At 48.1% G+C, this 72,089-nt stretch overlaps 1 protein-coding gene across 1 annotated transcript; it reads left to right on the top strand.

Moving 5' to 3' along the window:
• The first annotated feature begins 21,939 nt into the window (after window positions 1-21,939).
• On the top strand, window positions 21,940-41,247 carry LOC144108810 (uncharacterized). Its single transcript, XM_077641991.1, has 5 exons — window positions 21,940-22,488; window positions 23,345-25,465; window positions 27,379-27,483; window positions 30,287-30,660; window positions 38,176-41,247. Exons 2-5 carry the CDS (start codon window positions 25,183-25,185, stop codon window positions 38,434-38,436), a joined length of 1,023 nt encoding a protein of 340 aa, XP_077498117.1. The 5' UTR covers window positions 21,940-22,488; window positions 23,345-25,182; the 3' UTR covers window positions 38,437-41,247.
• The last annotated feature ends 30,842 nt before the right edge of the window (window positions 41,248-72,089 follow it).

Below are 72,089 nucleotides of genomic sequence, written 5' to 3'. Positions count from 1 at the left end.
TATGGGAGCACTTTGCCAATGTGGTGGTGGCAAAACTTTATATCCCATAGTAGGGGTCCTGAAGGACACTCGGCTAGGCGCCAGGTGTAGAGGGCAGCTCCCACGTCGGCACAGAGAGCCCGAAGATCTCCGCCGCCGCGCGGGCCTCCTGTACAGCCCGAAGCTGGTCGTGAAGTGAAGCACTTTTAAGCACTTTTTCCCAATGGTCCTTGTTCTTGGCGTAGGCGTCACTCGATGCACAACCACACAGCATATGGTTCAAGTTTACACGTTCACTGCACTGTTCACACACATGTTGTCCGTCGTAGTCTGGGTCGATGTGCTTCATGCGCCAGGGGTTGGGGTATGAGTTCGTCTGGAGCAAGCGTAACGTGACCGACTGGCTGCGGGTTAATTTCTTATCCGGGAGAGGAAACTCTAGTCTGCCTAAATAAAAGTGCTTAGTGAGCTCGTTCTACGTGAATAACTGATCCCTATACTCGATATGTAAAGTGCTGCAGGGCGAAAGCCTTTGGCCTTGCCGCCTGCGATTCTAGCTTCGCATGTTCCCATACCAGTGGCACTCCCAAAGGCTGCTACCTTGCCACACTTTCGATCTAGACGACGTTGTTGGCGCTTGCGGTCTGCTTTTCTTTGGCCTCCTCCTCCTTCTCTGGCTTCTCTGGTGGTGGCGTGCAGGTGGCGCCACCAGCGCGCGCGCCGTTACCATGACCACCTCGGGTGTGACGTCACACTCTCCCGTCGCTATATCGATGGATTTGGTTTTTTTCTTAGTTTTATTTCTCGCTATAATTGGCTTTAATTATTTAGCTAATCACTCTGGAGTCATCAAAGTTGGCGTGAGGGTTGCATTTTGTCTCTTCTATCTGATGCTTTATTCGTTTTCTGCTATCCTCATCAGTTGGGACGTTATTTGTGGAAGACAGCGTTGCACTGGACGCGCGAGTATGAGCCATTGAAGGCTTTCGCCTTAATATTTTGTGGATATAGTGAAGTAGCGGCTGTTATGAGGCAATTCCAATTGCTCGTGGATTTTGGCGCAACGGTGTATTCTATATCTGAACTTCGTTATAGATTTATTCAGAAATCATGTCTTCAGCAGATGATGGTTTTGATGGCACGGTATGTTAGGTATGACATGATATGTTGTGTTATGGTATGATATGGCGTGGTAGGTCAAGTTTAACGCGCCGAACTTGATCTTTCTATTGAGCAGCACGTAGTGGAGGGCTTCAGAATAATTTATACCACATAGGGACACTTGGCTTCGCACAGCAGAACGTGCGAATCGTTTTTTTTTTAATTTCGCCTCCGTCCCAATGTGGCCGTCGCGAGCTCTCATGCTTCATCTTTTCCGTCGTTGTTTCTAAGCCTTAGGCGCCCAGTAGCTGGCGGGGCTTCATCCCTTCTTTACATGCCAGTTCGATTTAGTCTTCCGTGTCTCTATCCATATCGGCATGCTCCCGACCTGGGCTATGCTTCGAAAAGGACCCGTAATTGTTGCCACTGCAGCTGCGGACAGCTTCGCTTTCTTTTAATGCGGCAGCATCAGAGCTGTCGTTGCACTAAAAACCCGCCGATGCCCGGTGTCAAGAAATTCCCTGATTGGACAAGAGAGGTCATGTCACCCTGTGGCGTCATCGCAACCTGTTTTGATGGGCCCCCCTGAACGGTCGAGAATTGTCACGTGACACGGTGACGTAATCAAAACCTGCCCACCATGGCAGGTGGCAATTAAATTGTTGGTCGGCAAAAGTCATATGACTATATGACGTCACTGCAACCTGCCCATAGGTTTGTGAGCGACCCGGACTGATAATCAGTATCGACAACAAGAAAAAAACTCTGCAGAGACACTTGAGACTGCTTACGCGTGAGAAGGCTTAAGGCCGCCTGTTCACTTTGTGAACGAAGTCGCCGCGCGCTGCGGCGTCATGTAACCCGAAGCCACGCAGCTGGCAATTCTACCTCTGCATGGCTCTACGCAGCCGCGCCGCGACGCCGCCGCACGCCTATACTGATCTGCGCACTAGCCTCGTGAAGGTAGTCGCCGCCGTAGCGCTGCCCGCGCTCCCCCTTAAGAGTATGGCGCGATAGCTAGTGGGTTTTTGCGCATATATGCAAAATTGGCCCCTCTCTGCTCAACATTCATAGATCCCTGGGTGTCCTCACACCACTCCTGGCGCAGTGGTTAAGCGGTTAAGCGGTACGCCACTACCCTCCTATGGGGAGCGGCGTTAGAAAGGAGCAAAAATTGAAATGCAGCTGTCGCCGTCAGGGTCCGATTTCGCAAGTGAAATGCATGCGTTGACACTTATTTTTTGTGTCGATCCGAGAGGCTACGCTGCACTTCTATTAATTTCAAAACGGTGATCACGGAGTCCTCTTCGGCAACGAGTATGAGCCGATTGGCGAGACGATTTTTAAATCCAACTTTCTCGGTGATAAATGCGCTTCTTGCCGCCGGACGAAAGTCAACGTAGCCGAAAAGAGCCATGAAGAAATTTTTACTGTGGATTTTAACTGAATGAAGCTGTCGTCAGTGTTCCTTTAAAGCGTGTGAGCTACAGCTGTATCACTGGAATCCTTTTGCCCGAAAGACTGCATTCATAAAGAACGCTGCACTCAGCAACTTTTATCATCCTGGAAGGAAGGTTTGTTGTGCGCATGCGTTAATTTCATCCTGAAGGGGCAACAATCTCTACAGTTGTCAGTCCTTAGAAGAATAACTGCCCTTCCACATCCATTAGTCAATAGAGACCAAACATTACTCTCTTAAAGACAAACTGCTTGAGGACGTCAGCCACAGTTAGCCTCAACCAAGGACTAACCGTTCGAGTAGAAAAGGGTGTGTACGCATGTCTGTAACCTACAGCTGGGACGACGACGGATTCCGCAGGGTCTCTGGGGTGTGGCCAAGCTGGTGACGTACTGCCTGGGCCTGGTCGCTGGTGTGGTGGCCTTCGCCGCGATCTCGGTGATGCTGCTGAGGGCCAGGGCTTCGGCGGGCTACGCGTCCAGCCCCGAAGAAGACGAAGTGTCCAAGAGGTTGGGCGACGAGGGAGCCATCATGGCCGAGGCTGTACAGATGCGGAACCGCCGTCGTCTCAGCCTGGAGACCACGCCGGTGCTCGAGACTGGTGATTCCAGCAGGGTCAGCGGTGACGTCACAGATGACGTCAGGGAGGACGTGTACGACGAAGAACGGCGCACGGACCGCCTGTTCGTTCGGTCGCTCTTCTCCAGGCTGTCCGACGGCCTCATCCTGGCCTCGTACACGGGCAGCTGCGACTCGCGCTCTAGCGATAGCGTAGGCAGTGCGTCTAAGGAACCGCGGAGAACGGTGGATATCTAGATGCATCCTCGCGCCTTTCAACGTTGTTTTGTTTAATTTTCGGACTTCTTATTTTTTAGCCACGTTTCTAGCTTTGGTTTCTGCAAAACCGATTATTGCAACAGTTATAGTACAAACTCACAAATACAACGGATTACGATTATATAAAAACGTCTATTAATATTCTCGCCGACGACATTCGGCGATGACCTATTCATGTTAACGTGGTGCCCATAGCTCTGCGTTTGTTGATGAGTCCGCTGCTGTTATTGTCAATATATCGTTTGTGTTGGTGGATAAATTTGTAGCGAAGTTGCTTAAGTGCAGAAACGATTGTTCTTTTTTCGCAGCAGTTTTTTTTTTTACCCTAAAGGCCGTGGAAAATTCGAAAGCGCGTGAATTCTAGTAAATGAAGGCCTTGGCAAGCAGAAATCGAAGCGAGCTGCGTTTTTTTTTTCTGCCGGCTTTGAAACCAGTAAGCCCACTAGGCTGCGAAGCGGAAGCGACAATGCTGTGTTGGTGGTGATAAAATCACATCAATTCTTTACAGAAGGCGTCTCTTACTAACGGATGCAATCTTGACCGCGATATCTTTTTCCCTTCTGCATGACCAGCTTGGCAGGTAGCAGACCTTGCCATGCAGGCTATTTTACACAGTGGCAGAATTCCTTGCGAAGGGCTTCATGGCTGACGCGCTAGCGCATGGAGTCATACATACTCGCGCCCATACGCGTAGTTTTTATTATATGAGATGGTTTTCTATTGGCCCTTGTTTGCATCTTTGCATGTTTATCTTCTGTAATCCCATAAAAGCGCGCAATTTGATGTCTAGCTTTCATTCACATGCTCAGAGCAACACGCGCGCCTGCCATTCGTGATGGTTCAAACACTTAGGTTAGCGATGTTGATGTAAAACCCTTCGTATTTATTTAAAACTCAGTTTACGCACGACTATTGCAGCCCGAATAGATTTCCGAAGAATCGAGATCATAATTTCTACCCGAAATTGCGCCTTCAAGGAAATGTTCGGTTTCGTCTGGTTTAACGCCCCAAAGTGACTCGGGTTATGAGGGACGCCGTAGTGGAGGGCTGCGGATAATTTCGACTGCCTGGCTTATTTAACATGCACTGACATCGCAAGGTACATGGATCTCTTTCGTTTCGCCTCCATCAAAATGAGACTGCCGCGGCCGGGATTGAACTTTCGTTTTTCGGGTTAGCAGCCGAGCACCATCACCAGTGGGACAACGAGGCGTCTTTCAAGTAAATGCAGCTTGCAGGTACACAAAGCAGAAAGCTGAAGCGGTCTAGCCGTAAACGCTGCTCGTTGAGGGGTGACAATTCTGGAAAAAAATTCTAATAAATCCGCAAAAATAGTAAACAGCTTCTCATTGGAGCCTGTCATTTATAGAAGATACTTGAGGCGATTAAGAGCAAGAATACAGCCTTTCATGCCTAGCACTAATATACCGCTTATAAAATTGAAAATTTTTGACCCCATGAATACCAGAATGTGAACTCAAAACGTAAAGCTCGATTTTTGTCACCACCGTACTGAAAAGAATAAAAATTACGGTGATTGATCACTGCTATATGATGAATGATTATGATGATAATGGTGCCAAGCATTAGTGGCAATCTGGCATTGAACAAACAAAAAGCCGCAGAAGTCTGTCTTAACTCAGGGGAAGTATATTATTCTTCAGGGTCCGGATCGTGGCCATCATGGTCCGAGTTAGCACTTCCGGTTCGCATTCGGTTGCCCACGTTGGCCTTTGCAGGAGGAGAGACTCTCAGTCTCGCTACGATGAGGAATGGGGAAGGGAGAATTCATTACGTCCGCATCAATGCGATTGATGCGGACGGAATGTGTTAGCATTTTTTATTCCCTCCCCAATCTCGTATTCCGCTTGTGGCTCTATGCCAGTTGTGTCATCTCCCCATCTCCAGTTGTGTCATCTCTGGTTAACTCCGGCTGTGGTAGCTACTCAAAATGTGTCGCACTGACAGATTGCTGCGAGTCCTTGTACCACTGTCGGCGCAGTGACGCAGCGATTAAGTGATGCGCCACTGCTCCGACAGGTGGCTGTTTCGAACATAGCCCCAGACAGTGAGCGATTCCTCATATATGCGCATGTAGGCAGAACCTGGGCGACAAAGAACGAGTACTTAGCGGGAGTGATCTCTAATGATATCGCATTGCATTTATGAGAGTATACGTTAATCGTTACACAACGGTGAAAGAAAGAATAGTGCCCGCGTCTACAAAGTGATACGTAACGAGAACCCTGTTCCGCTGAAAGGGCACATTAACGCTATTCTATGTGGCACAAATCAGCAGATTGGGGAACATAGAACGGTGGAATGACAAGAGGATGAAGAGGAAGCACCGGAGAGAACTAATCGATTATCTTGTTAGCTATACACAAAATTCTTTCGCATGTCCAAAAAAGGCTAGATTGATTCTATTCCGGATGACTCATACCTCTTGAATTCATTTTATTTTTCCCAATTTTTTTTTATCTTGATTCAGTCTTCTGACGTTTCCTTCCCCGCGCAAATGCTTCATTAGCATTCTACCCTATACCTTGACCAATCCCCACCACGTGGGTATGTGCCATATTACTTGAGGAGAAGAAGAAGAAGAAGAAGAAGCGGGGTGCCGGCAAGAGAAAGCAATGGTGCCACTTTGGAAAGAGAAAGGGGCTTGAGCAAAAACCGGACTTTGTTGACAAGCTTGTTCACGCTCTGAAATCTATTTTCAGTTTCTGGCTGCTGCATTTTGAGTTTCTTCACAAAAATTTGTATGTGTTACTCACCGCTTTGTAACCTTAATAATTGGTTTTTTGGGGAAAGGAAATGGCGCAGTATCTGTCTCATATATCTTTGGACACCTGAACCGCGCCGTAAGGGAAAGGATAAAGGAGGGAGTGAAAGAAGAAAGGAAGAATAGGTGCCGTAGTGGAGGGCTCCGGAATAATTTCGACCACCTGGGAATCTTTAACGTGCACTGACATCGCACAGCACACGGGCGCCTTGGCGTTTTTCCTCCATAAAAACGCAGCCGCCGCGGTCGGGTTCGAACCCGGGAACTCCGGATCAGTAGTCGAGCGCCCTAACCACTGAGCCACCGCGGCCGGGTAACCTTTATTTTTGTTTGCAACAAGATGCTACCGTCATCTATATTTATCGCCGCAGATAGTTCACGGGTTTAAGATAGAACACATATGAACACTGTGGAATGCATCTAGAATAGCCACCAAAACTCCGGTAACAGCGGCTAACAACTGTAGCAGCTAGATCTGTCGCTTGAACACATCGAGTCCCAAGCCGAACATTATCCCATAAATAGAGTTAGGACTAATGATACCCTGAGGGGACAACGGACACCTTTGCAAACAGAGAACTGAGCTTCGGCTTTACGTATAGTAATAATCCTGCGGCCCGGCAAGCAAATGGGTCTACGATTAGTAATTGTTCGAGTATACAAGGCTGTCCGCGCGATAATGGTTCAGGATGCCGCAGCTGGCGCCGATGATGTGACATACGAGTGCTGCGGCGCTCGAACACCATCGCAATCGACAGCAAGGTTAACTGGTCTTATTACAATCCTCCTTCACCTCGACGCTATCATCAACATCGGAAGGCCTCGCCGGGTTCCTCTACATGAAGCAATTAAACCTTGATCGACCAGAAGCATCTAGCACTGCGGGCTTAACGTGACGGCCCTACAGAGCACATTATCGCTCCCCCCTTCCCGGGAAGGAGAGGCTCTACATTAATCGCAGTCGAAAGCCATATCTTGCCTCAGAAAGTCAAGCAGCAACGCATCATCCCCCGTGTCTTTCCGCAGATACCAAAGGAGACAGTCTGAAAGTTTTGCCACACTTCTGGCCATAAATTGTACCTATGCTTTAGCAGGCAGCAGGCACGCTGCTTTAGAAGTGGGCGAACTGGCCGCACATTTTGAGGGTGTATAGCTTATAGCCAAAAATGCGAAGTGCATCGTCTCGACAAAGGAGTAAACTCGGATCACGAAATAATTCCATATATCCATAATTCGATGTATAAAAATGCTATCTATAACCCGGAAGAAAAAAATTGGAGGACGCTTAAGCTTCGCCTTTAAGAGTAGAACACGACAGCGTGTTGCAGCACTGCCAGGGAGTCCACGGAACGCCATCGCCCGTTCGTCGTGGCGTTAGACAAGTCGCTCTACTACATACGGTGAAACGGACGCGCGGAGCGGCAAACCACGTAGAAGCGCTGCCGGGCGCCTTGCCGAAACGCGCGGGGCTCAAGTTGCAGCCGTAGTTCGTCGGCACATCGTTCTCGACAAACCCGATGCCACGAACGCCAGCATAGCATCCGCGCCGAACGAACGGGGCAGCAAGCCGCGAGCTTCGTGGTGAATTCGCTTTGAGTGTCACTGCGTTCTTCGCCGCTCACCGCGTGATTTCTGCGTGCCCGCACGGCCCCACTGCGCCCGAACAAGACGAGCGGGAGGCGCTGCCGTCGCGCGCTACCTGTTGGGGCAGTGGAGTACATTGCGAGGAGGAGGAAGAGGAAGAATTTTTGCTCACGGTCAACGCCGACGACACCGGCTTTTCAGCGACACGGGGCCCTTAACGCTGTCGCGTTAAAATGCATTGCAGCCACTCTAGTGAAGTAGTTCTTGCAGCCACATGCCACCCGCTGCCGTGCTGGCAGCACTCCACTCGCTAGGCTTTGCTATTGCTAACCTACTTCGCCTCGAAGCCGCAGCGGACGGTTGTTTGGAACAAGCCACTGCCTATCGTAAGATTTCTAATACTGCTACCAGTACAATATAAAAGGAATAACCGCTCATTTAAAAATTCAGGTACAGTTAATTTCCTCAACACTTTCGACATCAAACCGAGCTTAGCATCCCAACCGAGGGCCCCCACTTGGCTTTAGTTAGGTTGGCTACACCGCATGACCGCAATGTGGCGTGAAAAGACGAGTATAGGAGATCTGAGGCCACCTGGAGCACTACCAATGTTAACCTCAAAACAGGTGCTATAAGGAGAAGCACTACTTGCAGGGAGCTGCGCCCAGTTCGATATTTCGAATGACCGGCAAAATTGGAGTTCGATATTAGAGCACGAATTTCTTGTACTTTTACGCAGGATTTTCATGTGGATAATCTGTGTGTTTGATAGAGCCAGTAATTCGAAATATTTGAGTTCGATATATCCGGGTTTGACTATCTCCATTGCCATGCCTCGATCAAGAACAACGAGGCAGATTACCCCAGACTATAGACAGCGCCTACGCAGACGGAAGAGAAAGCCATCTGCAGAGGCGGCACCTTCCTGCCAGCTGCAAAGAAGAATAGCATGCCGGAAGCAGCAATGCCATCATTCAAGACTGCAGACAACCCGCGGACTGTAAAAGTCGATAATCTGCAGAAAACATGGCAGAATTTACTAAAAAGAATTTACTGAAGCACGGCAAGAAACATGGCAGTCATGATACGCTGTACACTTTGTCGCCCTTTGAGACACCCGTGGAATCGATGACACAGCTGATCCCAAACACAGCTGGGACCGAGCTGATCTCGCATTATTCAGGCAGGAATTCAAAACGAATTTGATCAACGAAGTCATCAGGTCACCGCGGCCGTAGTAAGAATTAAGACAGTGGCTTATGCATTCCATCAACAAGTTTCTTGTACGCCCATAGAACGGACACTGCCGAACGACACTGGTGAAGAACTGAAGAAGAAAAACCGCCATGCACAGATACTCGGTTGTTTAGAGTTTCCGTCCCCCATTCTGAGCGCTCTTAATGATCTCCCCTATGAGCGATCATGAGCGTGTAGGCTTCCAAGTGAATGACTGCGGCATTATATGGCGGCAACATGGAGTATACCAGTCGGCCGTGTGGCGCCGGAATTTGCAATGAAAGTGGAATTTCAGCGCAGAGACAGGACTGGCGCTCTGCGCTTATTCTTTCGAGAGACCGGCAGAATACGTTCTCAAACTTCTCTCTACAAGGCAGCGCCGACGTTTGCTGTTGCGAAGCGTGTGGGTAGATGTGGCAGTTTCTAATCATGGGGGTACTATCGTGAGCAAAAGTAGGAGACCGCCCGCACTCTCTTGTTCCGAACCGTTCTGCGCATCTGATGAAGCCGTTCTGGTGTCGAGCCCAGCCCAGTGTGTCGTCAGGTGGCGAACCCATGCTGAACGGCAAGGTTCGGAACAAGAGGGCGAGTCACATCTTGCTTACGATAGTACTTGGGCTGGCCTAATAGCGCATTTCATCTTTTAAAGGGAGATTCAGAATTGATATAAGTTGAACTGTATCGTTAAGCCACTGTGTTCTCAAAGCAAAAAGACCGCGCTCACAGAAAATGAAGCTTTTATAAGCTAGAAAAGACCAAAAAACGAAACACAGGTGTCACCGTCATGCGCCAAGGCAGAATTTTTTCGCGAGTCTCGGAGGCTATGGTACACTGATATTCACTTCAGAACGGCGCAACGAGCCCGTCCCGGTTTCCACACCAGGAGTTTGAATAGTAAAATTGGAAAAATAAAATCGTTGCACCGCTAATGCGTTTTCTGCTACAAGACAAACGTTATCATACGGAGAAAAATGTAGAGAACCAATTTTCATTAAGAGCAATATTTGTACAGAATTTTCCTTTGTGTCCCTAATGCCACGGCCGTCATTTCTGGTTCTGCTTGCGCTTTACCTGGCTTCATGCGATTTCGAGTCATGGGTTTTGTGCTGTCACTCGTTATACTGAGCGTTTCTAATAGGATAATCAAAACGTTCATCGTAATCGTGATTGCCTTCAGGCGTAAAACAGAGTTCAGGAAGTGCAAGGCACTCCGCAAGCAGTGAACAACGCAATTGAAAATTAAAAAAAGCCTTCGTGACTTACAAAAAGTGCGCACCCTCGGCTGACCTATCCCACAAAGAGAGTATTTTTGAATCTGCACTTCCACAAGTCTATAGCGAACGATTCAGACAAAATAATTTTTAACAGTAGATAGTTTGTGAACGCAACTTTTGCATATATTGTAAGATTTCACGGCAACAGTCAACACATGCGCCGATCTCCCGTCCACAGGCTTGCATGTTTTTACTGTTAACGTTTTGAAAAGCGTTCCTCATTGATTTTTTATGTCAGCCTTAACTGCTCAATGCGAGCGATGGAAACAATACAAAAGAGCAATTTTGCTAAATATCGGAAGAATAAACCATTTTTCAATATTTCCATAACAGTACCTTAAATTTTCTCCTATTCAAAATTTTGTCCAAGAATACTGGACATTGAAGGTAATTATGATATGCTTTGATTTCGGTTCTGAATGTCCCTGCATTTATTCCGGCATGAAATACAAGCAGCTTTTAGCCGCCGCTGTGGTCTGTCGTTGCTTCGCCGTCAGTTGTGTCGTTCATTGGCGTGCTCTTCATTCTGTAGTCGAACACAAGGTGGTTATCTATTTTTATTAGTTATGGTCGAATGTTTAGTTATACACTTCGCGGAATGAAATGCTAGTATGCTAGTTCGAATGAGGCGACAACATTAAATGCTAAAACGTGGCTTTTAAGAATACAACTAGAAACATACTACAGGAAGAACTACTACTAGAAGAAACTAACAAAGATTATAACCATTGCCTGTAGTGCGTATCCGTATTGTTTAACGCGCTACGAGAGCAGGAGGACGGCAGGATTTATCTTTTCCGAGCACATGGGCCCGGCTGGAATTTCACGTGATCAACGATCTGCCTCCGTGCCATCGCACCTGACTTCCCTATTAGGGAGTCCACCCGAACCTAGCGACAGAAGGCCCCTCGGTTTCCCCCAACGGAGATTGAAGCCTCGTCAGAACCAAATTTAGAAGTCCCGTTACCAGAGAGAGCACCGCGAGCCCGCTGACGCGTGCCTGGTAAGCGTATACTCCGGTCTGCACGTTCGTTGTTACGTATACATAGTCTCTCTGCGGCGATCATATTCAATCCTCTTTCTTTCCCGGCAACAAAGGCTGGAATCCCTATTCTCCCCACCAAAGCTGATCGCCCTTTGACCTCCTCTTCCCCCTCCTTGTCATGCATATTTCCCTGGTTTCCTTTATGCAACAGTGTACGTCACCGAGTAGAGAACACTAGCCTGCAACCCGCGAGCGTAGTACGTGCTGGCCGTAGTCTTCCGTTCCTTCCTGACGGCACACTGTCCGGAACGACGCGGATTGCCATATGGCGCGGCGCGGGGTCGGAATAGGGAAACGGGGAGACTGGGGGAGGGGGGGGGGGCGAGAGAGAGCGACCGCTTTGCTGCCTTCTGTAGGCCTGGCTATACAAAGCGCGGCAGCACCTCTCAACCCTCGGACACGAACCGCCCCCACCCCAGATTGCGCGTCGTCACCCCACCTCCTTTCCTTTGTATCCCCCTCTCTCAAACTTGTTAAAACCTCACTTGCGTGCGTGCGGGAGGCCCATGTGTGGTAGGGAAGTCGGGTCGCGAATACCCCCCCCCCCCCCTCTTCACTCGGGGAAGGATGACGTTCCCGTGTAGGGAAATAAACTTGCGGGCAGAAACTTCTCCATGTGCAGAGCTGTTACAACGAGACGCTCGGGGTAGCGGGAAGAAGAGACAGGAGCACGTAGTCATTAGATCGGTTACTGTGACGGGCTTGAATTTGTGGAGCACATGCCAGGTCGGTTGATAAAGCATCTCATTAATGGATCAAACGTAACAAACTACTTGAATCTGCATCAGTTTGAAGCAGCTACAAAAACATAACACACATAACACACACTAAGCGCATAGTGTTCCTCCTGGTCATCTAGATGTGCTTTTGCACTATTGGCTGCCAGCGAAATGTCCGAAATTATGAGCAGTGTGCCCGCAAAGTATAATTGACACTATTGCGCGCATATTTACGCTGTCTTCGAAGCATCTATAATTTACAATCAACGAATGCAAGCTTTGTATTTCGTCACTTTTGCAAGTCATAGCTAAATGTCTAAGCTTTCTCTTTATTAATTTGTTTCTTGATATTTAACAGCTCGTTCCTTTTAGTAACCTGACAAGTTAGATATTTATCTTAGAAGACCTCATACTGCATTTTATGGTCCTCACGTTGAATCTTACGACTGACTTGCGCAATCTGAAATATTGTTATGAAAATTCGAGGATCTAAAGAGAAATGCCTGCTGCAACCAACAGCAATCAAGACAACCAATAAACACATCAGAGAACACTTACGGACAAATTCGATGAGAGACGTGGTTCTTATCTGCGAGTTTCTTTGTGCGCGCTAGTGCCCTTCCTTAACAAAGCTCTTGTGCGATAGATTAAAATTAAAAAAACAGTAACAACAAGTTTATGCGTTAGGTTCGCAATATTTCTGTCCTAAACGTGACACTAAGAGCAACGACAGTGGTCGACTGACTATCGCAACATTAACAAAAGCTTGCCGCACACATGTGTGCCTCATTAATTTGTCACTGACGCCGCAAGAGCGGACACCAAAGGCACACAAGAGACTTTGACTACCTAACGATCAAAGTAAAAGGGCGCACACATGACGATAATATCGTTGCAGGATTAGTTGCACCGGTGCTAACACTTCTTCCTTCACTTATCTTGTCATTTCGCTGATCATTAATTAGAAAGTTGTGTTAATATGGCTGTCACTGCCCAATATACTTGCGTGCGTTGTAGCGGTTTAAGCATTGCAGTTTTACCTTAACTTCTACTTCTCTCAAGCTTTATGCGGGAACACCTAGTTCTGTTTCTAGCCGTACTTTTCCTGCGCTCGATTAAACACGGGCTTTAAGGGTGGCCGAAGGCTAAGCGCTGCGCTGTACATAAAGTCCCAAAGAGTCACTTATGTAAGTTAAAATGCCTGTGAACTCTAGTTATCGTTGAACTCACGTTATAAAGCAGAAAAAAATGTAACTATTTACTGATACTTTCTTCTCACTGCAGGTTGAATCATTCACAGGGTTAGCGATATCCTCAACGTGACTCTCCTATTGCATCCAGAAATCTTGGATTAAGCCAATTGCAAAATTTTCCATACGAGTCACGTATTGAAATCCGGCAGTCTTACCTGGGACAGTTCTTATCGGGAAAAAATTCGAAAGCTACCCGACGGTCGCAACACTTGCCGGCAGCAAACTGTGTGCAAGTTGCCAGCTGGGATGTTTGTCAGTCGTGGTGCTTGACAGCGAAACCAGTGATACGGATACTGAAATGGATAATTTAGCCGCAGGATACGTAGATTGAAAACTAAAACAAGGAATAGATTTCAGCGCTTCTGACGTTAATGCCGACGAACACCAAGAGCTTTAAGCAAGCGTTCCACGCTTGCGCCTCCATATGACTCCGCGAAGTGGATGGACTGATCAGCTCGGCTTCGAAGCGGTGCGTCTCATAGTTGGCATGATCGAGGAGCTCCGACCGCATCCACATAAGGCGTTCGGAGCGCGATCAGACACTCAGCTGATGTTGAGTTGCGCTGCACCACTGCTAACTTGCTTACAGTTTGCACAATACAGGGCATGCTCATAGACGTAAAGGTGGTGTCACCACCTTAGTCGTATTAGTGCGAAAGCATGCACTATTCCGATGAATAAACCCCGAGCAAGATCTTCAGATATTTGTGAGTTTGCGATGTTTGTTGGCTTGTGCCAAGTGAAATAGATAGATGAAAATAAATTAAATTATTATATGTTACTGGGAATAGAACCCGCGGCGGCGCGAACAGACCAGCTTCGCTAGCCACTTCGCGAGACCACTAAGCAATCGTCGCAGCCGATCACGTCTTGTGTTAAACTACAACACACTGTGACGCTGTACGTTGCACATCGCCTTCTTCAACAACTAATACTACAACGTAACTAATATTCATGTTTTGAACCACGTGGCGGCAGTGGCAGAGAGATATGATCTGCATGCTTTGGCGTGGACAACACTGCGGCAGAAACGCGGCACTTGAGCGTGGGCTGCCGGCGTACATTGGACAAGTTGGCATTGACGACGAAAAAGTTGAATACGCGCATAACTGGCACCTCAATCGCGCTTTCAGGTACGCGGCAGTGGTGTCCACCTGCAAAAATGTGCACCTGGTGCCCACCTGCACACAATGTTTCGTGTTTAGCAACCTGTGGATTTTTAATGTGCGGTGTCAGTGCGCGTTAAATATCCCCAGGTGGTCGAAATTATTCCGGAGCCCTCCACTACGGGCAGCTCTTTCTTCCTTTCTTCTTTCACTCCCTCCTTTATCCATTCCCTTACGGCGCGGTTCATGTGTCCAACGATATATGAGACAGATACTGCGCCATTTCCTTTCCCCCAAAAAACCAACCAATTATTATTCACTCCTAACTCAGAGAGAGAGAGAGAGAGGAACTTCCTTCGGGATGGGGTTCCTCTGCAGCTCCATTCGTCAGATTTAGAAATTTGTCAGCTCCTTTCAGCCGGTAGTCCAACCTCTGCATCAGATATAAAAATCAGTTCACCCGAGTCAGGCTCATGCCAATCAAACTTAAATGTCACCAAATCTACACCGAACAATGTTGTAAATCTCTCGTCGTTAACTTTGCCACACGAAGAGTGCAGGGACGCCGCAGGGAAAGGCTCCAGAAATTTCGACCACCTGGGGTTCTCTAACGTGCACTGACATCGCACAGTACACGGGCCTCTAGAATTTCGCTTCCATGGAAATTCCACCGCTGCGGCCACCGCGGCGGCTGGAGGAGAAGGAGAATTTTAAGCATGTCTACACACAGTCCTCTGTTTTCCATTGAGTCTCCCCGCTAATTCCCACCGGCATTCATTATTGAACCCTAGTTAATCACCCATTGAATGTATATGCCGCATCGGAGGAGGCTTACAACAATGACAACAAGAGACGAGCTTCTGTGAGAGCCCTCGCTCTAACACATACATACGTACTGATTTAGGATCAGAGCTATTCCTTCTTTTGGCTCAATATACACCTCTTAATATACATTCCCTTATGCGGGCAGTCCCCGTAGCTTTTATAAGTTGCCGTCGTTTGGAACGTCTTTGGGGCCTGACGCGAAGATTCCCACTTTTTGTTGTTTATTTGTCAGCCTGGCCGCGCGAATGAGTCATTAAATCTGCCAGCGAAAACCGCATGCCTTTCGCTCAACCTCTCCGTGAGCCACGGCGCAGTGCGTCCTTCCATCCTGGACTACTTCCTCTTAAGCATCGGGTAGATGCTAAAGACTCTCGAGCCACTTTGCTCTTGTTCATAAGACTTTGGATCTGCCTTCAGTGTAAGTATATTCATGAACTTGTGTATCTGCGGGATAAATTGTCAGAAGTATCTCGGTCGGAAATGGTATAGTAGCTTTTTTACAAACAATTCGGTGAGTAAAATTTTTTGATCGCTGGGAAATAAAGAATCACAGGGAAATGAGTAAATGCAACTAATGCACTTGCAATCCACTTGAGAGCTTCATTTAAATAGCGCACTTGCATTTTGTGGAGAACTCTCTTTCAACGCGTATAGTTCCTACGATTCGGCTTCGCTCCGTTCTAGCTACACTTTCTGGCAGGATAGTTTATCTTTGAACCTTCAGAAACTGCGCGAAAGATTCAAGAAAATTAGAAGGAAAACAAAGATTCAAAGGTGCGTTAATTGGCCCACCCGATAATATCAGTTGTCAATGGTACCGGTGTTTCCCAATGTCCTTGTATATTTTGCTCGGTTTTTTAAGATTTTTTGCCCATCCTGTTTTAGGTGAAGTCCATCACAATGCTATCTTCGAGTAGCCATTCTTTTTGTTTGTAAAAAGAAAACCGGTTTTATTCTCTCTCTTTTTAAGGCGATAGCCTTTAATGGCTCATACTCGTGTCCGTCCGTAATATTTAGGTCACGTGACCTTTTGATGTCACGTGACCTCTCTGCCGCGCTCGCGCCAGCTGCTCTTCTCCTTTGTCGTGAAATGAATTCAAGCACGGCAAATTTAAATCAGTGCGATGAGTCGCACATGGCTTTCGCTTTCCCGCACTTAAGAGGTATCTAAGTGCCCCCAACTAATTTTATTTTTTTTTCGTTACCAGAGTGCTGTTCATATTCACTTTTTTGCGTTCTGGATTTGTTCCAACTTTGGCTTGACGTTACATCGTTCTTCTTGGTACTTTGCCTACTTTTCTTAGTTCCAAGGCCTCGTGAGCTACTAAGGCATCATAAGAAACAAATTTGGAGAAAGTGCGCGCCAGTTTTGTATTCGATTAATAATTGCGCAAGGTTAGTCAAAGTTTTTGTTAAATGTCCAGCACGGGTGCTGCAAAAGTCCACAGGTCCAACACCGCAAGAAACGCGAGCGCTCAACAACCAGACTCCTAACCAGACGCCTACAAAAAAAAAAAAGGTCTTTGTATAGAAGAGGACAAACAGATGCGTGACTGTCGACAGCCCTAACCGCTTCTCATTTTCTGTAGTCATGTACATTATTTTTACTTTTCCGCATCGCGTGTCCTGCCCGGCGACACCGCTCCGGTCTCCCATTGAAGTCCAGGCATGCGCGAACTAACACCGACCGCACAAAGCGACGGGGCGTCGTCTACGCTTCGAAGCACGTATAGCCCTCCCCGGCCGATCCCTATCTGCCTTGGGCGCCCAAAAGCGCGTGCGAAACGCGAGTGTGTTATGTGACTTTCTGTCTCCGACTGCCGCACCGTGTCCACGATGACATGGGCCGTCGGCGGAGAGGCCCGTGAGGTGCCTTGTGTCTTTCTTTTTTATCTTGTTCCTTCTTCATTCGAGTGCGAACCGTAGCTTCAGTGACGGCCGTATCTGATGCGAGATTTTGCAGACAACGCGACTCTCTTTTACTAAGGAAACGAGGGCTCCACACTCAGATCTAAGTTTCATATTTAAGGTGCGTGGTTTTTTCGGTCACCTGCACCGAAGAAACGAAGTTACAGTTGAGAAAATTATTCCTGTCGGCGAGTACCGAAACAACAAAAACGAGCAAAGGGGACAAGTTGCGTAGCGGCCCAAAAGAAGACTATGGTCTCCGCACGAGACTTATCAAGTTTTCCCTACGTGCTGCGGGAGACTTGCTCGCTTGCTCACTCACTCGCGTTAACTAACTAACTAACTAACTAACTAACTAACTAACTAACTAACTAACTAACTAACTAACTAACTAACTAACTAACTAACTAACTAACTAACTAACTAACTAACTAACTAACTAACTAACTAACTAACTAACTAGCTGACGAACTAGCTAACTAACCAGCTAACTAGCTAACTAAATACCTAACTTACTAAATAAATCAATACATAACTAATTAGCTAACTAACTGACTAACTAATTGACTGGCTAACTAACTAGCTAGCTAGCTAATTAACTGACTGACTGACCGACCGACCGACCGACACCCGCCAACTAACTCAATCTCAACAGTGACCAACTCCTTTGAAATCATTCACAAATCCAGCGTTTATCCACTCCCTCACTCCTTAATTCGCTCACTCGCTCGCTTGGTGAGATACTGCCTCACTCATTTACTTATTCCCTCTCTATTAACGCGCTGACTCGGCCACTCACTCTATTGCTTCTTGACTTAGTTGCTTGCTCACCCGTCACTGGCTCGCCTGCGTGCTTTTTAACACTTCCCTAACGTATACTAGATGGCTGCCAAGTTCTTGCTGACTTAAGTATTCACTCCTCAGGTTCACTAGCGATTCAGTGACTCCCTAGCTCGCTGACTCACGTTCTTGTAAAGCCAAGTGAAGAGGCCAGAACGCAGTACTCAGCGTGGCGCGTCTACTGCTCCCCGTCCACGCTTGTTGAACGTGGAGTCCACATTGTGCATCCGTCAGGCCTAACAAACTGTCTCCGTTAACCCCGCAGAAGCTTAACGATTCCCTCACGCCCCGAGGGAAGAGCTGGGCGATGCGAACTCCGCAGCTGATGCGGCGGAATAAGAACGACTTTAATCGCGGCACTGGAAAGCATTCTCCACGGGCCTAGCAGAGGCAATGCAAAGTCTCCAGCGCCGACGCTGGGGCAGGAGAGCGTTTGATGCGATTTGAACGACGCACCCCGCTCAGACCGCACCAATCACGACCGCGGCGGTGCGCAAAAGTCGCCCTCCGCACTCTTCCCCACGTCCCCTCCTCACACCGGAGGTTCCCGCACCGGAACCTTCTACACCCTCATACGCTCCCTGCCACCAGGCCTCGAATGACGTCCCGCTAGTTTAAATGCCATTTAAAACCGCTTTTGTACCCCCGGGGATCAGCAGTGAGGGGAGACGACGCGCGCCAGGTGTTGGGTGCCATGTGACGTTGGGTGACGTCACGGGCCAATCTGTCAGCGTCCACTCTGTTCTTCCGGTCGTGTGCGGGCAAACACTTCAGGTTTTGGATGTTTGATTACTAACCATCAGAAGCCAGCCGGCAGCGGTCAATACGTCAAGCACGGACATACACATAAGACCAGTTGAAATCCCTTTCTGTCTTCGGATGTGCGGGACTGCTGGATGGAGCCGATGTTGAAGTCAAATTTATTTGGTTTCATCGCCAGCCACTTTTACATTTGATTATTACGCAGTCATATAGATAATTGCCGATTCGTGCTCTTATACATTTCGTAGACTGTGTCGGGCTAGTTTGTGTGACATTAAATATAAAAAGACGTGTGATTCACGCGTTATGAGACAAGTGGATGTGCACTGATGTAGTTTGTAAGCGATTCAGGGCAACCACGAACACCGAACATTGGCGCGTGCGCGTCTACGTGCGCATTGTAACACCGCACCTCGTTGTCGCAATGCACCTTTCAAGACTTAATAGAGCCGACGTGGAGCCCACGTTCCCGATGCTTCCAAGTTCTGAATCTGTCTGTCGCATGCGTTGCTCAGCTTGATGGTGACCCGTCCCGATAATTCAGACCTGAACTTCGTTGACAGAGTTGTTATCGTGCTCTTAGGTCGGCCTTAGGTGAGTCAGTAACGTTCTTGTTACTGACTCAAAAATGAACTCGGACTCGTGTATATGAAACCATTCGTTTCTATGCCTTTATACCCTGTCAACCGCACCTCCTCAGAAATTCCGTTTCCTTACGTCCACTCCAGCTGTCCCCGGAGTGAAAAGTCAACCTCACGGGCTCGTCGCTGCTGTAAGTATGGACGCAGTTTCTTTCGGTCGCACCGAGAAAGGTCCCACACCCTCACATCCCCATTGAAAAATGTTTACAGGTTTGAATAGGAGACAAATAGGATTATGGCACATTTCGTTTAACATTATAGGATGAAGCTTCCAAAGCGATTCAGCCTTTGAGTGACTCCTTAGTGGAGGGCTCCGTATAACTACCATTACCCGTGGTTAATTACAATGCACTTACATCACACAGTACATGCAAGTCGCGGGTTCGAACCCACCCACTACGGTAGCACTTCGATAGAGGAAAAATGTGAAAATTCCGTGTACTGTGCATTGTTAGTGCCCGTTAAGAACCCCAGGTGGTCGAAATTATCTGGAGCCCTCCACTACGACGTCCCTCATAGGCTGAGCCGCTTTGGGACGTCCATCGTATAAAGCCAAACCAAATGTCCCATAATCCTATTTGCTGACCCGTTCAAACCTATATACATTTTTTAGTAGGGATTGAATGCATTTCGACGTTTGTTTCAAAACACTCCTCGCGCCTGTGAAATGCGCTTCTCATTTTTCCCCTTCATTGTCGTGAAAATCCGCTGGAAAAGCAGTGAGCCGCAAATATTTTCTTGCTGATGCTTTTCTTTCTCACCAGTTCTCACACCCTTACTCTATAAAGAAAGAGAATCAAGAAATGATAAACGAGAAATGAGCGCACTGCGCAAGCTAGTACTCCGAATCGCGGGACGGCCCAAATCGGGATGCGTCGTCGCCCCAAAGAGAAGGGAGGAGGAAAAAAAGAGCAATCTTTTCCTCTTCTCCCCAGCACAGCCCAATCACGTGACCTTCTTGTCGAGCACCGCAAAGTGATGAGACCCTTCGCGCCTCTTCTGCGGCGAAAAGCTCCCGGGACCCCTCCTTGATCGCTGCTCCCTTGAAAAGAACGTGCCTTTCCCTCTTCAGACCCATCGCTGTCTCGAATGGGCCCCGAAGAAAGCAGCCACTCGCGGGGTGGCTCGTTCGAGGCGAGGGGCGGGATCGCCTTGGATGAGATCCCTCTCCTCCCGCGAGCGCGGGAAAGATCGCGCGCAAACTCCGCCCGCTGCCGGGCAAAGTGATTCTCCGGAAGGCGTGGGCAGTCCCATTGGTTCGAGGCGAAGTCGGGATGAGGGGAAGGGCGCGGTTGGGGAAAGTAGGGAGTCGGCGGCGAGCCGAAATGGGGGAAAACGGGAATGCCTGCTCCCCCCCCCCCCCCACGCTCCCTTCGCGTCTTTTCTCGCCGGACCTCTCATCTATTTCTGCGATAACGACAGTGAGAAGATAAAGAAAGGGAGATTCGGCTCTCGGAGGGGAGAGGAAAGCGCGAGTGTGAGACGGCTTTCTTGTCTGGTGATTCCCGAAATCCAGCAGCCAGGCACACAATAATGAATTTAAAAAAGGGCGAGGAAAGGTTTACTGGGACGTCGATGAGAGTCGGTAAGTAAGGAAGAGAGGCGAGCGTAGTTGTACTTTTGGTCGCTGCAGAGTAAGCGGAAAGATTATGTCGTAAAACAAAGGATAACGAGATGAAGAAGGGTGATGTCTGTTCCCCACTCGCACTGATGGACTGAGAGAAGGGGCAGAAACGAGGAAAAGAAGTGTGTTGGCTTCTTCAAGAATAGGGAAGAACGCCGCGACAGCCGGCCCTGTCGGAAAAGCATTTTGTGGTTCGAATCATTTAATATACATAATCCAAATAACACGCTTTGTGTCTTTACGCATATGATGGCTAAGCGCTTCAGTAGTGTTTCAGCCGTTATTAGCCGGCGTATTTACTTGTGATCTAATTTTAACGCCTGTAAAGATGTAAATTTGAAGGCACATCAGAGTTTACGTTAGTGTACTAGGTTGCTTAAAGAGAAGGTGAAATTTCGAAAAGAAGTAAATGTCGGAAGGTGTATCACAGCTTAAGCATATTCAAGGCGTTAACCACCGGTGCGGTCAGGGGAAGGTACGGCAAGAACAGTAAAGGAAGCTGTTAAGTCCATACTATTGTTGCGTAAGCTTTCTAGAGGAAAGGGTCTTAAAAGGGAGAGGGGGATAAGGTTGACAAGCTCGCTGTACAATGAAGGTTGACGAAATTGTAAACGAAGAGATGTAGAGAGAATATTTTGAAAACACAAGTAAAATAGGTGGAAAATACGGCCGTAAGGGATGCAGACATAGAGAGAGAGACAGAGAGACAGTGGGAAGAGAAAGTGAAGCGGGAAGGCACGCACAGAAGATAAGAAAAAAAAAGACAAAAATAGAAAGAAGGGTGGCGGTGGGAGAGAGTGCACTTGCCGGGAGGCGTCAAACGGTGGGCCTGCAGAACAGAGGAGGAGGAAGGGGAAGTAAAGGGGAAGGGCCCCCTGTTCCCCTCACTCCGAGAGGAGCTCCAACAAACTTGCCTGCTTTGCTCTGGGCAAGTTCCCTTCCCAGCAGCTCCCGCATGTTCAGTGGCGAAGTGTGAGCGACGTCGGGCTGACGTAGTCCGACGCTGCGGCGGCGCCTCTGTTCGCTATGCTCGCGTTCGCGTGAACGGACTGCACGGCGGCGGTGTTAAGCTCTCTAGTTTGTTTGTTGTTTTCTCTCCCGCATCTCTCATCGTTTATTGTTTTTTTTTGTGCGCGTAAAGCAGTGGTGGATGCGAGAACAATTGAGGCTAAACGATCGACAACAAAATAAGGGAAATACAAATTTTTGTGCTCGAAGCATCAATGAACGGTACTGCGCACTTAGATGACGGTAATGACGTGCCTCAACAAAGCCGCGACGCTTCGTGAAGGCCGCTTTATGGATCCGACGTAGAACGACACTAAGGTGGTGACGCGATATCCTATGGTCGTGAATTGAATTCCGTGGTTAAATCAGATAACCATGTTGATGTATCGTTCATGTTAAGTGCAAGTAACGCCATCTGCAACGGGCCTCCGTTCAGGAGCTAAGGATTCGTGGACTTTCTTCGATAACCTCCCGGTCTGTGGGCTCGGGAGCGCTACCTCCGGTAAGTCCCCACTTTGACATTTAACCTTTGTATTATGGGATTGCAGCCAGCATATTAGATTTGCCCTATATCCCTTTACAAGCATGCATTCGGATGTATAATACTGACTGCTTTTCGAAGCTGACATTACGTTAGTTTCAAATGCTTCAACATCTGATGCCTGGGAGGAAATGACGCGTGAATAGTAAATGGTTTAATAGTCTGGAATGTCGAAAGTAGCCCCCTGTTTTCACGAAACATGCTTAGAACTGGAAGTTAATTTGCACTCTAAGTAAAAAAATAACTTAGACAATGTACACGACCCAAGTGAAATTACATGGGGTGATGGTTGCGTAAAGGTGGTGCTTAGAAATAGTACCAGAAGAGCAAGTAGAAAGAAATGGAATGACACGTGCTGCTACCTGTATGTCATCACGTTCTGTTCTCTTGATTGACGGAAAAGAAGAAGCGAAATCCTTTAAAGAAATTGTATTTTAGCAAATTCATGGGAAATCCTTCTCGATCACTTCAAACCGGGATGAACAGCTACATACTAAGACGGCAGACTTCTTCCCTAGTAAGCAACACGCTTAGCCGGAGAGCTATTATTTCTTCGTATATCTCGTTCGTAATTTTCCAAGTTGCTTAGCCATCACACTTGGACTAAGATGCTGTTTCGTTCTCGTATGCGCGGGGCTTAAAAATTCACGTAGTTACCCTATTTTGTATTAAAATTGTCGAGCCCTATTTCCGCAGTCGTAGCATGGACGGTGAGCGCTGTTCCTTTGTAATGGGAAGTAAATAAAGGGCTTGCTTTGTTCAATAATCATCGCAATGCAGCTATAAATATCTATATTATTTTTCTTTCTTTTTCCAGCTTCTCTGTCCTGATTAAGACTACTGCGTGAAGTGAACAAGAAGCACCGGAACGTGGCGACGTTTTTTTTTTTTTTTGCAAAAGGAACACTATGACGAAGTGAAAGGACATTTTATCTTCCCCACAACTGCTTCAATTTGAGCTGAGGAATACACCTTACCATCTTTGGACAAGACATCCGAAAGTGACACATGCGCGGAAGCCACAAAAGGTGCAAACAGGTCAAGAGAGTGTTTGTTCCTGTGATTGCGAACCAGCTGAGAGGGTATGTTTCAGCAGCAACATAAGTGGACGGCCGATGCTGATTACTCCTACCCACGACTACGCAAGGACCAAGATCAAAAATGTATATATAGCGGCGTCATCCAATGAGCCTGCCAAAGCTTTGGTTACGGCACAGTGGAAAGGATGACACTCTGGACTTTATCTGGAGGTTAAAATATGTTGGCCGGAGATATCGCAGCGCAAAAGTTTGAAGTGCAAGAAGGAATGAATTTGGTGTGAGTTGTTGTAGTCAGCCGAAAAAAAAAAACATGCGCGAAAGTTTGTATGTTTCAGTGTAAGGGTTTATGTTATCTCATTACCTCTAAATTATGACGTAAACAGATTGCTGTCGTTTCGCCATATATTACTTGCTTCAGGACGACGGTTTCTCTTATTCTTGCGATTCCTTGAAACCTACAGATAAAGAAGCGGGGCTTCTGCTGCGAAACAAAGTTTTTATCACACTGATAGCTGTTTTCGTATGTAATTGTAACTATTTACAGCGCCACAAAAAAAAAACAACGTTAGGCTTGTACCAGTGGTCAGCGAAATAAGCTGGAATTGGCACGTTTGACATAACTTGAAGTATAAATAGACGAGTATAACTACGGAGAAAATACTACAAGGCGGTCACGTGCCCCATCATTTTGTCCTCGCATAGAGTTTCTTTAAGTACTTAAGAGCAGTATTGTACATGCTGGGGAAAAAATATAAAGTTGCTTCGTCTATATAGAGTACGCTGTCATAGAATGCAAGTCTATCACATTTGTGAAAGATCTCAAAGCCACCTTTTCTGGAAGCTTAGTCATGGCAAGACTCCGCCGGTCTTGCATTAACGTTGCACTCCGCGCAAGAGCCCCTTCCTTCGTCGGTAACTTGGAACGGGGTCAGTAACACACGGTTGATCATCCGGTTACCGGTTCTTGTGGTTAAAGTTATTGCATACAACGAATATCTAAACTGCATTTCGAGCTTGCGGTTGGTGACGACTGGTCACTCAAGGGCCTTCACACGACAAGGAACAAAATCACGCGTACCGAACTCATCAAGAAGACTGGATTAACTGGAAGCAGCGATGGTTTTGAAACGGCTCTCTCTCTTTCACTCTTTTCCGACTTTCACCGGGATCGGAAGACCCAGCAGCCATACATAGGCAAGCAAACTCAGCAGATATCCATTCGCCCAACCATCACTTCTAACAGTGCGACTGTTTCACCACTGGGAAAGCTACATCGCTCTCGAGAGCTGGGAAGACCGCGTCAAATACGAAGGCTGGCTCCTTTGAAAACTCATCGTTGAGCAGAACCACCAAAAGCTACAGCTGTGCGAAAATAAATATTCACGAAGTATAGTCGTTCTCCACTTCTAGTGCCTGGAATGGCGTCAGCCACTTGGCGATATTGAGAACCCAAGGTTCGTCACTCCGCGAGTTGACATAGGGAATCCTTGGCAATAGTCTAGAGTTCCGGGACAAAGAAGGGCCTGGCGCCGAGTTGAAACGCATCAGAGAAGAAATTGTCAGCAGCGAACAGTTTCGGGACAGGAAGTTGCAACGCGGCAGTGAGCCCTATCACATGGAAGCGAGCGCCGGTTTCCGCATCGGCTTTCCCTACGGCCTGCACGCGCCGGGCCTGTACGGCCCCTCGTCCTTCGGCAGTCCGCTGTCCGGGGACTCGGCCGCGGCCGCCGTGCTTCGAGCTGGCGGCGTCCGCGGCGGCGCCTCGCCCCCCGCCAGCGTCACTACGCGGGCTGAGGTGGCCGACCTGGGCGGCGACGAAGTGCGCAGCGAGGACGACTCGCCGGGACCCGTCGTCCACAGGATGGGGCTGCCCCCGACCAGTTCTCCCTGCTTCGGTGGTGAGTGCCAATTATTAGGGAGTTTTAGCATGGCGTTATAGTATAACACTATCGCCACGCTCCAAAAACGCGTAAGGAGATGGCTTAGATTACTGTACCGCATGAAATTCAGCATGGCAATGTTTTAAAGACTTCTCATTGAGTTGCGTTCAGACGAGTGGGGACACCAAATTTTTGGTTCCGTAATTTTTTTTCGAAATGACGATGAGAAATTGGTATTCATAAATACCAACGTGGAATTCGGCAGCACTTGGTACATAATTAATAGCACCACTATTTGTCTCAAGTTGTTTTCGTTTCGGTTTCAGCAGCTGGACGGAGACTATGATGTCAAAAATCAGTTGAGCCAATTTGAGGTAACGTAAAGCATGCAATGACTACGACAGAATCTTTGATTTCTTGTTTCAATCCATTCCAACTCTTATGCCAGTACCTCAAGAGCCACAATGTGAACAAACGAAAAAACAGCTGATACAGCATGATTTATGCATTTCTCACGTGACCTCAATGTTGTGTAACACGCCGGTCAGCTGTTGAAGCTGAAACCGAAACATGGGGGAAAAAATTGAACTATTAGTTATTCGCCGGGATCAGGGAAATTCCATGTAGTAATGCACGTTTATGATTTTTTTGCATAATTCAAGGAAAGAACACAAAATAAAAATTTTATGTCCCTACTCCTGTAACGAAGCTCCCAGACAGGTACATGACTTCTTGGTGGCTGTCATCTACGCTTCTGAATGCACGGGAGTTCATCTGTTATTCCAGCGAGCTTATGCCTTGTATTGGTGAGACGGACGTCCACTGAATACTATCTGTTGCAATGTTTTCCGTGGACGTCAGATGTATCACATTGTCTTCATGCATTACAATGAAGACAATGTCTCCTATACCCGCCAGTTGTATAAGAGACATTGACCCACTTCGTGACGTCAAAGGCCATAGATGCATCTGTTCACATGATAAGCATAGGTGCAAGGAAAGGATAGACAGATGTGTACACAGGCGCACTTGTACGAAGGGACAGGAAAAAAAAAGTTATATGCAGGAGACGAAAAGCGGTGGAGTTAAAATATGATGATGTCATGCAATTTTTGAATTAGAAATGGCAGATGAAGTTCGGCGCTTTCGACAAAGGAAGGTCTCGTTAGTTTTTTTTTTTTACGAAAGGCTCATATTAGGACTTTGTGCTGGGAATACAGGTGTCCCAGGCCGGGGACAGGTTTGCATTGAGATATGTATTGCCAAGAGAAGTTCACAGCGACAGTTGCACCTTGAGGTTCTTTTAGAGCAAAAGACAGGGCCCTCGTGGTCGTAAGACGTCTTGAACTTAGTTACATGGTCCCGAGTTGTGTACCTCCATTCTTTATGGGGAAATATGAATCTCTTTTTTACGTGAATCGTAGAAATGCGAGTTCACGTCCGGTGTAACCTCAAAGGAGAGCTGATGAGACAAAGAAGCGAAATACAAAATTGGTAGGCAGTAGTCCAAATTGGCAGGCATGCATCAATGGGTGCAGATTTTCTCCCAGCTGTACTTTTGAGATCAGAGACCAGAGATCCTCCTGGATTGGAAGATGAACTCTTGTTAGAGATACCTCAGCGGAAGGAGGGGCTCATATCAGGGGGCGGCAGAAAGATAGGTGAGCGGGTGAGATAAAGAAGTTTGAGGGATAACGCGGCACGGGAGGGTGTTGATTGGAGATATATGGGAGAGGCCTCAGTTTTGCAGTGGACGCAGTAAGGCTAAAGATGATGACGGTTCTTTAAAGCAATGGCGTGGAAATTTGCTAGGACAGCTTGTCCACGGATGTTGTAGAGCAGAGTCAATTGGAGTTAGTGAGATAGGTGTTGCTACGGGTGTTCAAACAACCAAGGATAACGATGACCTGGCTCCATCTTTTTTCCCACAGTGTCCGTGCACCCTTCTCAGTTGGCCTCGGAGCTGTCGCCCTCTCACGGCCACCACGCGTTGCAGAGGCAGATTCACTCGCACTCGCAACACCACTTGCACCAAGGTGAGTAGCTGCAAGCAAGTCCCCGTGTCAACCATAAAATTCATGACAGCTTCCACCGGTCATCTTACCCTTTTTTACTCATTTGTTCTATACAGTTATTTACTAGTGACACTGTACCTTCGTGAAACCGAAGTCGAGAGCCTCCATAGGAAACCTTTAAGGCGCGTTTACGTGCATCCTCGAGGCTAGAAAAACGTTATCGGGGCAATCATTTGCATTTTCCGGGGTCTTGAGACGGCGTCCATGACGTCACTATTAAGGTCCTCACGGAGAGTTTTGAGGTACCAGACATCGTATTGAAACCAGATGGAAGGCGTTGTACGTGTAAGCCTTATGCCTTTTACTATAGGGTGAAAGCCCTTTAGCACGGCCTATGCGCCTATAATCGGGTAAACCTCCAGAACAAAGCCGCACATTCCCCTCAGGAGCCCTAAAGACAATGACGCCGCGGTTAATCCGATGAAGCCGTGGTTATTCCCCATTCATCTGCCACCCCCTGCGATTTCACGCTACCATGTCCAAGGGGATCGGTCAAGGGAGAAACTCGGTCCGCTATTGGCTGGAGGGGCTCTTTTGAAGGCCATTCGGCGCTCCGTGCTTGAGTTGAATCCGACTGAAGTCTCGTTTCGTAGCATTTTTTAGACGTTCTTATACCATGGAGCCACAATTCGAAATCGTATTAGTGTGCGTTTAGGGAAACTCAGGCTCTGTATGTGGCTGATTCATATTATTTGCCGGATCCCAAACAGGAAAGTGTTACAATTCAAACTTACCTTCTTTTCGCAGTTCTTTAAGTTCAGTGATGTTATGAAGGACCTCTTTTGGAACTTGAGTGTATGAAAAGTGCCTGGACTTGTTAAGTGCATTCCGCTGGTGCGTTGTTGTGTTTGGTGAGCTTGGAACAGCATTTGTCAACGTCATATTCGATTTATTTCTCTTATTTATTTTATGGGGGTTTAGAGTACAAAAGCTACTAAGGCTATGAGGGACGCCGTAGTGAAGGGCTCCGGAAATTTCGACCACCTGGGGTTCTTTGACGTGCACTGACATCGCACAGTACATGGGCCTCCCGCATTTCGCCTCCATTGAAATACGACCGCCGCTGTCGGTATTGAACCCGCCTCTTTCGGGTCAGCAGACGAGTGCCATAACCATTGAGCAACCGCGGCGACTGATTTATCCGCGTGTTCCCTGTTCATACCATTTGTGGCGCAGTGGTACAGCGGTTAAGCTATGCGCAACTGCTCTGCGATGGCAGGTGCTGCCATCGGTGTGGCTTGTGAGACTCAGGTTACTCTTCCCGAGGAATCGCTCGCGGTCAACCAATTATTTAAGCGCCACCTGCCATTGCGGCGATTGCTGCCCGAGTTTGTTGTTTCCACAGAAGAGGTCTCGGGAGGGATTTTTGGTTACTAAAAAGAGATTGTAGCAAGTGTTAGGTTTCTTTCAGCGCGTTTTTTCAGCGATTATTTGTATAAAACTAAAAGAAAAAAGTTGTACCATGATCTTTGTGATATTGTTTTCCCGGAGCCCATGTACAGGGCCTTGTAGAGTGGAGATCCGGGAGCTGATGTTTTAAAAAGGGTGAAGAAAATGCAGGTGCCACCAGGAGTAAAGACCTTCTTTTTTAAGTTACACACCGGGACACTACCCGTTAAAAAATTTTTGTAGGGAAAGGATTTATTTTTACCGTGGGGATCGAACTGCTTAATTTGTAAACAGCCCGAAACAATAGACCATGTTTTTTTGCATTGCTGGGAAGGGGTTTATTTTTGGGATGTGTTACAAAGGACAATAAAGAAAGAGCTACCACTTGACGCGCAGGGAATTCGTTATTTAAGCACTGACAATGAGGATGGGGTACCATTTGATCTCATAATGCTCTTGGGCCTCCACTGTATATGGCGCTCCAGAATGACAGGCTATTATTGTGACAAAGACGCACGACCTGCCAGAATTTATTTTCAGGAAAGAATGGACTGCTTTCTGGAGCCTCCCGAGTGGCTTTCGAGGCTGGAGCCGCTCTGTATGCTTCGTGAATTTTAATATGACGAAGCCAGACTTATGCTGGCTAACCACGACAGTGTCGTATGTACATAGCGTTTTGTGTGTTTTTTGTTGAGAGCTTTTTGGTCAAATGCTATGGGCCAAAACCAGGCAATAAATAAAAATGGCGGTATACGCCTGGCAGCTTGTACACAACCCTGTGGGCAGGTGGGCAGCCTGCCACAAGATGGAGGACCACACAACCGACTGACAGCAGGGTTTTCAACTGCGTGGAAGCCCTAGTGCGCGACTGTTTCTGCTCCGAGGACCCGGGTTCACACGTGATCGCGTCTGACACATTTCGTTGGAGCTGGCCGGAATGCAAAAGGCGCGCATGTGTTGTGCAATGTCACGGAGCGTTAAAGGTGCCCTGTTGGACGAAATTACTCCGGAGCCCTCCAGTACCGCGGCTCCTCCTGGCTTTCTTTTTTCATTTGCTTCTTTCTCGGTCAACGCGGTTGACGTGTCCGCTGAGAAATGCGACAGTTACTCCACCTTTCCTTTTCTGAGAACCAATTTTTTAGGCCTCCAAAGCACGGACATCAACACCGCGCCTTCCTTTTCTCATAACCTAATCTAACGTAACCTAACCCAACGTAACCTAAGCTGAAATATCTTCGCCGTTGTCCCTAACCGCTGTCGAGGCTCCGTGTTCGCCGCTAGAGCACGACGGTCGGCTCACTTTTCCTTTCTTCATATTCTACCGGAAGTCAACCTGCCTAAAGCCACCGCCGTTCCTGTCCCCGTGTGTTCCCAGGCTCCGTCGTCTCCGTCGGAGCACGACCCTCCCTCGCAGCCGTCACAGCGGCCGTATCGGCCGCGCCTCCACCGCCGGCGTCGCTGGGCACGCTGCCTGGCCACCACCAGCAGCACCAGCGGCACCAGCAGCGGCCCCCTCCTCCTTCCCCGCCCGAGCAGCAGCCCGCGGCGGCCGGAGGGGGCGCCCGCAAGCACCGGCACGCCAAGACCATGCGGCTGAGCATCAACGCGCGCGAGCGAAGGCGCATGCACGACTTGAACGACGCGCTGGACGAGCTGCGCTCCGTCATCCCGTACGCGCACAGCCCGTCCGTGCGCAAGCTCTCCAAGATCGCCACGCTCCTGCTCGCCAAGAACTACATACTCATGCAGGTGAGCACCCGGGCCCTGCTCGGCTTTCAGCTACGCTCTATTGCGTTTTGCGCAACGTGTGCTACGCTGCCCTAACTAGGCTTCCTCTACATGTTTCTGTAATACATTATGTATATAAACTGCATTGTGCCGCGTATTCCTGTGCAGGTTCCTGTAGTGTAGCACATGTGGTGGCTTTAGGCGCATAGTTGCCATCCCACAGTTCACTGAGCTCGCACCTAAGAAAGAAGTTTGGAATCATTGCGGAGTATAGAACTCAAAAGTTGCTTTGTTAGACAATGCAAAAGTGCTTCGAATTACAATATGTAGCACTTCCTATGATGCATCACTGCCTATTCGCGCTACCGCTCAACGAGTGGCCTCGAGAAGTGGGCTTTATCCTACAAGTGTTTTTTTGCGGTTGAAGTGACGGCTTCCACAGGTATGTAACGCTTACGAGTTCGCGAGTCTAACACACTCGTCTGAAAGCCATTGCCTCGCGATCGTAGCTCCCGCTATACTGCAAGAACTTGTGAGATGCAGTGTTTATATTGGACGCGGAGTAGTGTTAGGCTTGCAAGAGGGGATTACTCGAGGAGCTTCCGCACCGTAGCACGCTGGCTACGGCTACCAACTGGCTACCAGCTGGGGCTATATGCAGTTGGTGTAACCTGCAGCCCACGTCATTGTCTTGTTCCGCGAAGTCTTATCTTCGCTGGCGTTCACCGGTTGCGGATTCACCACCAACTAAACATGTTTTGCTTCTTTATCAATTCGGTTCATGCGAATAGCTTTTTACACAATAAGACGCTCAATTTGTACTTTAAGTCCGATGTCCACGATTTTCAACGCTTTCGTTCACAATTGATGCTGTCCAACTCCCGAGGCATTAACGTCCCTTCCTCTGATTTGCGGATGCGAACAGACCTATTCTTGGTGTTAAAAAAGTTAATATCTGGGTGCCTCAGTAAGTATCGAGAGCAAATATCTGTACTTCCAGCTACGACTCATGTTTGAAGAGCATTGCTCATCGGTCAACGTCTGCAAAGCAAACACAAACAGGCTGCAAAGCATAAACGAAATACATGTGATGACTAGCTCGGCTATGATGCACGCTGATGTCTGCGAAACTAAGCGCAATTCTCACGTTCTCACAGAGATCTAACCAACACTCGGTCGGATACTTTCCACATTTTTCTCACGCCTATGAAGCAAATGTGTGACAGTGATCACCAAGCGTAGTTCAGGCCCGCCCATTGCCAAAGCTAGCGAAAGCAATGCGCTTTCGGCCCCTCCCTCTTAAGCTGAACTGTAAACAATTTGGCATTTACGCCACCTAATTGATGCGGTGCCAAGGCGTGTCCGCTTCAGGCGGCCTTTGAACCTGTGCCACGGAGTCGCCCCGCAGTTTCATGGAACTTTTGTGGCAGTCAACCACCAGATATCGCTAAAGAAGATTAGTACTTACGGGTTCAGGGGTGAAATCATGAACTTAGAAGCTATATGAGCGACTGTAAACAGCATGCAGTACTTAAAACTAGGCCTTGAAGTTTCCGATGTTTTTTTCCCAGAAAAATCGGTGGATGACTTTGAAAGTTTATTTTGTTTTGCGAACTCTGTGCTTTTGAGCTAGTTGAACGGTGCAAAGTCTAGCAACTGTGATTATCGGCGAAAAAAAAAGTTTACAAAAGAGGGAATCGACGCAAAGAGCATAGTTTCTTTACCTGGTTTGTACATATCTTTGCCGTTGCTTTTTGTTTTAAAAGAGATTTTACTTTAAACAGCACTATATGTATATGTCGTAAAAAAAATGGCCATTGGGAAAGGAATGTCGCAGTACCTGTCTCAGATCTCGGCGGACACCTGAACCGCTCCGTAAGGGATCGGATACAGCTGTGCTGGGTTTTATGTCACATAGGCAACTAAGGCCATAATCCACAAAGCTAGACTGTATGAACATGCCAGAGCACTCTGTACAATAGATATACTGTGTGTCGACGCACCAGCGGCGTTAAAATAATCTCAAACAGCACAGCGTAGATCTCGGTACGTCATTTCATACATAATTCACGAAGTACATTTAGGATCATTCGGTGCATACAGAGTTGACGCAATGCAGAAGGATCACTGCGTGGACATTCAGTGCACGCAGTCGAATTGATGCGCTATATACCTTCCAATCGTCGATTTTTGCAAACAGTTGTTTAGTATCTATGTAAACACATGAAAACAAACGACTATTACCCAATGGCCTTCACTGTCCATGTTAAAATGTGCGACATGTTGCAAATGGGTTGCAAGCCCCAAGGGTAGCGTTGGCCTGGCGGCCTGGGGCAAAGCTGGAAACATCCGAAGGTCCCGGCAAAGGATGAGTCGACTGGCAACAGAACAACTTGTTTATTCTGGCATCGCAAAAGAGCAGCCGGTCAGGGCGACCACGTTACTCGAAGGAAGAAATCGAAGTCCCTTTGGCGTCCGGGGCAGCGGCTTTTTTATACCCTCGAAGTCGAGGGCAAGAAGGAACGGCTTGGGATGAGGCGCCCGATACGGCGACGCTCAGACATGTTCAGACGTGACGTGCGCGTCCGCCGGGCCGGCGCCGGTCAGACCTCCTCGCCTCCCAGTTGGGGAGCTCCTCTCCCCGGCTGCCGCGCTTTGACAAGCGTGGGAACCAACATGCACACACACACACGCACACACGACGGCACGTGGCATTGAAACCTGCCTGGACGCGCTTGGCGAGAGGCGTTACGGCAGCACTGAACGGGCCCAAAATGACCGCCACTTTGAACGAAGCCGCGGCGTCCGTTGCATCAGCGCCGGCTATACCGCGCGTCGTAGGCGAGACGTAACAGACACCAATGGAATAACCGGTTCCCACGATGGGCCAAGCACGATGATGATGATGATGATGATGATGATGATAATGATGATGATGATGATGATGAATTTTTATGGCGCAAGGGCAGCTGTGGACAAAGAGCGCCATGACACAAGATAGTATTCATTCCACAAAGTGGGGTCAAGGACCCATTTCCCAGGCATTTCACCCCAAAGAAGCCGAGCATCAGGCAGCGGAAAGCTTGTACCCATTGTATCACCGGTGGGTACCCGGCGGAACTGGGGATCGAACTCCGCACCTTCCGCATGCGAGGTGGATGCTCAAACCACTAGGCCACCACTGCGGTACCAAGCACGATGACTGCTTCGTCAACAAGAATGACTAAATCATAGTTCACGATCCACGGCGTAGAAATGAGACGTGGCTGGTACACCGGTAGCGGTTCTCGTCTCATCATTTAGGTCTGGCTGCACTCTTCTCAAATTCAAGCGTCACGGGCACAAAACCAAAACCACTGCAGCTGTCGCAGCACCGACTTCACTAACACATAACTGAACACAACGCCAAAGTCACTGTGACAGGCGTCGCAAAGCAGGGGATAGCGTCCGAGATGACACGACTGACGGAGTTCATGAAACACGCAAAGGATGCGGCGCGGCGGTTACTACTGCCGCGTTGGTCAGAAATTCCAAAGAGATAGAGAGAGACAGATCTTTGCTCCGTTCAGAACCTTCTCGTGGCTATATATTTTTCTTTATTACCGACGGTAGCGCCAGTTCCTCCTTCAGTTACGTTCATAGCGGACGGGGGCACAATAACGGCGTCAGCCGAGGTTTCTCCATGCGCCGGGACGGAAGTCACTCGCGCTTTCCTCCCTCTAAGTAAGTAACAGCGGGCAACGTTACAATGGGTACGCGCCTTTAATAAGCGGTACATGCCGTCTGAGATGTTCCAAACACGGTGCTTCAGTTGTATTTCCCTGTTAACTACACAGCGGAGAGTATGTTTGAAAGATATGAACGTGTAGTCACTTGACACAACCGTTTTATTATGGCTACGCTTCTCCGTTGCCACTGTCGATGCAATGGCTGAATACACAGCTTCACTCCTGGAGTCACTATATTAACTCTTGCTGCACGCCACATTACTGCCTATGGAGAGCTAGCACGATGGACCGGTACTGTGAATCTCTTGCTTCTGGAAAATCCCATTTCAGCTAATGGATTGTTTATCTTAGGGAAGTGTATAATCAGGCAGACTTCTCACCGGAGTGGCACTTCCTCTTGGTAGCAGTGTCATCTTTGGTTGCCTGCTAGTGCTTTGCTGCTTGAACGTTTTTTCTTCTGAGATGGATTTGATGCTAGTTTCTTAGGCCTTTCCAAACACACAAATGTACGACCAGAAAAATCTGCGACAGCAGTAATGGTTACACATTTATCTTTCACATTGATTGCCTTCCTGTTGCATCATTGAATGGGATTTTGAAGTTGCTTTTCGGTTCCAGTGATCGGTGAGCTTCTAGAGCGGGGACGTTTCTTGGCTCAGGTGGGTGGATGGTGGTGGTTGCAGCTTGCGGAGGGTGGTGGCGAGGGGAGGTTCGGAGGACACACAAGCACACACACGCACACGAACACGTGCACACATATACACGCGCACAGGAACACGTGCACACACACGCACAGACCACGGACTTTCGGGGGAAAGAGGGTTATACAGCTCACGCACGAGTTCTGATCCCATTCAAACCTATAGGTCTTATGCGAAATGCACCGCCATCTATCGGCCGCCGCGTGCATGTGCAATCCACCATGTTAGAGGATAGCCTCCGATATCGCAATACGAATATATATGTACGGGCGTCGCGCTCGCTCGAGTTTGTTGCTGCTCAGTATGCCCACATGTTGATCCGTGCCTTGCTGTTCACAGAAGGGCGACAAGGAGGCCTAGGGAAAAAAAAATGTAAGGGCGCTTGATTTGGGCTCATTTCTGTTTTTCGTCCGCAATTATCGACATACGCGAGACAAATGTTGTAGCACCGTCACCATGTGTTGATCTTAAGCATCGCTGGACCCCTTTCTTTATCGCTAGGTCACGAAAATGATTGGGACGAAAACCTGTTATAGGCACCATGAAAAACCATCATCAAAAGCTTTTTTGTTTCACTGGAGTGCAGTGTAAATTTAAGTGCTGCAAATACCGGTCTCGAAAAGGGCAATCATGGTCCGCTCTTTCGGTGCGGCATCGGTGGCCGCTCAACGGTTTCACGCGTGGTTAGGTTTTCGCCCGAACATTTGTTTCGCCTTAGCAAGGCCAATGACGGAAACAGAAATGAGTGCGAGTGGCTAGCCTGAGCTCCCGTCGCACAAAGAATTTGCGCTACATGATGTGAAATAATTTCTGTTCTCGTAATGTGTTTGACCTTTCGTGCTTAATGCTTGTTCCGGGTAAAATCATGGAAAGGTGGTTATTTGGGAGAGCAAGGAAGCGACGGCTTGCTCGCAGGTAGAGGTTTCATCCTGCAACGCATCGCAAGCCGCGCCTGCTACAAGGCCGGCTAGCCACCTGAATTTTCCGATCTGCTAGCTCTGTCCCGCCGCGGTGCCTCAGTGGTTAGGGCGCTCGAGTACTGATCCGGAGTTCCCAGGTTCGAACCCGACCGCGGCGGCTGCATTTTTATAGAGGAAAAACGCCAAGGTGCCCGTGTGCTGTGCGATGTCAGTGCGCGTTAAAGATCCCCAGGTGGTCGAAATTATTCCGGAGCCCTCCACTACGGCACCCCTTTCTTCCTTTCTTCTTTCATTCCCTACTTTATCCCTTCCCTTACGGCGCGGTTCAGATGTCCAACGATATATGAGACAGGTACTGCACCATTTCCTTTCCTCCAAAACGAATTATTATTATTATTATTATTAGCTCACCTGTCACACTGCCCAGAAATGTGAGCAGTAGTGCGATGATCAAGTAGCTATCACCGAAAGAAAAGATATTGCGCAGTTTATTACATTGTAAACAATGCGTTGTCACTTCTCTTTAGTGGTGACGGCTCAGCGGTTATGGTGAGGCTGCGGACCAGTAAGAACGGCGAACAGTACGTATACGTAACAGGTATGCAAATAACGTTGTCCCTTTCCAAGCGGAGCAGTTTAAAGCACTAGGACAAACGAGTGACTATCGCATCAAACTCCTAACGTAACGCAAGAAAAGTTAAAGATGAGGAAGTGTGCGAGTCCGCTCTTTTCGACAACGCCTGCACACATAAGCGTTAGTAGTAGTACTATTCTGGCAAACATTAGGGGCTGACCAGGGTTTGCTAGCGCTAGCCTACAGCGTCGTTAAATTACGCACGCGACACGCTACCGCAGACAGTTATCTAAGGGGCACGAGGGCCACTAGCAAAAAGCGCCGAACATAGTGATACCAACCCAAACTAGACCGAAGGTCGCGAGAAATTTTTAGCAGAAAGCGGAAATTGTACTTGCCTCATGCATTTCTTCGTATTTAGCGTCCGCAGGCTGACATGATACACTGCACAAAACTTGAAGCTGCGTTCCCGGTGGCGTTCCGCATGTGTTTTGGACGCATAATACGTCTCTGCAAAGTCGCTTGGAAACGTTGGCAGGACAGATAAGCTAATGTTCACTCATCGTGCATCCTCAATTCGCCAGGAAAACAATTTTTCGGCATTCCGTGGGCTTCGCTTTCCTTCGATAGATGGCAGTAATGTTGCAAAAGGCCTATACCTCCCTCAATGTGTTTTAGTTTATCGAGTTTTGCTGTGACGTAGACGGACGGATGGTAAAAAATTTGCGCAGAACACAAGGTGAAAATGCAGCCACAAAACGTACTCCTAGAGCAGAAGAGAAAGCGGGGATTCAAGTCAAGGGGGTCTCGGGGGTATCAGACCCCCCTCCAATATTGACGAGGGGTCTGGGACCCCCTTCGCCTTCATTGTCTTTGGGTATTGGCGAATCAGAATCTGCACACGGTGATCTTATATTATTTTTGAAAGCGAGCATACAGAGATCCGCCCTCCAAATAAGTGCACGCACGCAGCACGGTGCACTGTTCAGATAGCTTCACCGCCTTAGAACGGAGCTTCTTTCTGCCGCTTTTCTGCCTTGCGCCGAACACACGCATACACCGTGTGTGTTCCGCCTTCTCTCTCTCTCTCTGCCTCGATTACCTTCTCCACCTGACTCGAATCACTAGAGACCCCCATCCGATAGAGCCAGACTTTAAGCCCTGGGAGAAAGTGGCCACGGTCATCCTTTAACATGGTGGCATTCCGCCGGTTTCACTTTTCTTCGATAGATGGCAGCAGTTTTGCATAAGGCCTATGCCTCCCTCGGCGTGTTTTATTTTTCTCGAGTTCCCTCGTGGCGTAGACGAAGGGATGGTAAAAACAATTTACACAGAAGAAAAGGTGAAAATGTAGTCATAAAACGCACTCGTGCATTAAAAGTCCAGCCGTGGCGGCCGCGTTTAGAAGAAGGCGAAATCCCTGTGACACCAGTGGGCTTTGAGATATCGGTGCAAATTGAAAAATTGATAATAATCTGGACTTTTCAATAGGACGCCTCTTCACATTTTTTGTATTTCACTCTCTCAAGGCGCGTTGGAGGCGTCCCCTGAGAGTGAGCCAGTTAGTGCATCTTTTCTTTGCTCATAACCAATTTCCTTTGCTCTTGCTGCAGGCCAACGCCCTGGAGGAACTGCGTCGCATCATCGCGTACATGAACCAGGCCGGCGGTGTGGCTATCCCGGCCGCCGCGGCGGGACCCCTGGCGGCCTGCTGTCCCATGCCGGCCCAGGCGGCCTCGGTCCCGAGCCACGCCGGCGACACCGGAAGCAAGTTCCAGGGCGCCAGCTCAGGCCTCTTCTCGCCCTTCGCGCCCACGCTCAATGGCGGGAGCCCAACGGACTCCGGAGGCGGGGCCAGTGACGGCAAGCCGTGACCACGCACGGGGACTCTGCAAATCATGACTGTGCCCTTCCGTGTGTGCTGGGTTCGGTGCCTGTTCCTCACAAGACTGTGGAAGACACTGTTCTTGAGCCCGTTCACCGGCTTGCAACAATCGCGATGTTCGTTAAGACGTCGCAAAGAGAACGGCGTTGATGGCGGCCAGGATATGGCAGGCCTTCACAATGAACAGTGGAAAAGTAACTCTGAGCTGACGAGAGGACAGCGCGGTATTTAGCTTCGTCAAGTCAGCACAAGCACCTTATCAGAGAGCGAGCATCAGTCGCGAGATCATTCTCTAGGTATTTGAGGTGTTATGGTTGTAGTTCAGTCGACACTTTGGGAGGCGGTTGAGTGCGTCTAATCTAATCAGTTAATGAGAACGACAGGTGTGTCAAGCGGTGCATCAAATTGTATCGTGCCAATCTGTACAAGAGTGAGAAGAAAGCGTTCTTCCATAGTATGCTTATCCAAGTTACAGAGAGGTAAAATATTCAGACGGTGATAAAGTTCAGATAACAGACACTCCGTTATCGTACAAATTTGGAAAGTGCAGCACAAGCGAGGTCAGATGCATGGTCGCTGTCTTGAGACATATTTGGGTGGAGTCTTATCTGAGCCGCGCGATGCTTGTAAGCAGTAGCGCGTCTTTGTAATGTCTACGCAGCTGGTAAACGGCTGAACGTTTAGCGACAAACAAAAAGCATCAGCCTCCTTGGCCTGTGCTCTCTATCTGCAGTACTTCTGGAGCAGTTTGAAAGTTCTGTAGTAGAATGTACAGTTAATGTACTATTTAATTTTTTACCACTGGGGGTCCTTGTATTTCTGAGGGGCCTGTGGGTAGCATAACTTAGCTCAAGATAACGAATATGACTGTAACAAGTAAGTTTTTGGGGACGAAAACTCTGATGAGCTCATTTTAGTCAATCACTGACGTTTCGGGGGCTCATTTAGCACGTGTTGCAAGGTGAATATAAAGCTCAAGGCACAACGTCAAAAAAGACCGAAACAGTAGACACCTTTAGCATACCGTGTAACGTGCTACCGTTACCGGAGTACCGGGAGACCACCCACTGGCCTTGAGCACGCACTCATTGGTCCTGATGGTGCAGGCAAGCGCGCAGCTGCTGGGTGCCTGGCGCCATCTGGCGCCGTCAAAACGATTTGCGCATGCGCATTGGCTACGTGCGGGTAACACGGTACGCGCTATGCGAAATGTGTCTAGTGAAAGACACAAACGGGAGCTGACACACAATTTGTTTTTTTTTTTGTCGTTCCTTGGGCTATGTATTCACCGTGCAGAAACAACTAGACGGGCAATTCGCTCTTGTGTTGGAAGGATTGCAGCTGTTTTCACGCCATAAATTGGCAGCTTGAACTACCGAGCTGCGGGCTGAAAGCTGCCGTTCATAGCACCTTGCACGTCGACGAAAAGAGGGTTCCGGAAAATAGGAGGGCAACGTGGTACGAGCCTGTTTTTTGTAATGATTTCAGGTTTGGCACACCCGGCGTGGGCTGTTCACGGACAGCGTTTACATCTGCTATTTTGTCAGAATGTGGACGCTCATGCATCCATGATACGCGACTGAAAGCGGTGCCCCGAGATTTCAGCATGAACTACTCAGAACTGTTTTGTTTGCAACCAGGCGGCATCCTATGGCGCACGTCTCCATATGCATAATGCCTCGATACGCTTCCGATCAGCGCATGGACAATTACGCCAATTTCTTTCTTTGAGCCCAGATGGTTTTTGCTCCACTACGATATTACGGCAGATGGCAGCTATTTGGACATGCATGCCACGACTGCGTGCATTATTACATCCAGGCGCGATGTCTTCTTTCGCTGATTATGATATGATATAGTTGACGCAAGGCAAGCTTTACCAAACAGCGCCGTGGCTTAGGAGTTGTGGGTCAGCACGAGAAGGAGTCAAACAAGTCAAACCAGTGGCTTCTCGGCGACGCTTGAGTTCGAATGGCGCACCTCCCTTATATGAGGCGGGCACTGAAGTTATTAGGCCATCGCTTTAGGATCGAAGTCTTCGTTCAGGAATAATGTTAGTAACGTCGTGTTCATACCACACTTGAAAGCAGTCTGTGGGACAAAAAATGGACTGTGCCGACCAAGCGATGGTCCTTCGATGCTTCCTCCCTCAGCGGGGAATAGCGCACCGAGGCACCCTTAACCAGTTAGTAAGAAGCGGCCGTGCAGGTTCTCTTAAACTGACGAAGGACGCGTTCGGATGGAAATGTGTCAAGTTTGATTTACATTCTTTCCCCAGGATTTTCGAGGCTCCTTAGTTAAATTTTTCGTCATCGTTGATGTCTTTGTTCAAACACATGCATCTGATCTCCAGGCGACTTGGCTGCCAACATCGCTCACGTGCTAACAAAAGATGTAACATGTAAAGGTCGACACATCGATAAGGGCAGAAAAGCGCATATTGCCTAAATAATGATTGTTATTAGGATCCCTGATAAAACTGAAAGGCTCTGCGCGCTCCTGAAACTGCACACCCGGTTCAGTTGGCGCTGTCAAGTGTTTTCACAACCTACCCTTCTGGTTTTGAGCCAAATGCTTTCGGATGTACATTTGAAAGACAGTGACTTCAACTGTTCCTCCATGGCAAGAGACAGAAACTTGCTGCCTGTGTTTCGCGCTCTGTACGGACCTTCTGCATCGTTCAGCCGGTACGAAGAAACAGAGACTTTGTGAATTGACTGTTCCGTCAGCGTGCTGGTCGCGGTTCGAGCGCGAACGCACGAACTTTCGCGGGAAAAAGCACTACTAAAGCGTCAGCTATACCCTGTTGTCTCCGAGTGTTTTATTATTATTGCTCTTATCTGAGCCTTGAAGGTGTTTATAACTTATGAACCAGAATAATGAGAAATTGCAGCTCTAGGAGGCTGCAGTTCCCTTGTTCACAACACCGTGACCACTTGGTGGACAAGGTCGTGAACAAGGAAGCCACAGCACTTGTGAAAACTAGGATGGGAGCTGTAGCACTTGTGCACAAGATGTCGGGAATATTGTTAAAACAGTTCTGAAATAGGCGAATGTGGCACTCTCGAAACGGCCGTTTTTGAGGCGAAAAGCTTCACTACGCTAGATAAAGCAGTCGTCTCGCAGACCGGAGAATGGACCTTGAACGACGTTCAGCCCAACCACGTTAGCAGTGTATGACCGTATGTGGCACAGTTATGGTGTCGAAACAGTTGTGGTGTCGACACCGTGACCTTGTCTCATGACCTTTAGTTCACCTCTGACCATTGGAATTGGGTGACCTTTGGGTTTACCTTTGACCTTAAGAACATCCGATGGGGTGTCGTGAAGCCATGTGATGACATCCAATGGGGGTGTCGTATGACCATGCGATACGACTGCATAGCCACGTGGTCGTGTGGGTGTACTATATAGAACGGCTGCCGAAAGGGTGTAGCGGAGCTGGCATGGACACAGCTTCAGAGGCTTAGCAAGCGTGCTTGCTTTTCGCTGAATTCGAAGGTTATCCAAGTTAAGCAACTGCCATTTTTTTATGTTGGCCATGGTCAGTGACATGCATTTCTTCAAAAACATATCCTAACAAGACGGCAACCCGCCGCCGTGGCTCAGTGGTTAGGACGCTCACCTACTGCATGAGTCGGAGCTCCTGTGTTCGTACCCGACCGCGGCGGCCGCGTTTCGATGGAGGCGAAACGCATAGGTGTCCGTGTGCTGTTCGATGTCAGTGTGCGTTAGAGATCCTCAGGTGGTCGAAATTATACCGGAGCCCTGCACTACGGCACATCTTTCTTCCTTCACTCCCACCTTCCTGCCTCCCTTACGGTGGGGTTCAAGTAATTTTAATTTACTAGACTATGCAGCTTAGTAAAACGCTAACTTGGGCGAGTTAGTATGAGTTAATGACGCTAGAACAGCGCAAACAGAAGGACAAAAAGAAAGATGGACATAGTACGAGCGCTGTGACCCAATCCACTACATAGAAACTTTCGTGTGCAGCTGAAAAAGCGGCCCAAGTGATCCCTCAGATTTCACTTCAAGGAGTAAAAAGGGATTAAGCTCTCCTCTAGCGCACTCTCTTCACGGGGCAGGGTATGCTGACCAGGTTCTGGGGCAGATTTTCATCGCCTCAAATACGGCATAGCAAACCCCAAGAAATTCCAACTTCGAAATATACGAAGTTATAGCTGTTGTGAAAATTTTAACTGAGGTCTTCAACTCTTCTGTTTGCTAACTTCAAGACCTCGAGTGCCGCATTTAAAGACTCCCCCATTGGAGAATGCATCGAGTCACTATGCTTTGCTGAGGGAATATACCAACGGTGCCAATTGTAAGCATTCCGTATATTTAGTGATCGAAAGCTGCGTCACTGTGCCGTGCTTGAGAACTTTCATTTTATTTCCAGGCAGTACGTGTCTAACCACTATAAAGCTGACGGGATAACAACGTCAAAACTGGATCGAAAGGGAGGTTGATCGAGCTCCTGAATGAGTCGCTAACAATCCTATGCCACACATCCTGCAAATCCTCATTGCACGAGGAAGCAACTTGAAAATATAGCGTTTGTGTAGCCGTGCAATACCACCTGTGGGACGAATTAAAGCGGAATGTGGCAAGATGACATCGTTCGTATCATGACGACGGTTTCAAATACTTCGATAACCACAGTTCTTTTTTTGCAAGTTTGCGTCTGCCAACTAAATAGGCTTACTTCGTTTTCAAACAAGGCTTGAAAAAAAAATTTTCGTGTTTTCATTCGATCTCACGTGCACGATAACTTTTTTTGCGAAATTTATTGCCCCAGGGAATCAATGATGGTGAAGGTGTGATGATTGATGTAGTAGAAATTAAATGAATGGAAAAAGGTTAGCTGATTTGATGAACTTCAGTAGAGAACGATGGTACGGTCCCTACGTCCAGGCAATGTATGAAGCACCTAGGGTTGCTTGGTGAAAGACCTTCTACCATCAGGTGCCGAATCCTTGTAGGCTTGAGAGATGGGCAGTCCCACAGTAGGTGATGAATGCCGGCCTCAATGTCTTCGTGTTTACGTATCGGACACCCTGGCCGAAGAAACAATTCTCGGTACTGAGGCCACTTGCGAGTGATGGCTGGTGTGAGGGCAACCCCGACCCGGATCCTCCTAAGCGCAACCTCATCTGCTCGGGTAAGACGGCGGGGGAGGGTTACCGCACACGGAGGGATGAGAGCACGTGTGCGGCGCCGGAGGAGTTCCTTTCTTGATGAAAGGACAGTAAAATCGTTCAAATGAAGGAGCCGAGGCGGTGATGAGTCTGGATTCGCAAGGCGGGTCGCTAAATCTGCCTGGCTTTGATAGGTCAGCAGATCCCGTAGGATCCACTCAATACGTACTCGCTGCGGGATGCGTGCCGCGAGCCGGTGGATGTCCTGACATAACGTTGGACAGCGACTAACACGTCGTAGACCCCGGACAACTTGAAGGGCGTCAGTGCGGATGACAACGCGGGCCGCAGGGAGCATAGTTATGTCGGCCACGGAGCAGAGTGCTTCTTGAACTGCAACGAGCTCAGCACAGAAGTACGAAGGGGGTTCCGTAAGCTGAAACCGAGAGGTTTGATTCAGGGCAGGTCTGTACGGGCAGTAGATAGCTGTTGTTGTTTTGCAGTCTTATATGCTTGCGTCTACGTAGACAACAATGGATCCTTTAGGCAGGCAAGCATCTTGTTCCTCAAATTTCTGGCGAAGCTACGATGCCGAATGAGCAGATTTTCGTCGGCGATTATCTGTTGGCTTGTTGTCGCTGAGCTGTACAAACTTCCATGGGGGAAGACCTGGCGTTGGCGGCTGAAGAATGAAATGTGACGTTGCATAAGTCCTCAGTGCATGCGTGGAGTGCGATAGACTGGCCTCAAGGCTGCGCGCTTCACGGCGCTGCTGCATCAGCTCATCAATGGTATTGAGCTGCGCATTCTCTTGTAAAGATATGACCGGTGTGATGCATGGAAGGCACGTAATGGTCCTCATAGCCTCTCGGTTCACGGCTTCAAGGCGATCCCATTGGGCTCTTGTAAGATGTTGAAACTGGGCTTGATAAACAATACGTGGCTGCAGAACTGCCCTCACCAACTGCCGTGCAACGACCGAGCCTGCGCCTCCAGTTTTAGGGGCAATCCTTCTAATCAAACACAAAGTCTGAATAGCTTGCCTTTTTGCCTGAGAAAGCCATGCAGCCGCTGATCCTGATTGGTGAATCATTAAGCCAAAGATTTTTACACTCGGACTTTAATGTAGTGGGGTGCCTGATAGAAAAATACGGATTGTTCTTGCAGCAAGTTTACGGCGTCCCCAGCGGTTGGCGACTGACGTGTATGTTGTTTTATGCACGGATAGCTGAAGTCCGATGGATGATGCGTAATTACAGGTAACATTCAAGGCAGATTAATGGGCCGCCTGCTGAGTACGGAGATCTTGGTGAGCACTCCACACCGTGATGTCGTCAGCGTACTGGAGAAATTTTATGTCACGGATGTCATGTAAGCGCCAAGCCAGCGGGATGTAAGCAATACTAAATAACGTCGGCGACAATACTGATCCCTGGGGCACGCCGCAGAAAGGAGCAAATGATCCGACCGCTTCGCCACTGAGGCGTATTGCAAATTTTCTGCCTTCCAAAAATGATTGGACAAAACTACGCACTCTCAGAGGGAGATGAAGCATGTCAATGGAGTTCAGAATGGCTGCATGACTGATGCTGTCATATGCCTTTTGAACGTCCATTGCTGAAACATTACGCACATTGCGGCTGCGGGTAGATGACAAAACTGCAGATGCTAAGACAGCCAACCCGTCTCTGTGCCAATATATGGACGAAAGCCGATTTGTGCTGGGTGATAAAAACCGTGCTGCTCTAGCCACCATGACAATTGTGTGGCTAGAATTTTCGCCGCCAGCTCGCACAGCTTAGGAGTTAAGGAGATAGGTCGCAAGTTGGCAAGATCCGTCGGAGGCTCTCCTGGTTTCGGGATAGGAATCACGACAGCGGATTTCCAGCTCTCAGGCGCTACGCCATCCAACCATACTTTGTTTATGGCGTCAAGTAGTTGAGGGCGTGCAGCGCTACTCAGGTTCTTGTACACCTCGTACTGAATATTGTCCGAGCCGGGCGCTGTTTTCTGTTTCGCATCATCTATCGCAGCCAGCAACTCAGGCATAGAGAATGGACACGCAATTCCATCTACGCCGACATCAGATGGCATTTGATATACATGCGCTGGGATGCCTGCCATAATTAAAATAAACTAGCGGATGAAGAAGGCACAGCGTCGTATTTCGGGAAGAACTTTCGCGCTGCTTCTTTGGCGAAATCATCTGGCGACAAGTTAGCCGCGAAGCATGCGGTTGCCGCTGCGTCAGTCGTACGACGACCGCGTTCCATTGTACGGAATGTTCGCCAGAGAGAGGCATTCGAGGATTTTGCAGAAAATTGTTCGCACCACGCATGCCACTGCCGCCCAGAGAGGTCGCGTTCATATTTGCATATTTTCGTCATGGTAACTTAGTTTTGGGATGCCACTGGAGGAGATCGTTATTTTCCCAAATAGCCATGCGCAATGTCCGTACACGTCATGATAGCACGCTGTTCAAATGAAGCTCACGCTAATTGAATGAGGCGCAAGAATGAATTAAATGATGAACTCGCAAAAGTGGATGAGCAGCGTCATGTTTGAATCTAACGGGTTTTAACTGAGGCCTTTCCCGACAGCTTTCACGCATCGCGTTAGAGTCCGGAAACAAGCCGATGCAGGCCAATTTCGATTAGTCCTTACTGTCGCTTGAGAATGCAATTTTTCGAATAACTTTAATTTTTTTGCATGCATGATGCATTCCTTGAGTTTGAGTTATATACATGAGAATTGATTGCTCGAGATTTAATTATTACACCACGAATTAGTGCGCACGTATATATTTTCGGCTGGTTGTAAAGACTGGGATAAAAATCAATTTTAAAGCTGGCAGTGTGTTCCACAAGCATTTGTCAAGAGGTGTCGTTGCGTGAGCCAGTGGGTGAAAGGAGTTTTCGGTTACCACACATGACTCCAATGGCGACATCGGTTATTGGGAAAAAGCTATGTAAATCGAGTGCTCAGAGGGAAAAACAAGAACAGGAAAGGATCGCTTGGCACGGTTGTTTCCCCGAAATCAAATTAACTAAATGGAAGCGTCGATCGCCACTCGGGCCCCCAATTGGCTACAGTAAGCCAGGGGATGATCTCTCGGCTTAACGCTAACACCTCGTGATGGACGATGCCGGGGCAGGGTGCCAAGTGGTGTTGGGCCGCGCCTGCCTTCGCGTTGGTCGTGCGTTGAGCCTACACCACTCAGCCCCTCCCCGCTCTCCGAGGCAATAAAGACACCGCAACTGCACGGAGCAACATAATCTAAAAACAAATGGGGTTGCGTCACGTCACCGACGGCCAGAGTGTTGTTGGCGAGATGTGGTTCTTTTCTCTCACAGTTTTGCGAATAACTTGCGCGATGTTTTTTTTTTCTTTAGAATCGTTCAATTTTTCTTTATACCTCGTGGGAAATGGAAGTCCTCTCGGTAGCAGTCAAAATTATATTGTTGCGACTGAGAACATATCACACTGACCGCAGTTTCAGGCTAACTGGATTCCAGCTGAGAATTTAGTGCAAGAAATCATATATGCTGCACAACGTGAAGGTCTTGAAATGGCGAAGTTTTTTTGACGCAGTTCACTTCAATTTTTTCTTTCGCTAGACCTCCTTTGCAATGAACAGCGTTCTCACGGAAAGAGAAAACAAAAGAAAACGAAAGCAACGACATCAGTGCATCATGGATGTAAACAGGAGAGTACGCAAATTGTGAGGAGTTTTCGGGCTACATGTTTCGATTTTAAGCCGTGCGGTGCAGCACTTAAGGTCCACATGGGCTCTATGTCTGTGAACCTTTACCCTTCAAAACTTTTTGCCATTTTTCGGTGCCGTCATTGCATTGCTACACAGCTGAGGCGCAGACAATGTGGCTTGAACACTTAAAATGGCTCCATGTTAAGCAAGTAATGTCAGATGTATTCGATGAGAACGAACACAATTAGTGTATAACTTCTTACTTTTCGGGTTGAATATACTGATATGCCTTAAAGATGTGCGTAATGAATGCATTAGTTTTTCTTATTTACCGTGCCAACAAGTCAGCGTGATTTGCTAAGCATTCTTCGGCAGTTGTTAATGACTTTGTATTTTATTCGTGCAGGTAGGAAATAGCTAAGCTGTTTTTAATCTACTGAATGAATTATACGGCGACATTTTTACGTCCCCGTGCTCGCTATCGCCGCGTCCGGTTTACTTCAATCCGCTTCCACTGTATCCGCGCTTTTTTTATCCAACCGTTCATCCGCCTCAGACGGACCTTGGATTAGAATTAAGCTCAGACATGGAATAAAATAAATGTCATCCACGTCATTATAAGCATAAGCTCTACACGACCACGTAGTTGCACTGTATACATAACCACGTAGCAGAAAGTCAGGTTATCTGGGTTACTAAGCTGCGTGTGGATAACATAGAAGATATGCAGATTAAAGGAAAGCCCCTGTGCATTCGCAGGCATGCTGTGCCACTAGCAGCGTGGGTAAGTTCTGATGTTTTATAGGTGAGCTTGGAACAAGCGGAAGGTAACGAAAATGACGAGGTAGTAGCAGAAGAAGATAGCTTCGAAGAGATACATGGGAAATAATGGGCATGGGCAGAAATGCTTGGCCATACCAATAGGAATGTTTGCTCTGCAGTTCGAAATTATGTCCTAGAATCACAATGTCTACCATCATAAGCTTTCGTACTACCCATATCATCATAAGATTTCGTATTTGGGTAACCACTTTTTGCAATTCCTACTCTGGAATTTTTTTTACTGATTCCCTTACCTAATTTTCAGTTTGTTAGTTCGCCCTAACCTCCTGCAACCTCCTCTGCTACGGAAACAGAGTTACACAACTTTTGTTAGGTCATCCCACGCTTGCCATATGCAACCTGCAATTTAAATAGTCACCGACTGCTTATGGCCAATCCCCCTTGTGGGTGTGTGCCATTTTGTGAGGGGAACAACAACAACAACAACATGGGCTTCAATGGAAGCTCCGGTAAAGGAGACACAATGAAAAGGGTGGAAAGGCACCAGGTATCCCATATCATAAAAGGATATTCCGGTCCAGGAGAGGTAAGGATTATCTTTTTAGCTTTCTTTCACGTTTTATTCTGCGACATGCCGATAACTTCGGAGCAAAAAAGATTATTAAAGTCATTTTTATTACCATTACTACGGCTACTCTCAATGCTACTGCTACTGATACTTGCCCAATAATTATGAGGTGAGCCTCTCTAAATTCAGTTATTTTTTCTCAAACTCAAACACTTCGCCCACACAGGAGGATGCCCGAGCATATACCTAAACCCATATTAAAGCAGTTCGTGTGAAAGGCTTTTAAGGGCGGGCAGTGTGTTGGACAGCCAGGGTGTAGAATGAGGCTAAGTATGAGAGAAAGTAGCTTCCTCTGCACTACTACGGTATCACAGGAAGTATTTTCTTCAGGCTTCATAGTTCTAGAGCTTTTCTTCGGATTCTCGTAGTGAAATGAAATCGAAACGGCACTACCGGGCCCGGGACGAAGCAATGACGGCGCTGATGAAAAGCACATAATTTAGTTGTTATATGTGTGCAACTGTGTTGAAGACCTAGAGTAATTCGTGCATGTACGTAAGGGGCTCTGCGAAAGATGCACTCACCGACAGGCCAATGCACACTAATCCGCTCAAGGAATAATGCATACCAGTGTTCGCGTTCGAATTAAGTCCGTTTGTGCGATAGACTGCATATCTTATATTTCGCAAACGGAAAATACCCTGCGACTGTATAATGTTCGGGCAATGAACCGGTACTGTAAATGGTTACTTTTGCTGCGACTGGACACTTTAAAAAGACACGTAACGAAGACACAGACAGTGCATGTTTTTAAGAAGGGCTAATCAATCTCATGCTACTAGGCAAGAACGCATGCAATGAACCCTTCTCATGTGCTTAAGGCACGTTAATCTTATCTTATCGGCCTTAGACTGTGCGCAATAAGATCCTCGCGGTCCCGCCTGTAAAAGGTGCAAGGAAACCAAACGGTGGCTATGTTTTACACGGGCGATAACACGAACATTAGCCGGGCAGGCAGGAAGGGTTCCACGGGGAACACCGCATAAATAGCAGCGGCGAGCAGCGGAAAGACTGCGGAAGTATCGAGGTTAAGGGGGGTTCGAGGCACAGGCGGATCGGTTGAGTGAGGGACACCACTTAAGAAAATGAGAGTGCCGTCAAAGAAAGAAAACGGTGCGGTGGAAACAGAAATAAGGAGCAAAACTGGGGGAAATCGGGCTGGAAACAAGGAGCGCTTGAGGGGAGAAAGAAAAATAATGAAATGTAAGCGAACGACAAGGGGGGGAAAAAAGCAGCACGAGAGGTGGAGTTGGGGAAGCGTATCAGGCACTGTGTGAGGGATATAAGGACTGCGAGCGAAGCGGGTAGGGGGAGGAGTGCTGTAGTCGAGCAAAGACAGAAAGATGGAGCGATAAAAAGCCGGAGAAGTCATTTCGCGGCTTTGTACACGCCGCCGCCGCCGGGCGCGCAAAGTGATTCGACTAACGTTTATGATCAATAATGGACAAGTGGATTTTTGTGTCGCCCCTCTGTATGTCTGCGTGTGTGGTTCGAGAGAATGGGTGTTGGTGGGGAAGGAATGGGAGGTTGGGGAAAAAGGAACGAGAAAAAAGGGATGCTGCTTCGTCGTCGTCGCGGCGTCGTCCGGATAGGGATTTTCCCATCAACGCCACTGGTGCCTCGGGCAAGACTGAAGGGAACGGAGAAGGCTTCGGGGCTTTTTGGAAAAATGGGGATGTCGAGAAGGGAGGGAAATGGGAGAGGAGAGGCGGACGGCTGGAAGTGCAGTCGCTTGTGAGAAAAATAAGGATGCCTTTGGGAGAAGGAAAGGAATGAAAATGGAATTGTGGACGGGGGAGGACACAGAGGGGAGTGTCTTTTCTTGTCTGTACGCCCCTTTTTCGCCACTTTGGGAGCAGAAAATGAAAAATGCAGAGTTATTCTTTCATTCGAGAGCTTTGTCTGTCCATGTGCGCGTTGTGACGGGCGCGTGTGCTCGACCCCGAGGCTTCTATTAGGCTGTGGTATTGCTAGTACTACACGCACAGAAAGACACAGCTAATTAATATTGCTAACGCTACATCGAAAGGTTACAAACAGCAGGGTATCGATCTGGCTGAGAATTAAAGTATCTGATGTCATTGTGCTTGCACCAGTGCTTTGCTCGTACATCCTTTCGCAAAAGAAAACAGCCCGAGGAGTGTGCTTCTGAGCCATGTAGTGATGATCATGAATTTTACTGCGCAATGGTGTCCGTGGAAAAAGGGCGACATGCTACAAGGTGTTTTCGACTACTCAAGGTGGAGTAAAGCCGCCATTTTTCAAGCATTTCATCGCAATGAAGCCGAGCACCCGTCCTGACAAAAGCTTGTACCCATTCTATCACCAGTGGGTACCCGGCGGCACTGGGGATCGGACCCCGCACCTGCCGCTTACAAGGCGGATGTTCAATCCACTAGGCCACCAGTGCGGTATCTAAGCTATGTGGAGCGGCTCTTGTAGTTTGCGTCGAAGTTTCAACATGCGTGCGGCTGAGGAGGAGTCCTGCTCTCACCTTAAAAAGATTTTGAACACTGGCGTTGCGTAACGGTTCACACAGTATTGTCGAGAAAATCCGTTGGTTTCGATTCTTTTGACAAAGGTTGCACGTGCACAGCGTACTGAATGTATAACGTATTTTAAGTAAACTGCGCGAAAAAAATCCTTCGCACCTAACATACATGTTTGTGTGCTTCAAAGCATGCCTATTTGTTTTTAAAGCAGCTCTTGCCAGTCCTAAATGGGGATAATAAACTAACAGGCCGTCGGCATGGAAACGCGAAGTTGTTGGCCAAATTTACTATTTCGTGGCCCTCACAACCTCCTTACGGCTCTGCGGACCAGCTTGTACGGCGCTGGACTTTATCATCGTTGTGCAACGACCAAGTGCACACGAGATTGACACCTATTCCCGTAACCGGTGAACCGTTCGCCGGGAGCACTACCCGTACACATTGTGCTTCTAACAACCCGGGCCAGCTGCCGTGATGTTCTTGAGGCATACATGCCGGAGTGAAACTTCTGCAGAGGTGGTCCACTGAGTATGGGCAGAAACGGAAGTGCTTGGCACCTGTCGTAACAGGCTACGACGCCCGCAGCTCCGTCACATGGGTAGCGGGGACCTCAAAATAGCGCTGCAATGGGTTGCGAGAGCCGCCACGAGGTGTCCTTGTAATTAGTGAAGGCTTTTAATGCTATAGCGTTAAGGAGTGCGTGTCGCAGAAGATCAGGTGCCTTTGACCGTGAGCGAAAAATCGTCGAAAAATTCGCAGAGAACCAACCTAGGAGGTAAGTGGGCCTCATAGGTCCGGTAACCTTGTGGCGTCGTCACAACCTGCCCACCGGATTGTGAGAAAACCCCCCACTGTGGATGGTGGCAGTTAAATTTATGATTGATCGCTCGGGAAGAGCAACTTGGGTCGCACAAGCCCCACAGGTGGCAGCACCTACCATCGCAGGGCAGTCGCGCATTGGTTAACCGCTGCGCCACTGCGCCAGGACTGGTATGAGGACTCCCTGGGATCTACGACTGTTAAGTAGAAAATGACCAATTCTGAATATAAGGGTTAACCCATTAAATCATCATACCCTTAAGGCAGAGCTTAAGCGTTCGCTCCAATTTTTGTTCTAGTGGGCGAGACATGATTGAGCACTTCTGTTGTTGTGCACTTTTGCGTTCAGTGTGAGACTTGCCGAAGAGCACGTGCGCGCCAACAGCTGCGGCGCCTGGAGCCCGGTCATTTGTACCGCTTCGAGTGGATACCGGCGTAGTGGTGTGTCGTTCTATTGTCCCCGATATTCCTCCTGTGCACAGCCAGTGCAGTTTAGCGTTGTTGCAATGCCACAATACTGTTTGCATCGTCAGGACAAGGTCCGTATTGTCAGTGGAGTTTGAAATTAAATAAACCAGGATTTTGGATGCTGCTCATGGTTCATTGCTCGGCAAATCGTTAAATAAATAGATATGGCTTTCAATTTTACGATGCACGCGAAGTTGGAAGACGCAGTGTGAGTCGAAACACCGCTGTTGTGAGAAGCCCAGCGAAGAAGAGAACCTCAGTAGCGGTAAATGCATTACGAAAAAACTTTCCTACATGCAATCGCTCTCCTTGCAAATAAGGCTATAGTGACTTTTAACAGCGATCCTTTCTTTCAGTGCATGCACACATTTCATCAATCACAAAAGACAAACAAGAATGGCCACCATGAAACAGGATTCCGGATGTGTGGGAAGATGGGAGATTACGTTACCTGTGCTATGTGTCGTGACATCATAACATCATAATATTGCCAATAATTTTTATGGTTTGATTGAAGTTGGAAGGTTCCTATCTGCACCAGCGGGTATTGAGAGCTTGCTATCGATGCTTTAGCTCACGGTCAGTCTTAATCCGCAAGTATCCCAGATTATTTGAATGAAAACGTGCAGCATGTAGTTTCTCCTGAGTGACCGAATATTTGTGTCGGCCGCATTTCGATGGAAGCGAAGTGCAAAACACGCCCGTGTGCTGTGCGAGCTCGGCGCGCGCAAGAGAGCCCCAGTTGGCTGAGATTAATCCAAAGCTCTTCGCTACAGCGCCTCTTTCTCGCTTCCTTCTTTTACCCTCTCCTTCACCCCTTCACTCAATGAGCGGTGCGTGCGCACTTTCAGAGCGAGGAAGTCACTGCGCCTCTCCATTCGCCATAGCCAATTATCATTATGGTTCACAATGCCCGAGTGCTCATTGCGAACTTCATTTCGTTGAAGGTAGTCGCGCGGCAAACGTCACCGCTGTGTGACTCGGAGCAACGCGGGGCACGATGGAGTTGATGCAGACGCCGCTCAGGTGGCCGATCCTCATGCACTTCCTGCATTGAAAGGGCTTAGGCACAAAAGGTCGAACTGGATGACGAAAGTGTCCAACCTTCACGTACGATGGTATGCAGTCACCCTTGAAAGTCAGCTAGAAGTGAGCCAACTGCCACGGCCTCATTACTCTTCCTCGAAAGACTGTCCCCGTCTAAAGACTGAGCGGGCGGTACTGAAGAATATGGTGCGAGACCATTCTACGTACAAAGAAGCCGCCGCAAAGGTGCCACGACGTCGTTCGCGCCGCCGAAGGTCGTCCAAGAAAGCAGTCACATTTGAGAAGAATGCCCCAAACGCAACTGCAGCTTATCCGCATCCACCAAAAAATGTACCAAATCAAGGGAGCCCGGCGCTTGGTGAGGCTGGACCTGCTGCCTCAGATGCAGCTTGGCCACCACTGCCAAAGCCTTCTACGCCTACTGCGTCAGGGATGTTCGCGCACTCAGGGCAGTTTGCAGCGCCTACGACTGATCCAGCCAACAGGCACGATCAAGGCCATGGCCCAGATATGCAAGTGATTGCAATTATAACGCCACTAATGAATGCCATGCGTGCTCTGCTTTCCGGCCTACGCACGCCAGCAGCAAATAGCGCACTTCAAATGCTGGACGCGCTACATCCAGTTCTTGTCGCTCTACAGTATAAGGAATCATGGCTCCCTCGGACCTGTCATTTCAAAAGAAAGTCAAGCAAGCTTTCATTTTCCAATGGAATGCTCGTGGACTCCAGTCCCCGATTTCTGATTTACGGCACTACGTCTACTAGAATCACTTCCCCATTCTTGTCATTTGTGAACCAAAGACCCCGGCAATTTTGCGAATATCCGGTTATGAGGCATTTGCATCACCCACGCGCCACAGATCCAGCAAAGCCATCGTCTACATTCGACGTGAACTTACAAATGTGCAACATTCAGTTCCTCCGAACGAAGACAATCAGTACGTTTGCCTGACAGTGAAGAGCCGAGACCTGACGTTTACGCTACTGGCAGTGTACTTGGCGCCATCAAGTCGTTCGACGCCAGAAGGTTGAGTGGGTTGATGGAAGCTACACCTGCTCCGTGGGTCATTATCGGTGACTTCATTGCTCATCAAACCATGTGAGGAGGCGTTGGGATAGACGTTAGGGGAAGACAGCTTGTGTCCTTCGCCTCTGACCATGACCTCCAGTGCCTTAATGACGGAAGCCCGACCTATAGTCGAGGGGTGACTTATAGCAGCTGCTTGGACTTGACTTTCGTTTCACAGTGCCTTACCAACAGCGTCCGATGGTTTTCGGATGTAGAAACCCATGGCAGCGACCATATCCCAACCTATCTGATTATTACCGGCCATTCCACATTTTCCCCAGCCACGTGTAGGCAGCGAATCGACTGGACAGTTTTTAAATTACTTATGGAGGCTGCTTGCACAGAGGGCTTCTCTACCGGTTTTGAACAAAAAATTAAGGAGGCCATGGAATACGCCACCTGCACCTTTAACCCTGTCGCTAACTACACCGATTTTGACTTCGAATTGCAGCGACTGCGATCACAACGGCGCAGGGCAGAGCGCAGATACCGACGCACAAAGTCGCGCCTAGACCTAAAAGATGCTAGGCGCATACAGAAGAAGATTCAGCGCAGAATTCAGGCGCTGTAAACACACAACGCTGGAGGACATTTTGCCAAACACTTGTTCCACGGAAGCCTTTGTCATGCGTTTGGAGTGTAATTCGGGGTTTTCGCACGCCCCCTCAACAGCGCTACCCATTCAAATCCGTAGCGCTCCACCAAAGGCGCAGTGCGGTTGAGGTAGCTGAAGAGTTCTGCGCAAGCATAACAGGCCCTCCGAATCCAGGCGCAACGCTGCACTGCAACAATGTTCCACCCTCACGGTATTCTCGGATGAATGTACTATTCTCCATGGAAGAACTTGATGCTGCGCTGGCTTGTAGAAGGTCATCATCACCAGGGCCCGATGGTGTGATGTATTCCGCACTTGCCAACCTTGGCCAAGAAGCTCGACGGGCTCTTTTGGACACATAACAACTCATGGACTGCTGGCATAGTTCCTCATGATTGGAAGACCAGTCCCCTGGTTCCACTTCTTAAGCCGGGGAAATCACCGCTCGACCTTTCATCATACCGTCCAACTGCACTCGCCAGCTGCGTCGGCAAAGTCATGGAAAGAATGCTGCTCACACGCGTGGAATGGTACTTGGAGCGATATCAGATTTATCCAACGTTCATGTCTGGGTTCCGACGGGGCCGCTCTTCAATCGACAACGTGGTTGACCTTGTAACGTCGGTGCACCACAGCAAAAGTTTGAAAAGATTGACAGTGGCATTGTTTTTGGATATCAAGGGCGCGTACGACAACGTAACGCATCAGGCCAGTTTGGACGCAATGGAAGCTGCTGAGATCGGAGGCCGCACGTTCAGCTGGATACGCAGCTATTTATCAGAGAGGTCGTTTTTTGTCCTGAATGCGGACGGATCAACGTCCTTACACCGAAATTCGCGCGGAGTCCCTCAGGGTGGACTGCTGAGCCCAGTTCTCTTCAACCTTGCTCTCATCGGCCTGTTCGACGTATTGCCACAATCTGCTCAGATCTCTGTATATGCAGATGATATCTGTATTTGGGCATCAGGGGTGACCCGTCCTCAAGTTCGTGCAAGACTTGAAAAGGCGGCATCGATATTGACATCTTCGCTTGCAGGGCCTGAATATTTCGACCGAAAAGTTTTCACTTGTGGCGTTCACACGCAAAATAATGTCACGTTACACCATTCGCATCAATGGCGAAGTCATTCCCTATGAGAGAAGCCACAGATTTCTTGGTGTTGCCATCGACAAAAACCTCTCGTGGAGTCCACATATCTACGAAATGAGGGACTAATTGCGATTGTCCACGTCCTATCTTTCCTCGGGGGTAAGTCCTGGGGCGCATCAGTGCGCTCGATGCTAAACCTGTACCGTTCATTATTTCTGGGCTACATGCGGTACAGTCTTCCGATATTCAGTTCCATTAGAAAGACAAATATCAAGACTCTTCAAAGTGTGCAAGCGCAAGCTCTCCGTATCTGCCTTGGACTGCCTAAATGTGCATCAACAGCAGCAACTGTTCTTGTTGCCCGGGAACATCCTGGCACTACATACATAGCTGTTGACACCATGCTGTTGACACCATGTGCTGTTGACGCCACATATTCGGCACCTCACACGGGTTCCCTGTCATCACCTTGCAACACTCCCAATAATTAAGCCGCGTACTGCATTCGCCAAAGTCATTGAAGCCCATCGCGCATATTTTCAATCGGAGTCCGCCCCTGCGTCAAGACCGTGCTCACCCTTATGGAGTCTTCATGAACCTCGAGTTCACCTCTATATTCCTGGCATAACGAAGAAAGCTTTTGTATCACTGCCCGCTCTCAAACAACTGACATTGAATCACCTGCATTCTTGCCACAGTCACCGCATACATGTTTACACAGATGGATCAGTTCACTCGACCAGTTCTGCGGGGTCGGTGGTGATACCGGCCAGATCCATCTTCATTAAAGTAAAGATGACCTATCCAACATCTTCAACTGGTGCGGAACTCGCAGTCTTACGGGCTGCGGTAGAGTTCATCATCAAGAACCTCCACATGACTGGACGGTTTTCACCGGCTCTAAAGTAGCTCTTCAAGCCCTGCAGGCTGCGCTACGCCGCGGGTCGCAGGAACAACTTGTTTCTGAGATCCGTCTACTGTACCACGGCACCGTATCCAAAGGTCATGACATCATTTTTCAATGGCTGCCAGGACACTGGTATTAACGGTAATCACCAGACCGATGCGGCTACGCGTTCTGCTCACAACGACGGACTTCCAGTGAGGATCCCAATATCAAGACCTGACGCTGCTTGTATGCTTCGCCCTTTGGCGCTGGAGCTCATATTTTCAGCGTGGAACACGGGAGAGTTTTGCAACCTCCGGCCTCAAGGCACTGGACCTTGGACTGCGCCTTCGTATTCCACATAACTTATCACGTCACGAAGCAACATTGTTATGCCGTTTATGGATCGGAGTTGCTTTTACCAACCACTATGTTTTCGGGATGGGGATGGCCGACAGTCCTGCCTGTGAAAGCTGTGGTTGTGAGGATACCATCGCTCATCTTCTCTGTGAGTGCCCTGCACTTGAGAGTGCAAGACATACACTGTGTTGTGTCCTGCACCGCCTCGCACCTCGCCTATTAACAGAGCAAAAGATCCTCTGTCCGTGGCCACAGCAGTCGACTGCCCTCAAGGCATACAAGGCACTTTTTGCCTACTTGAGAGCGACTGGATTGAGTGACCAATTGTGACAGCATTGCGCGTGTGTGTGTCTGTGTGTGTTATGCCTTTTCCCCTTCTCTCTTCCTCCCTTTTAGTCCCCTAATTCATATTCCCCAGTGCAGGGTGGCCAACCGGAACCCCTTTCTGGTTAACATCCCTGCCTTTCCCTCCTCCTCTTTATCTATCTATCTATCTATCATTTCGTTGAAAGCTTCTGGTTAATGGTTTATGGGGGTTTAACGTCCCAAAGCGACTCACGCTATGAGAGACGCCGTAGTGAAGGGCACAGACCTTTGAGCTAGTTGGTGCATTGCAGTCATGTACAAGCGCAGAACAAGCAGGGACAAAGAAGGATGGGAAACCGCGAGCGTCCATACTCTGTGTAGTGACGCCACTGACGATAAAGAACCACTAGCTTCTGTTTTTGTGCAATTGATAAAAATTTGCACACATCCTTTTGCAGCGATTATTTCTCCGTCATGCCATCAATAAACGACGGCATTCGGGCAAGGGAGCCCTTAACTTTGGGTATCTTTATGATTCTGGCTACGCCCAAATCAGCAAGAAATGTTACCGCTCCTGAGAACACCTGCCCTTGCATAGGTTAGTGTTTGTGTCAAAAGGGCTCATGGAAGCACTTTGCCTTGGGTACCTCTCGAAGTCATTTCAGGCGCATTAAGTTTCCTGAACAGAGGAACCGGAACACACCCGAACACAAGCTCATGAAGACGTATTTTCACCTCCCGCTATTCCTGTCTGACGTTGTCTCGATATTAGACACCTTTAGGATACACCTTTAACTGCCTTTACCAGTGTACCGGGATCCCGTCCACCATCAGTGCGAACGCGCCGATTGGTTCAGCTGCGGCAGAAGTCCGCGCAGCAGCCGAGTACCTGGCGCTATCTGGCGCCTTCAAGGCAATCCGCGCATGCGCACTGACAGCACGCGGGCTGCCGGCACTCCGGTAACGGCAACGTTGACATGGTACACTGTATGCTAAAGGTGTCTCTTTCTAGCTTCTGTACTAGCACGCATTCCCCAAAGGGTTGACGCACCAGCGAAACGAACCATGATCCAGCAATGACAGCGTCAGAGACGTCACGTATGCCCTCACATGGGCAGAAAGGAGAAAGAAGTGTGGGGGAGGGGATTCAGCGGGCAATCAAGCAGGAAGAAGCTGCGTCTTCTGCACAGGCTACAAGGCGACAGAATTGGCTTTGTTGCACAGGGACGCGCGATCCCCACGGCACGTCAGGCAGAGAACAGGCGCAGGCCAGCCAAAGCCCTTTGTTCCCCAGATCGGCGAGCGCGATTGGGACGACAACCCGTTCTCGAAGGTCCCCATTGTGTGGCTGAGAGGGGACGTTACACGTTTCAATCGACACTCGAACAAAGGCTGACGAAGCTGCGCCCAACGCAGTATTAAAAGTAAAATAAAAGGGACGGAACGAGGGGGGAAGATTGTCTCTTCCTTCCACCGCAGGGGAAGAAAGGGGTGTGCAAAAGGGTTGTCGCCCCGAATGCGTCGAGATCAAGAGATTCTCTCGTAGTAGTCCGCGGGACGTCGGTTTGGGCGCTAAAAGAGGATGAGAGATGAGAAAAGAGAGACAAGAGAAGCGACGGGGCCCGTCTAATTACTGGGGCGTTTTGCTGGCGCTGTGACCTTCATTGGCATTGGATTTCGATTTAAGCCTGGTTGACAGCGTGCGACGATTGCGGCCTGGATATGACAGGCTCACAAGTTGATTGAGTGTGTAGACGACAGAAAGACTTCTATTATTCGTAGTATTTACTGCCGCAAGCTTTTCGTGAGGCCAGCCGGAGTGAATAAAAGTTGTCTATATAAGAGGAGATGCCTGTTTTTGCCATGACATGGCGAAGGTTTGGTAAAGCTGTCGACACACGACAGGTGATTAATCTCGCCACACTTGTGATCCAAATCGTTGCATCAGATGCACACAACATGACTTAGAAAAGAAGAACAGTGTTTGTATCTGTGGGATGTCGGAATACGTGGCCACAGTAGAGGTGCATTAAACATTCCTACGAGTTGCCATAAAATTGAAAATACCAAAGGCATCATCATGCGTAGCCATAAGGTGGTTAGGGGCAAAAGGGAACGATAAAAGAAGGCCACGCGACCAGATGACCGGTAAGATTGATTGAAGCAGCAAAAGGAGGACAGTAGTCTTTCTTAAGAACACTTTCCCTGTGAATAGATTTTACAACACGCAGCTAGCTCACCAGCGGACTTTATAAGCGTTTGCTTTCAGGGTGGCCTTACATCCACAAGTGAAGCCTGCAGGGATGACAGCGATAAATTACCGATCGAACTTTGTGCATCGGTTCAAAAGACGAGAAGAAAATCAAATGTACTGGCACCTCAGAGGTATCATGATCTTTGTTATTTAACGCCAACGTTACCGAAGTGCATAATATCTCGTAGAACCTATTCTCTCCGAAAGTGACAGTTGCAAGCAAGGTCATTGGCGCTAAAGACATTTCTCTCCGGCAACTTTTTTGGCCTGATATTCGTCTAAGCATAGTAGACATCTCATTGAGAGAGGAGATGGTCGTTTAACGAAAGTTTTTGGACAAACAATAACATGCACAGAGATTTTTTCTGGGTGTCAAATGTCACGATGAGACAACTCCTGTTGTTAAACTGTTGTTTAGTTTGGTTTAAATGTAACTAAAAAACTCATCATCATCAGCCAAATTATGTGCAGTGCAGCTGGCTACCGTGTTCTCACCGCAAAACTTAATACTCTCATCCGTCCACCTGACTTTCAACCGCCCCCTGCTACCCTTGTAAAAGTGGTGTATAGAATATATACAAAGTTTATAGATTTGATTGCATTGCTATAGACATTTACTTTTGTCTATGTACAGTCTGCAGACTGTCTATAGAAGAAAGTCTAATAGAACTGTATGGTCATAAATGTATATATTATCTATAAACTGTCTATACGATTTATGTTGTTCTGTTGTCGATAGACTAGTCTACAAGATTAGCCGAAGATAGTCTATAGACTTCATAGGAAGTCCATAGAAAGTGTAAAGAAATTTTTGTAAGCGTATGGTTGCCTTTTCGTGGAGCCAAATCGGTTACCCTTAACGGATCACATGTCCTTCCCAAGAACATTTCCTCTTGATTTCGACCCTGGTCTATGACACACAAAGTTCTCTTCCTGTCTCTTAACGATATAACTTTAATTTTCCTCCGAAAAGCTCACTGCGCTGTACTGAATTTGAAGCGCAACTCCGGCGTTTCTTTGACCTCCACGCATTTTGCTGAAGTTTTCACGGCAGGTTCACCGCAGTCTTCTGATGCTTTGCGTCAGGTTCTGCATCCAGGTGGCGGCGTGTTTAACGCGCTAGCGTAAAGGCCCAGTGTCGCAGAAAAACCGGTGTCGGCGTTCACCGTCGGCGTGGCCGTAAAAGCACTAATCGACACTCATAACGTCACAACCACATGACCTCATTCGTGTAATTATAACACCTCGGTGCAGTCGCACTCTTGCTTCCCTTATACAGGGTGCTTCACATAAGACTTTACACAAATTTTAAAAATCGGCAGTTTTAGTTAAAAGAGCGCTTCTTTCGGCATGGCATTGTCAGCGGTGCAGTACATCAGAAAGCAGTTAAAACGTGCTAACAGAAGGCTGGTTGACTAATAATGAATAGTCAACTAATTGAGAGGCGTGTAGACCATCGCAAGTAATATTCATATCAGTTTTAGAATTTCGAAAACTGCGTTACCGTTGGTGATGGTGGTGGTGGTGGTAGTGGTTTTATTTAAAATAATAGTAAAAAGGAAGGAAAATATTTTTGCTAGCCCTGGCATCTGCCATCGATACTGAAGCACCTGAGCTGGGGCAGCGGAAATAAAGGACAGCAGGCAGAATGGAGAAATGAAATAAAAGAGGTGAGGGGACAGGAAGAGAGGATAGGGGGAGAAGTAATATGTACAAACTATTTACACAATAAGAAATGTGACCAGGTTGTGCGCGTGATTAGTTCATTTTCGAGGAATTAAATCACACACGCGCACAGCACTGTGATGGTTGCAACCATCACAGTGCTGTGCGCGTGTGTGATTTAATTCCTCTAAAATGATGCCGAACAATTTTTGGATATTTCGACGAGTTACGTGCACTGGAGAGGTTGCTTTGCCTGCAAGCTTCTCCAAAGCGCATTGATTTCGGCGCGATGTAGCGAGAATTTGTTGGGCCACAGCTCCTAGGGTAACCATGCCTTCGAAATTGTAAAGACTGATATGGATGTTACATGCGGTGGGCAACACGCCTGTCAACAATTGAAGAGATTAACAGAAATAGTTAAAAAGTTAACTATTCGATATTAGTCAACCAACCTGCTGGAACCTACCGTTAACAACAATATGCTGAAAAGCGCTCTTCTAACTGAGAAAGCTTATTGTTAAAAATAGTGTAAAGTCTTTTAGGTGAAACATCATGCATATATGCTGCTCCGTCAACACGCGGAACTGTCACGGTGAAGGACAAATTGGTGCTAGCGTGCTCGGATTGGCCGCAAACGCCTGAAAGACGTTTATGTATGCAAAGTAAAGTAATTGCGGTTAAAAGTAAATTGGGGTTAATTAGGTGGAATCCGAACCCACGACCCTTGCATTGCGAGATGGGCATGCTTGCTACCCATGGGCATGCTTGCTACCCATGGGCCACAGACGCTCGTCGGCTTTAGGAGGTTGGAGTTAGACCTGATGAATGTGTTGGGGTCTTTGACTGGGTGTGTGTCTTAAGGACATGCACTGATACTTACTTGCATAGTTAATTATGAGTATTCTAACAAGCAATTAGGTACATCAACCAGAATAATTTATTTCTGAGATGGTTCGTTGTACTTGAACGGTTTGCTGCGTGTGCATGTCTCGTGTAGATGTGTAAGGTGTGATTCGGGCCTCAATATTCGGGGAAAGGGAGAGAGAAGTATAAACAAGCCGCGGGGCCGCTGAGTGTGCCGTCACGTGATGATGAAATACTACTTTGACGTTAGGTCTCGTATGACTGGCGGAAAATTTCCAATCCTTAGTGGAGTCCGCAGAGAGGAGCTGCGATCGAGTTCGTCTGTGGAATTCCGTTCGTTTGCCTGCAAGTTTCAGCCCCCACAGCTGTTATACGGGTGTTTTTTTTTTTAACGTCTAGAAATTTTTATTTCAAAATACTAAGAAATACGGCGGCGTTTTAGGGCACAAGATTATATCTCTAAACTGAAGGCTGTCAACATCGAGGGTAAGCTCAGTGTTATAACTTTCTTAGTAAGTATCGTGGTTCGAAATATGGAGCTTAAAAAATTCACTTTTGTAAGCTCTTTGAGGTGGACCTCACGCATTAGATATTTAAAAAGAGCGCCGTTCGCATATTTAATGCAGCAAATAGGGAAGAAGTTTGTGTATTTACGGTGCAGAAGAAGAGAACGGGATTTCGGCGTCGATATCACGCGCTGCCACGCCATTTTGTATAGGTGCCATGCGGGATAGCCATCTCAACGAGGTTACAAAAGCATTTCTTGACTTCAAAAGAAAAAAAAAACTTGGGGGCGATCAGTTAAATTGAGGCAAAGAAAATGAGATTGCATGCTGCATTCACACGTGAATCTATTTCAGTTCTGATTTTATTCCAGTTCCGACTACGCAACTAAGCATAGTATGCCGCATTGATAGATTACGGCTAGTCCTCATATCACTACAGGCGCAGTGCCGCGCCGCTGGCGATGCATTGCATTGCCAGGTGGCTGTTTTTACACGCAAGGGCCGGTGGGCTTGTGAAACCGAGGTTGCCCTTCCCGAGTAATACGTAAAGGAATAGCCCCCGAAGCCTCATTTTTGCGCAGATAATTCTTTGGGAGGCTGCCTATGTTGCAAGTAGGCCTGCTGTTACGTGAGTGATTTTCTTTGAAGCCATTTAAATTTTTGCAGTCTTTATTCGTCCGGCGTCTTCCTTCACTCCTCTACAAGAGAAGAGGAGGGGGATAGGGGTAGGAGGAGAGGGTGACGGTCGACAGGTGGTAGGTGGAGAGGGCAAAATCCCCCAAAACGCCACCTAGCAGGCAGAATCTTCAAACAGACGCAGATGCCGCCAGACAGTTTTCGCCTTCATTGGCCTCCTAATGCCTTCGCATTAAATAGGGCCCGAAGTAATAATTATAAGGGCGTTAGCGAAGGACATGCACGCTGCTAAACTAAAACCTATCGGTCGAGCATGACGCGCCCTCAAGAAGCGGGAAAGTGTCTGAGAAGCCTCCGGGGAAAATTGAAAAAGACTGTACGGAATCGGCAGCAAAACGCACGTAAAGATACTATAGCGTCAGCACACACAAAAAAGCACCACTCACTAATACAGAGACGCTTAGAGGCGTACCCGTATACGCATGCAGATGCTGAGCACGAGCATGCGCATATGCTACCGGACTAGAAAGGAAGGTCGACCAAGAATCGGGGTTAAAAATGTTATAAAGGCTTCGGCTTTCATAATGAAGTCTCGTTCACCTGACTAAACCGTCGTATTCCTGAAAAGGTGAAGGACAAATCCGTGCTCAGATGAACTAGACTTCCTTACGGGAGCCGAAACGTCTTGCTTTAAAACTTGGTTGGCGTTCCCTTCTTTCGCTGTGACATGAATTTGTTGCCCGATCAGACAAGGTGTCGTAACATCTCAGATTTTGAACACGCTCACGCAAAAAAGCATGAGTTCAGTGGTTCGCTTGTTTTTTGATTGTTTTTTTAGGGGGGGGGGGGTAAAGCTTTGCGCCAAGCGAGGCCGGCTCCCGAGGGGTTTTTGGGGCAACTTAAACTGAAACCACGTGTCGCGCGGTCCCACAGGCGCGGTTCAACGCCCCTGACATCAAGCCGGGCGCGGGAATGGCACACGTGTCGCAAGTGCGTGCGTCTCTGTCCCGTGCGGGGTCCATTCATCGCTCTACGGCGCACGCGGTAGCATTACGCAGTGCGACCCTGCCTTCGATACGCTCGGTGCGAGGCTGTTCCGTTCCACTCTCTGCGTGGGACCCCGTTCGGGAATCGCGGCATCTGCGGTTAAGCCGGAAAAACTGCTCGGCGCAGGGGTTTTAGTTTACAGAGCTGGGCGACCGCGATATAGCGGAATGAATGGCTACGTAGATGCACACTGAGACACGTGGTGTGTAGTTGAGGGGCAAAACCGCAATTTTTAAACCCCACACGCAGAAACGTTAAGCGTCGTCTGTCCAATCTGCACGAGCAGGTGCGAGTGGTAGATAGCACCCGATTGCTATCGGCGGGCGTGTGGAAGCAAACAAAAAGTAAGGAAAAATATCCCTCCTCTTATACCCAGAAATCATTGCTTTTTCGGGCAGAGAGAGAGAGACAGCGGGAGTGAAATAAAAATATTGCAGCCTATCGCCAGCAGCACTCGACGATGTCCGCGGCAGGAGGTATAACCGGCCGCTTTACCCAGGATGTTCCGCAATTTTTTAGCTTGAAGACCGTTTTTTTTTTCGGCATAGCATTGTCACTGGTGTCGCTCATCAGAACACAACTAAGTGCTGACTAGTAGTTTAACTAATTCTGAGTAGTTAACTTTTGAACTATTACTCTTAGTTTGTTTATTTGTTGTTAGGTGTGTTGCCCAGCGCAAGTAATCTCCATAACAGTAATGTCCATAGCAGAATTTCGAAAGCGCAGTTACCCTCGGCGCAGTAGCCCGAGAAATTTCGCCAACATCACGCAGAAATAAATGCGCTTTCGAAAAGCTTGCAGGCAACCCCTCCAGTGCGCGTAACTTGTTGAAATAGCCAAAATTTGCTGGGCCATAGAGCCGAGGGTAACTATGTGTTCGAAATTTCAAAAACTGATATGGACATTACGGTGACTAACTAAGGACTGAATAAGAAGACTAGCAGTAATAGTTGAAAGGATAACTACTCATCGTTAGTTAGCCAGCATACTGATTTAGCACGTCTTAGCTGCATTCGGATGCGCTGCACTGCTGACAATAATGATATGCCGAAAAGCGCTCTTCTAACTCAAAAACCCTATTTTTTAAAACTGAAGAATGTCTTAGATGAAACAACCTCTATACCTTGCGTCGTATAGTGCGTGCGAGTGCTTGAGCGATCCATCGTATTACCATACGACATGCTATGTGTGTGCTGTTTAATACACTGTTTCGATTTGCACTGGGTTAGGAAACTTCTCACAGATTTCCTGCGCCTACAAGCGAAACTATAATGTGGGCATAAAGGAAGACGTCAGAAAACCTTTATTTTGCCCAGCCTTATACACCTTAAACACTAATACCCAGATGTGGCACTAAAAAACGGAGCGCACTACAGCACAGCTTACTACCTTATTACTCCTTTCTGCTTAGAGTGCACCGCATGGCACAAGAAGCGGTGACCTGTGCACCAGCAACCGCGCAGCAACAGCTCGCACACTTCTTTTATATGTTCCAGTGGCCCGGATATTCAAGGTTTACGCCAATCCACTGAGGAGGTCGTTTTTCTCTGCAGTTGAGAAAAGAAGGCTCAAGCTGAAGCCGGGAGGTAGCCCGTCTGGCTCATAACCATGACTAGATTTCTTGCTCTGGCAAAATTTCTCTTCTTAATATGTACCGGGAAAAACTTCGAATGTAGTCAAACGGCTTGACTTGTTTTATGGACGTAAGGATATTACTTCTAGCAAGTTTCAGCCGCAGTCATTGCGTGGAACAAAAATTATTATTATCTTGTATGCTGTCCGAGGAGCCGCTCAGCATTTCCACTCACATCGAGTGACGTAAAGGCGGACTTGCTCAAATTATCGCGACGTCACCGATCCCAGTGGTTGTTCTCGGGAACAACTTGGGATTGCTGGAAACGACGACGTCATCAGTATAGCGGTTATCCAGGTTTCCCTTCGACCGCGACGTCAAGGTGCACTTAAGCTCTGGCGTCGACCGAGACTGAAACTGCCGGTACAAAACCGTTTGTAATTAATTATTAACGCTACGCACTGATGTCTAGGGGTAATTTTCATGACTAGGCTTCTTTCAAAGGCACCTAGAATAAATTGTGTCTCTGTGCCACTTTAAACGTCTCTGTCGACTCTAGATTAGACAAGGGCTGCAGGGCCCGTCTTGTCCAATGCACCTTTGTGACAGCGGACAACACCCTGGAAACTTTTTTACGAATACAGTACACGCCGCAAACGTTGGACAGAAAAGGCATATTCTCGAACATCCAGCACTACGCGCCAACCAAGCTATTGCTGAAATTCGCGTAATAGTAATGGGTGGAAACCATCGTGCGAGTCATTTTTTTTTTCCTGCCAGTGACATAAATTGCTGAAGTGTGTCCTGACAGTCAGCACTGTATTCCTGTCACCATTTCCTGACCTATACAGCAAGTGACGCCACTTTCCAGCCCTTCCTACAAAAAGGAACGGCTCGAACCCGCGGTTTCTTCATCAAGTCTAACGTTACCGCTTTTGTTCGGAGCAGTGCATTAGTATACGTATTTTTTGGTAGCTGGTGATCGAGACCTTTGAGGTTAGCATACGAAGCCGTGATTTCATTTCCACGCGAAGGCTTACACACAATATAATACAATACATTACAATACAATACAGTACAAAACGATAAATTACAATACAATACAATACATTGCAATACACGATACGATACAATGCAATACCATAGAATACAATGTACACAGCAAATGCTGTTGGACACTTGCAGAAAAAGCTGCCGATAGGGCAAGACCAGCAGGACGGGGTCGAACGCCCTGTCTTAGTGGTTTTAATACGAATAGGAAATTTCAGGAATGGACGAGCACAAAACAGGCAGGGAAAAGTGAACGCCAGAGTTCTTCTCAACCATGCACACACAAACTTGGATCTTGCACACCAGAAATCATGCACATTCAATATTTTATACACAAGAATAGGAACTACTACATCCGTAACTTGTTTTGTCCTATTCATACAACGTGCATCGTCCTGCGTGCTCTCACGTTCTGTGGTGGTTGTGGTGTGGAGTTGAGAGTTTTTTGCCCACCTCTTGTTCATTACGTACATGGCGGTAATTCACTTACTCGGACGTCCATCCTCTCTATTTTATTTTCGATTCACTTAGCGCCTCTCAGACCTCTCATCACACTTCGCCCACGTCCCACGCAAATTAAAACGCCGCGCACCCTCCTCCGTCAAATTAGGACCGCTTTACTCTGATTCATTGCCAGCTCTACGTCCTGACGTGTTTGCAAACTGACACGTGCCGCCGCCAGCCGACGGCGTGGTCTGCGGAGCGGCAGTGTTCTTTTCGCGCGCATAATTCATATTGACGCTCATTCTCAGCCAGAGCACCCACGCGTATGAACACAAATAGAGGCACGTCGTCGCACAGATCTACAAAAGTACCGACGCCTCGAAGCGACCAGAAGTGGGAAGGGTGTGAGGGGGGGGGGAGGGGGAGGCTCAGAATGTGAAATTGTATACGTCACACTTCGCGAAGCTTCCCTATCTGAGCGACCGCTCCCTGGAGCGCGCCTGCGTTAAATCTTCGCGCTCGAGAATGTGAATTCAGCGGGGGCGTGGGAACGTTTCGGATTTCGTCGCCTTTCGGTTTCACGCGTGCGGTGCTGCTCGGAAGAAGCTCAGAATGGCGGGTGAGGGTGGTTCGTGGCAGTGCGCACCACCCTCTCCCGCAAGAAGGCGCGGCTGTGATCGCGGAACGGGCAGTGTGTGCGTCGGAGACCGGTGGTTGATTCGATTAGAAGCAACCCCCGAGCGGTGTCGAGATTAAGCGAGAGCTCCCGTGGGCGCGTCGGGTCGGAAAACGAGATTAGAGGCAGAAAAGAGGCGTTGGATGGGAAGGAGATTACTGAGGCTTCCGCCGGAGCGGATTACTTACTCGTCGCCGCTGCTATGAATCCGTGCGCGGAAGCAGAGCATACCACGGTGTTGCCGGTATGCGCGAATGGATTTTGCCGGATGAGGCTGGCAGCTGTGAGGAGCGCTCTTTTTTGCTTGTCTTGTTTGTGACGAACATGAGTACTTCAAGTATGTGTTGTGGTTGGGAATTGGGGGCTACTAAGTGAGATAGAGAGAGCTCTACAATCAAACCTGATTTGTACGCTAGATGCGGCTTAGTCGTTGCTGCGCAAATTTCGTGCCTTGTTTTGCCTGCGACATTGTCGTTAAAGGGACACTGAAGACGGATTGATCTGTATCATTAGGGTACCGCGTTGTAATCACAAAGCTAAGCGATACAAAAAAAAATAGTGGGTGTGCTCGCACCATTTTTTTTTTCTTTTTTGGGCGATACAAGAGGCCACAATAGACCGCCATTCGTTTCAAAATGGTGGCGGCCTGTACGTCATCACTTTAAAGTACTGGCGGCAGATTTTTCGAACCAATTTTCTCGCCGATAAGTGAGTCTTAATCCCGCACAAACATCAACTCACCTAAAAAGAGCCAGAAATTAGGTTTTGATTCGGAAGAATAATATTATATAGCACCGTTCAATACCGCTATAATGTGCGGAGTGAGTAAAGAGGGAAAAAATGTCATTATACTTTGCTTAGCAGGATAACTTCCGCACAGTATTAAGAGTTGTCTGAAGAAAGGCTTTGGGAAATTTTTAGAGTTCTCGTTAGCATGAAGTAGAAAAATTCGTTTCAGAAGTAAGCGAGGCTTGTGCCTTTCATTATACACTCATAAATTAATTCAATTGCAGCCGTAGCTCAAGAACGCTCCTCGTCTGGACCAGGTTTATCTCACTTTACTGAGCAAGACCACAAAGCCCGTGCTTAAAAATATTTTTTTCGCTATATTAGGCGCGTTTCTGCCTTCCTCGTATGCATGGTGCAAACATTTTGCGCTCAATTCTCAATTTGTGCTGCTTGTAGCTCGGTTTTGAATGTAGAGCAGTGTTCACGAATGATCGGGCGACAAGGTGTCATTATGTTTCCAAAAAGCGTTACAGCTTTCACCAGTACACGCTCGCACCTGTGAAACGCTGTCTCGACAGTTGGAAGCTGAGTGGGCCCATCATTTAGCTGGCTGTCAACGCACATATTGGCTTAAATTGCCACACTGGCAAAAATATTGTCAGCGGTCCAGCCTGATTGGTAAACTCGGCGATAAAGTTTCACTGAAAATTATTAGAGACAAATTTACTAGTCTGGCAGTTTAGTCACTATGGTAACGGTGGAAAGCACTGTAGCACGGTAAGCACGCGAACTGTAACCTCTAATCTTGTCTTGACTAGAACTCCTACATTAACCCTAACTGGCGATAAATTTACGATAGGACCGTTTGCTACCGTCTTTACTCTTCTTCAAATAACAGATTTTTTGCTCCCTTTGCCTCATCTAGCTACGACCGGCCCGTTTTTTTAATGCACTTTACATGCGTTACTTCCTTGAACTGGCCATATACATGCACCTATGTTTTATTTCACCTCCATCGCGTGTACGTAGCGCTCTTTCGATCTCGATCACCCCCTAACCATATACTCCCAACCTCCCAGACGGCTTCCCTTCCGGTTCGCATTCTGGCGCGTTCATCCCTCTTCCTGGCGCGAGCGCTTCCCGAATTCCCCCGCGGGCGGCCGCGCGGTTAACCACCGCAGGCGGAAAAGGGCCTCGCTGACTGACACGTTCATCGTCCCGCAAGTGAGCGCGACAGCACCTCCCAAGCGGGCTGTTAAGCACCGGAGAGAGATCGCAGGCGCCCGGGGAAAAAAAACGGGAAAACCAACATAGGGAGGAGCTCCCGAGGATTGGATGGGTGAGTGAGGTGCCCCGGAGAGGGAAACGAGCACACGAAGGGAAGACGGGAAGAAAGATGGAGCCAGGCGACTCAATCTCGGGATCGGGACTACTCGACTAAGCGCCCCCTTCTCTTTCTCCCACCGCGTGACCCTCTTTCCCCGTTTTTGCTTCCCCCAGGAGCGGCTGCGCGAAGGAAACGCGTGTATGGAAAAAGCAGGAACAGGGAAGGAGGGCACGGGAGCTTCTAGTTCACAGGGTGAACAAATGCTTCGACGTCAGTGTTTCACTGAAATGTTCTTTAGTTGCTGAGGGCGATATTTAAGGTTCAGGGTATTTGACCGCTCCATGAAATCCAAATGCGCTCTTAGTAGACAATTCAGAACCCTACTGGAAGGGTGCGGATAGACGGTAGCGCCACTGGGGGGTCCCCACTAAAGGTGCCTCGAGTGATGCCATGTATGGAGGCGAAAGCAGTGCGCGCATTGGGAAAGTCTTTGGCTCTGAAATTATTTCCCTTTGATTACCTACTTTCCCTTCGCGCTCAATCCTCCGTCTCCCGTGAACTGCTCCGTCATTATATGTGCGTATAATCACTGCCATCGCCTGCGTGGAACTAGGCTATGTGCTTCTCAGCATGGTTATGATTACAACACCACCGACATCACATTGTATGCGCTGCATACGGCGCAGGAAAGCTTTATTCGCTGATATGCTTAGCTAATTTATGCTTGTGCTCATGGTACGAGTGCAAATTGACAAAATTTTAACGCCCGATTTTTCGGCGGAATGACTGCCAATGATATATATTCAGATTCGCAGTGGTCATTTCGTGGGCAGCAGGTCGTTGTACCGCCGAAAAAAATATTTTGCCATTCAAATAACAGTGGTAGTGTGAATTCTTTCAGTTAATTCTTGTATTACAAGCGCGAAACGCTTCACAGGGGCGCGCGGGGGGGGGGGGGGGGGGGGGGGCTAGAGATGCACAAGCATAAGAAATGCACATGACAACTAGCATAAACGAACGCACTTAATTCACTATCTATAGCACTTTCTTGAATCATGTGCGATCTCTGAAAGCTTTTGATGGCCAGAATGCACCATTACATTTATGGCACGTGCCGGAGAAGTAGGCACTCTTTAAAACGCTGTACAAAGGGACAGTTAATAAATTTGCCACTAGTCACAGGACAGCACACTCAGAATGCATATCGGCATATGTACTAGGCACAGCAAGTAGCTGTACCTAATACTGCCATTTATTCAGTCGTTGTTAGACACAATCATGTACTGGCGGCATATAGAACGTGTCTCGTTTCCCAGCAACTGTTCCCTAGTTTCGCTTCAGCACTGACTCGTTTTGTTTTGTGGCTACAGGTTTAGTACTCTTCAAAAAAAATGTTTAAATACCCAAAGGGTAAGAGAGCATGCTTCAACACGTTAACATTCGTGTCCCACAAGCGCCGCCTTTTTACCACTCTGCAGT

Source organism: Amblyomma americanum, chromosome 10 (assembly GCF_052857255.1).
Source record: "Amblyomma americanum isolate KBUSLIRL-KWMA chromosome 10, ASM5285725v1, whole genome shotgun sequence".
Taxonomy (NCBI): Eukaryota; Metazoa; Arthropoda; class Arachnida; order Ixodida; family Ixodidae; genus Amblyomma; species Amblyomma americanum.
This window is presented reverse-complemented; position numbering and strand designations above follow the sequence as displayed.

Bases quoted from the DNA above. Each gene is read 5' to 3' on its own strand.
- LOC144108810 (XM_077641991.1), top strand. From the start codon at position 25,183: ATGGAAGCGAGCGCCGGTTTCCGCATCGGCTTTCCCTACGGCCTGCAC. The intron at 27,484-30,286 runs GTGAGTAGCTGC...GTGTGTTCCCAG, and splicing joins GCAACACCACTTGCACCAAG to GCTCCGTCGTCTCCGTCGGA. The intron at 30,661-38,175 runs GTGAGCACCCGG...CTCTTGCTGCAG, and splicing joins AGAACTACATACTCATGCAG to GCCAACGCCCTGGAGGAACT.